The sequence below is a fragment of the Trematomus bernacchii genome, unplaced genomic scaffold (assembly GCF_902827165.1).
Source record: "Trematomus bernacchii unplaced genomic scaffold, fTreBer1.1, whole genome shotgun sequence".
Lineage (NCBI taxonomy): Eukaryota > Metazoa > Chordata > Actinopteri > Perciformes > Nototheniidae > Trematomus > Trematomus bernacchii.
This window is the reverse complement of record NW_022987714.1, coordinates 19,605,668-19,665,403: the sequence shown is the minus strand read 5'-3', so window position 1 is coordinate 19,665,403 and position 59,736 is coordinate 19,605,668. Positions and strand designations below refer to the sequence as shown.

At 40.9% G+C, this 59,736-nt stretch overlaps 2 protein-coding genes across 8 annotated transcripts; both read left to right on the top strand.

Moving 5' to 3' along the window:
- Nucleotides 1-5,047: 5,047 nt before the first annotated feature.
- On the top strand, nucleotides 5,048-42,095 carry ppp6r3 (protein phosphatase 6, regulatory subunit 3). Of its 6 annotated transcripts, none has more exons than XM_034141310.1 (25): nucleotides 5,048-5,263; nucleotides 8,260-8,416; nucleotides 8,534-8,765; nucleotides 17,927-18,113; nucleotides 18,247-18,384; nucleotides 19,203-19,268; nucleotides 19,555-19,667; nucleotides 19,899-20,012; nucleotides 20,469-20,595; nucleotides 20,904-21,056; nucleotides 21,732-21,881; nucleotides 22,027-22,091; nucleotides 22,332-22,447; nucleotides 22,643-22,728; nucleotides 23,094-23,180; nucleotides 24,234-24,280; nucleotides 27,856-27,910; nucleotides 28,376-28,506; nucleotides 29,145-29,260; nucleotides 29,497-29,713; nucleotides 29,818-29,915; nucleotides 32,255-32,450; nucleotides 35,456-35,563; nucleotides 37,241-37,297; nucleotides 40,053-42,095. In XM_034141310.1, exons 3-25 carry the CDS (start codon nucleotides 8,539-8,541, stop codon nucleotides 40,102-40,104), a joined length of 2,706 nt encoding a protein of 901 aa, XP_033997201.1. In that variant the 5' UTR covers nucleotides 5,048-5,263; nucleotides 8,260-8,416; nucleotides 8,534-8,538; the 3' UTR covers nucleotides 40,105-42,095. The 6 variants fall into 6 exon arrangements, with proteins under 6 accessions (XP_033997201.1, XP_033997199.1, XP_033997202.1 ...); XM_034141308.1 differs by having other exon boundaries at nucleotides 24,201-24,280; XM_034141311.1 differs by having other exon boundaries at nucleotides 24,183-24,280; nucleotides 29,620-29,713.
- Nucleotides 42,096-43,722: 1,627 nt separating this feature from the next.
- On the top strand, nucleotides 43,723-50,286 carry tmem170a (transmembrane protein 170A). 2 transcript variants are annotated; one of them, XR_004556802.1, is made up of 4 exons: nucleotides 43,723-43,991; nucleotides 47,654-47,824; nucleotides 48,961-49,196; nucleotides 49,246-50,286. XR_004556802.1 is itself a non-coding variant. In XM_034142105.1 (3 exons), the coding sequence occupies exons 1-3, from the start codon at nucleotides 43,877-43,879 to the stop codon at nucleotides 49,089-49,091; spliced, it is 417 nt and encodes a 138-aa protein (XP_033997996.1). In that variant the 5' UTR covers nucleotides 43,723-43,876; the 3' UTR covers nucleotides 49,092-50,286. The 2 variants fall into 2 exon arrangements, 1 of the variants encoding a protein (XP_033997996.1); XM_034142105.1 differs by having other exon boundaries at nucleotides 48,961-50,286.
- Nucleotides 50,287-59,736: the final 9,450 nt, after the last annotated feature.

Sequence of the window (59,736 nt, the reverse complement as noted above, 5' to 3'; positions counted from 1 at the left end):
GTAAAGTATGTGTATTCAGCAGTATTCACTCTCTCCACTAAACGGCTCGTTGGAGCTCTTGCCCCCCCCCCCCCCCCCCCCCCCCCCCCCCCCCCTCCCCTCCCTGTGAGCCTAGTGTGCTCCGATTGGTCAGCTCGGCCACTCTGTTCTGATTAGTCAACCACCAGAGAGGCTCCGCCCATGTCTAACAGTGCTTTTTTCGGCCCGCACTCAGCGGAACATCAGTCTTATAATGGCGTCGGTACAGCCATATATTTTATACGCTAACTAACCGAACTGTACCTACAACTGTTGTTAGAGTAAGTTATTTTTACCTGTAATAAACTACTACTGTTTGATGAGAAATCAAATCATGGTTTGCTATATATGAATGATAAGTTATAGGAGCAAATAATTCAGGGAAGAAAGGATAGGCCTACTAAGTATTTCCATTAAACTTTATTTTTAGAAATGTACAAAATGAACATAAATATACATATATACACGGTATATCATCCATTCCTCCCCGTTGTCGGCATCTTGCCTATCGCAGCCGGGGCTTTTTAGGACGAGGCCTCAGTGTGGTAGTCCCGTCCCCGTCATGTATTGTCCGGCAGGATCTGGCTGGACGAAATCAAATGCAAATCACAAAATATTAGAGAATCTTAGTTGTTTTAGATTCGTTAGTAGTAGTTGTGGTAGGAGTGTGGATCTATCTAATCCATCTATCTAATCAACACAGTAAGCTTGCCAGCTAATATGCTAACCTAGCTTTCTTGTTTACCTTGGTAGCAAACACGATATGAACGGTAGCTTCGGAGGAACGGCAACTATAATGTAGTGTAATAAAACTACTATGAACAAAAGCTAGTGGTTCATATTAGGCTAGCAATAACGTGTTTATAATTGCAATCTTATACGGGTAGTCTGCTACGTTCGGTCATTCATTGTAACTGGCATGAATACATTGTTTTCCGCTAGCATGTATAGCTAGCCTCGTTAGCTATACATGCAGTATGTACATGTACTGTCACAATGTACGGTAAATCACCCGGAGTATACTGTATGAGTATTCCGTGTGTGACTGCAGACATTCTCCTGCCATGACAAACATGTAAGGCCATCTGCTGACATTGTAGTTGATATATTTAAACGCTAGCAACGTCGTTAGCAATCACAAAATATTATTGAAACTTAGTTGTTTGATGTTCGTCAGCTTGCCAGCTGGATTACAATGCTAATCTACGTTTGCTAGTTGTTCAGTGTAATATGCTATACTATACTATGAACAACAGATAGTGGTTCATATTAGGCTATCAAGCACATGTTTACAATTGCAATCTTATATGGGTAGTCTGCTACATTCATTGTAGCTGACATAAAAACAATGTTTTTCCGAGCAAACTCATGTCTAGCTCTTAGTAGCCTTGTTGTTTAGCTCGGTAGCATACACGTTCGGAACGCCAGCTATAATGTAATTACGTTTCGCGACTGACCGTACGGTAAATCACCCGGAGTATACTGTCTATGAGTATTTCGTGTGTGAATGCAGACATTCTCCTGCTATGAGATACATGTATGTAAGGCCATCTGCTGATATTGGAGTTGATATATGGAAACACTAGCAACTTAGTTAGCCCAGTTAGCAGTCCGAAACACGTTTACACATTTAAACAGTCGTGGTAGATACCTTGTTTGATAAATACACAAATAACAATGCAAACTTACAGGTTGTGTACCCGAATCTTCCCCTGCTCCAAACGGTCCAAACAAACTAGGAATAGCATCGTCCTTCAGTTTCAAATGCTGTGCATATCCGGCCTCAAACTGGGCAATGTTTTGGAAGCTTTCGTCTGTGAAATGCCGCGCACACAGTAACGTTCTTCGAACCTCTGAAGGAACAGTGTTAAAAAGAAATTTCAACCACTGACTTCGTCGTGGTTCTTCCGTCGGTAGGACAAACAGCTCAGATTTCTCCTCACATTTCAGGAAACAGGTCCTTGGCATTGGCATGACTGGGTCGATTGTGAACTGAACCAGAGCTTCCAACAGTAAATGTTAGGCTGGCAGAGGGTGCGGACAGCGCCGCTGGGTGTGGCCATAGCTCTTCCGGATTGGTTCATTTTGTTCCGGGTACCGCATGACATCATGCCGTACCCGGAACTAAATGGAAGACTCAAATGGGCAGTGACGTATCTCCAACGAGGCGTTTTGGGGAGGTATTTTCTGTGTTAGAGTTTTACTCGCTACAGGGTGTACTTTGAGGGTTTTGACTCTGCACACCGTTTACATACATAAAAACCTTCATAACACACAAGGGGACGGGTAATAACCGGAAAAGCATGACATGGGCCCTTTAATATATGCCTAAACCCCCCACCTTACCCTTGTGCTTTAAACCTAACACCTTATTCATATTTATACAACTTGTCTGTACCTTGCTTCACATATGCAACAACTCTGACACGTAGCCTACTGTATGCAAATATACTGCAAAGTGCAACCTCATGCACTTTACTACTCTTTGCACTTTCTGGTTGGATGCAAACTGCATTTTGTTGTACTGTGCTATGGCAAAATAGTTGAATCTAGAAAAACAGACAAAAAGAGGATAACAAAAAGGAGCAGCAGTGGTCACAACCTTCTGCTTTTACCAAGTTCTTGTTCTGTTATATTTGTTACCCCCGTAGTTATTATAACACTATTTTAACCAATCGTCGTAATTTTACAAACCATGCTACAATATCAATATTCTTTCAACCATTTCTGTGGTAATGTAAGCAGTGCGGCATAAAAAGAGGTTCTAAGAAATAAGAGTAACATTTTATTCTAAAACATTTCCACAATGGTTGTTTTAATCAAATATGTGGAACATCTGGAGGAATCTTTTGTTTAATATTGTTGTATTTAGTAATTGTAGCCTATATTATATTTTAGAAGATATAGCCACCTCCCCAAAAGATATCCTTCATCTTATTCATTTCTTATCCATATGTCAATAATTTTACTGCATAAGAGTTATTGCCTCTTTCTTTCTCATTCCCCAAATCAAAGTTAAAACTGTACTTCCATGAGAAAACTGTACCTACTTTTGACACGTTTGGACATTTGTAATAACACTAACACTTTATGTAGCTGCTGCTGTTTCAGAGTCCTTGTTTTGTGCATGCTGGATCACACATCCACCGTGTTTTCTTCCTGTATGTTCCTGCCTGTGTACATGGCATAAACTGCTCATAACCAATTGCCCCTTGTGGGATTAATAAAGTTGTTGATTGAATGATTGACATAGAGTAACCTCTTGTTATTTAAATTATACAAATCTATGAAATTATAGTTAATACCTGAGTAGGAAGGCCTCCAAACCCAGTGCGTTTAAACAATAGGGTCAGGTTAAAAGTGCAATACAATGACATATATTATGTATATATATATATGTATGTCCCAATAGTGTGCAAACAGTACTGCATGCAATACTTGCAGCTGAAATACAAGCTAAAAGTACATTTAGAAAAGTGTGTTCCTAATAATTCCTTTTTTCTCAATTTCTTTTTACAATTCTCTGGTCCATTTCTTAATAAAATGCATCCTGTTAATATATAGATTTCTGCATACTGGCACTCAAAAATATGTTTTAAACAGTCTGCAGCAAACTAAGCTAATTCCTGATTTGTTTAGTGTTAGGCTATATATATGTTGTTTGTGTAGGAGCTGACAGAATCATTTACATGGTGGTTTTCTTTATTATTTGTCATTGTCAGAATAAACAGATCATCTTTAATTTGATCCCAGTGTTGCAGCATCACCAACACGATGCAGAAGCACCTTACTATGTTCAAATGTTTTTCATTTTTGTAAAGCACTTTGAATTGCCTTGTGTTGAAAGGTGCTATATATATAAACTTACCTCGCCTATAGCTCGCTGTGATACTTGAATATAGGACAGAATTAGCATTAATGCTATGAGTAAAACATGTACTTTACCTAGTATGGCAAATTAAAATGCAGAGCTGTCACAATATTACATTTTAACCACACAATTGTGGTTCCCAACATGACCACTATCACGTTATTACTGCTGGGGCCAATCTTAGGTCATCCCTTAAACATCAAGTGTGCTGAGGCTTAAGGGGAATGTGAAAGTATTACAGCTGCCTGTGAATGTACATGCACATGTCAGTGTAATAACTGTGTTTGACTTCCTTCCTCTTGCTACTTTGGATGTGAAATAGCACCAGTACTCCAAAGCCAACTGAGGGATGTTCTCTCAGTTATCATTATCAATACAAAAAATTCTTTGTGAATTTAACAATTCATTCTGTGTGCCGTCTGATAACACACATTGTGTTCAGCATAACAAATAACTTGGATAAGAAGAGAGACGGACTCAGCTGAAAAAAGGGTTAATTAATATTGTAGCAGACTAAAAAGGCTTAAATAGTCAAATTAGGTATCATATATGTTGTGTTGAAGACTATGGATTGTTGTATTTTCCCAACAACAATACACCCTGACGGTAATGGCACTAATGTTATATATGGTAGAATTTTATTTATTTATTTAAATGGATTATTTTTAGTTAGCACGAGGAAAGGATTAAGTATTGACTCGTGTGCAAACTTGGTAACATCTCTTCCATTTGTATTAGCTGGTGAAACATCACCAAACGGGAATATTCTCCTTATACAACCATGCAGAAAATCATCTCAGGACTGTACTACCGGCTACCATCTGTAACCTTCAGTAAAAGGGGCGTTTCTTGGAGAACGATGGGCGTAATCGTACTGTGAGAGTACGTTTGATTTGTAATACCGAACAAACGTGCGAGCGGGGTTAACGTTGACATTACTGACATTTCCCCCACATTTCTTTTTATGACTGATGAGATCACCTAATTTGATTGTATTCACCTCTTCTGTGACCACAAGCATTTTACTTAAAATACGCATCTAATGAAACCGTTTAAACTCCACTCTTCCGGGCCACATAATACTTACTTCGATTACGTGACGCAATATTGTAACCACCAATAGCGTTGCTGCAGCAGTTTGAGTGACAGAGGCTGTAGCTGTAGTGGGGGAAGGGGTCGCTGAAGTTGACGGAACCGCCATCTTGAAAAGTGCCCTCCGATGATCTACCTTTTCGCGCCTGTCAGAATCAGTTTTAAACGCTTTATTTTCCTTGCTGGAATTTCGTGTTTTGCTAGTTTTCGTTTTGTTAAGGCCTGGGGCTGACTGCAAGATAAGCTACATGCTGGAGACTCGCTGTTTACCGTTGTCTATCGGTAGGTACACTTGCCAGCCCATGCACTTGGTTGGTGCTGAAGAGACGATTAGCCAGCAGTCTTAGATAGCCGGCTAACGTTAGCTGGCTAGCAAGAAGCATACTTGGCCATCTTAACACTGTGCTGTCAGACACTCTGGTATACCTTTAGCTATGAAAGGGGTAACGTTAACGTTGCATGTCTCTGTTTTATTGTATCTTGAAACCATAGCCTTATTTATTGGCCATGTTGTCAGCCAATTAGCATTTGTCTCATAGCTCACTGATACCGGTCAACTCGACGTAACGTTAGCTCCTAACGTAAGTTTGATCCTGATTTAAGTTGTCCAGGTTAGCTAACAATAGCTATCGAGAGCTAGTGACGTTAGCTAGGTTGCCTGAGCCGGTGCGTTAGCGGTGGTCTGTTTTGGGCCCTTGTATGTAAATGCACTGCGGTACCGCAAACGCAAATAACGTTAGCCAGTGGTACCTTGTATGTATGAGCTAGGTAATATTCGGAATTATCAGAATGCGTTTACCTAACGTTTCATGTTTAGACGGAATTCAAGCTGTTTCTGTCGTCGTTCGGTTTAACCAACGTTTACTGTGTAGCGTTAACGTTATAACAGGGCCGTCATGTTTTTTTCAGGAACGGCCACTTTGCGTGCATTTGGTGGAATGCTGGAAAATGGTGTTATTTCTTCCGGTAACCATCTAAAACAAAACTACGTCTTCAACGGGTTTATTCTGTTTGATCGAAACTGGAAATGACTGAATCTCATAATGATGTATTATGTATATAGGCTGAAGCAGCTCTGTTTATTTAAGAAAGGAACAAGCTGTTGTTGTTTTTTGGGAACTTGACAGTCAATGGTTACGTTATATGCTTAGTGTCGAGATCAATTTTGTTTAGGTCTCGTGACAGTGGCTGGTGGACTGTGGAATCCCATAATGCATAGCTGCAAACGAGTGTTTTCCACAGGGTTTTATTGCTTTTACCCTTTGGTTTATGTCTCACTTTTATATGGAGTCTTCAGACTGTACAATTATGGATGTATTTTATTGTTGCATTGCTTGTGGTGGACAGCTGTTGCTGATGTAATTCAAAGAGAAACGCAACCTTAATCGGAGACATCACGAATGTACTTGATATATCATGGCAATCATCTGTTATGTTTATTGAACCTATTTCCTTCTGTCTTTTCATTCTTCTTCAATATAAGTAGGAATGTGGTTTATGTAACAGTGCCCACTTTACCCCTCCTTAACGTGTATGCTTTCCACACTAGATCACATTGTTCACACATATACAAGAAAATCAATCATGGGAAAAAAATATTCAAGGCATTTGAGTAGGTCTACACTAATTGTAATATCCTCTTCGGTAATACATGTGTTTAGCTGCATCTGGCCTGTAATTATGTGTTACACTACACACCAACTTATTATAAAACTCAGATTTGATATATAATGCTGCATACTAGTCAAAACATTTTAATGTATTGGTGCATTTAGGCTGGTGGCACATTGAAAGGAATATTGAGTAGTATTAGTGAGATCTCAAAGTTTGACCGAATTGAACAGAGCTGCTTAGCTGTAAATATAACTTTTTAGACCTATGTATCTCAGTTTCAGTTGTTCTTCAGTTATTGCAATCCTTTCTAAGATATGAACAATGACATCACGGAATCTGTGCTTGGTGTGAAATATTTTTCTCATGATCCTAATGGTTGTTGACTTGTGTTGCAGCTGAAAAATATGTTTATATTTTAAATGTAAAATAATATTGTTACCAATATCTTATACAATTTTGCCAATACTGATAAAAAAAGAAAGAAAAAGAAGTAAATTTCCCTTCTGTACCAACAAAACAAAGTCTTTATTATAAGTAAAACAAAAAGTTTTAAATGAATCTGATCTGAAACTTGTTTTACAAACTGCATGTCACGGATGTTTGATAAATCAATCAAATATACTTTACTTGATAAATAGTATAATGTATTGTAGAAGAAGAATGTATTTCAGAAGATTCTCACCACTCTAAAAATGTTTTTGGATTATTTAAATGTCCCACTTTGACCATATTTTAGTAGTACAAAAATCAGGATTTTGATTCATCAATTAAAGTAAAGTACTTCACTGAAAGGGCTTTAAAGGAGCGTGCTTAGATGTATTTTTATCAACCAATAGAGTACCTTGCTTGATCATGTTGCTTTGCTACAAAGGTTCAATTTTTTTTTAAGCCGGATGCTGTGTTTTGCCAGATGCCCCTGAGTTTGCACCCATGCCAACCATATGACAGGCTGGCTCTATTCGAATACATAAAAGAGCGAAGTTCTCAAGTCAGTTTGAAAGGGACCTTTTAAGGCACAATGAGTAGGGTTATTAATTAAAGAAACATTGCATAGACTCAAATAATACGAAAAAAAAGCGTTTTCTTTTCATTTGTTGTGACCATGACATTTTTGTCCCTTTCTCTGACTGCTCTGCCTTCAGATGTATCTCTTCAGTCTCTTCTCCCGAGGCTCTGTTTTGCCCTGGATCATACTAATCACTGTCGTATGAGTCGAAAGCTCTGGAAGCTCCGCTAATTCTTCTGTCTGGACACTATGCCTGTTAGCTAGAAACTGGCTAGTGTGGTTGAGCAGGAGCCAATGTTGTGACTGTTGTGTTTACAACTGCAAAACAAATCCTTTCCATTCTGTCTTTCCAAAAAGGAATAACATGCTCCTTGGTGCTATTATTTAAGCAGCCATACATTGGTTACTAGTATTGGTCACAGTACTAGAAGTGTTGTTTATCCAATTTATGAAGCTGCATCTCTTCATATTGCACTTTTTTCACGAGAACCGGGCATTGTTTAACGGTTGAAACATAATTCTGCTAGTTCGGTTGTATGTGAAAATGATTTGAGCCTTTGTTATTAATCAGTAATTAGTGAAATTGCCATATTATCCCCCATCCCAAAAGCAGTGGAACATTGCTTTAACAATTCTTCATCTGCTTCTGTCTTCTCAGGTGTGTGCTGTTGAACTGCTGTATGTGTGCTGTTTGTCAGTCTGTCCATCACCGCTCTCTGCCTGCCTGTCCATCCGGCTCGCCTGGAATGGGCCACAACTCCCAAAGACTAGAACACACCTCTTTTTAATCTGAGCTCCGCCGTCTGGACTCCCAGGTAGGCACAAGTGCTGTTACATGATCCTTCAAATAATCCTGATTCTCGTCTATTATGCCTCTGATTTTGACCTTGTTTTGATTTAAATAACGCGTGTCTCTTTTTTGTTTCTTATAGCCAACATGTTTTGGAAATTTGACCTCCACACCACATCCCACATTGACACGCTGTTAGAGAAGGAGGATGTGACGCTGACAGAGGTGATGGACGAGGACGATGTCCTGCAGGAGTGTAAGGCCCAGAACCACAAGCTGGTTGACTTCCTGCTGAGACCACAGTGCATGGAAGACCTGGTGACCTTCATCACACAGGAACCCGATACTGATGTTGAGGAGAAAGTTAAATACAAGTAAGAGAAAATGGTGCAAAGGATAAGGGGATCAAAACTAATGACCTGGTTTGTTTCCTTACAAGAAAGGTTGTCAATTTAAAGTGGACCTATCATGCTATATTTAAATGATATATTGTAGGGCCATACCTATATAAGGTATATTTATACGTTTCTGTTTTCAAAATACCAAACAGATCATGCATTTTAGCCATGCCTCATTTCGCTCTATGTGCTGTTTGCTGTCTACGGGTCTGATTCTGCTGACCACGCCCCCCTGCAGGAGAGGTGAGACGTGCTCTGATCAGCTGCTGGGCTGTCAGAAGAGGGGGAGAAAAAGTGATCTCCGTCCTCCGTGTTTTATTATATAGAGTCGTTATTCATTTGTTTTAAAGCTCAATAAATAACAAAGAAGACCTTTGACCGGCACTTTTCTAATTTTGTCCGGAAGATTTAAACTTTAACGGACATCTTGACCGGCGAAAGAAACTGAAACTGAAACTCTGCCGCACGGTCCCCTCGTTCCTTGGAAGAGGCGGAGAGGTGGGTGTTTGTCATCTGCTGGTGGACTAACCGGAGAGAATTACAGTGCTTGCCTCGACGGGGAGGGATTGCATTGAATTAAAGCAGCGGGAGCAAACGCTTGCCTCAGGGAGGGAGAAAGAAAGCCACAGCGGAGAATAAACAGAAGGGTAACTATGGGCGGGAAGTCTTCTTCGCTGCTTTTGTGGCAGACTACAGCGCCACTTACAGGCCTGGCATATGTACTACAGCGTCTCCAGCGCTTTCGAGTGGAAATGGCCGGCCGTGGCCCAACCCCACATTCCCCTGATAGGTATAGGGTTGGCCCAATAGCCGTAGCGCCACTTCTGTGACGTCATAGAAGTGTTCAAATCTGGATCAGTCTGTATCAGATCCGTTGCAGCCCCTTTTTTAGAGATTTTGGTATGGAGGAAAATAGAGAGGGTTGTGTTTTCTGACACTTGGTGAGTTCCCTGGAACACCGGGGACACATATTCATGTATAAAAGACGTACAAAAGTGCATTTTGCATGATAGGTCCCCTTTAACAAACGCCTATGTGGACTCTTTCTGCTTATTGCATTCATTAGTTTAGCCATTACAGTGTGAGAAAAAGTTTTTAGAGAGTACTTGTCCATGGACAAGTGAGTTTGGCAATTTACTTGTCCGAATACATTTTTCACTTGTCCAGAATGGACAAAAATTGGGGCCACTGGAATCTTTTTCTTCGCCAACGTATTTTACATTTTCCCACGTTTTTTATGACACCGCTAACGTAAGTGAGCGGTAAGATTTTACTGCATCACACATAGTGTTGGGTATAGTTTGGATTTTAACGAGTCAAATCTGTATTCCTATTTACAAATCACTTCATACTGTTTAATTTCTTACGGTTATTGAATAAAATTATATAAAAATAATCTCTGCATTGTTTAGTTAGTTCTATGTGGTGCAGTTTGAGAATGTACAATTGGCCAAGTCTCCTCTGATGTTACACTGCAACCTGCCTGTGAGACAGAGTCCAACCACACATGTCCAACACATAGGCCTAATAATAATAATACATTATATTTATAGCCTATAGGCCTAGCGCTTTTCTACAACTCAAAGACGCTTGCATGCTTACACATGTCCTGCAATACACATGCTGCAGCTGCCCAGCTGCTCACTGTTTGTAAAAGTAAATAAATAGTATTTTCATTTCAATAATGTATTTTCTATACCCTGCTTCATAAACAATACTGACATCCCTGTGCTCCTCCGAGTCTGGGGGTCGGGGGATGTGAGGACAGCGCGAGGACACAGACAGGGAGGCTGCTTTACTTCATAAAGGAAATGGCGTCAATATTAACAACGTAGGAGCTAAAACGCTTAATAACCTTCATTACGCGTTAAAGAAAGAACATAAGAAAGTTTGACAAAGATTAGGCTGTTAAACGGGCAGCGGGTCCGCTGTGTGTAGAAAGAGAGAGGGAGAGAGAGAGACGCTGAGCTGCACCATGCAGCGATCAGATGATCCGGAGCAGGGAGAGAGAGCTGCGGGGCTCGGCCTCCTGTCCTCACAACTCTTATTAATCCCGGACCGGTACCGGACAATTGTTATTTGTTCCTACTCGGAACCGAGTTTTGCTTCCCAACCCTGCCACTGTGCTACACTCCCCGCCCCGCCCCCGTCTTACGGTACAGAAAGCGGCGAGATGCATTTCCTGAATCGACAAGCAGAACCGAAACTAACATTTCTAAACGAACAATGGCGGACACGGACAATTTGCGAATGAGTTCTGCCTTTTGTAAACTGAATTTATCAATAATTTGTCAATAAATGAGGGCTAAAAATGTCACTTGTCCACCGGACAAGTCAATTGAAAGATCCACTTGTCCGATAATGTAAATAACACGTCCCGGACGGTGGGACGTGTGCTTTTTCGCACACTGCATTATTTGTACATGTGCTGTTAATAGTGTAGACCCTCAGAGAAAACAGAAGGAAAGAATGTCTTCTAATTAAATGATACAGGGTAAAACCTTTCATCAATTGACTTCCTATGGATCACTGCTGTGTACAATTAGAGCATTTTAACAAACACAGCATTTGCTGGGAGGTGGTGGTCATTTTAGCCCCCGCTGAAAAAGTTCCTGTTTCCTTTGGCTGTTTTGTCAATAGATCCAGTCACTTAGTAGCAGCAGGAACTCAAGGTTCAAGGTTCTTTATTGTCAATCTGACATAGCTACAGAGTAATTATGCAGTTGAAAATCTTATGTCACAGGCTTCTCCAACAATGCAACATAATAACATAACATAACAACAATAAGAGCAAGAGCAATACAAAAACAATAACAGTTATAAAAATGAAACAAAGCTATGATGTGGAATAGTGCAGTATGAGTCTATATACAAGTTATTGGAACGACACATATATATTAGGTATTAGATACATACCACTGAGCAGCAGCCGAATGCCCGAAGCCGTCTCAACAGTTCAATTTTTTAACAGTCTCACTGCCCGCGGGAAGAAACTGTCTCCGAATCTTCTTGTCCTTGCCAGGATGCTGCGGTAACGTCTGCCAGACGGCAACAGAAAGAACAGTTTGTGGCTGGGGTGATGGGGGTCTTTGATAATCCGTAGTGATTTCTTCCTGAGCCGCTGGGAGTAAAGGTCCTCCATGGATGGCAGCTCCGTCCTGGTGATGTGCTGTGCAGTTTTCACCACCCTCTGTAAAGCCTTACGATCGAGGTCGGTGCAGCTGCCGTACCAGGCCGTCATGCTGCCAGTGAGGATACTCTCTATCGTGCACCTGTAGAAGTTGCAGAGTATCCTGGAATCCATTTTGAACCTCCTCAACCTGCGGAGGAAGAAGAGCCGCTGTCGAGCTTTCTTAGTGATGGTGGTGGTGTGAAGAGACCATGTCAGGTCCTCAGTGATGTGGACCCCAAGGAACCCGAAGCCTTTGACTCTCTCCACCGTAGTCCCATTGATGGCGATGGGGGCGTGTCCCTCTCCCTGCTGCTTCCTGTAGTCCACAATCAGCTCCTTAGTTTTGCTGATGTTGAGATGGAGGTTGTTATCCTGGCACCAAGATGTCAGGTTTTCGACCTCCTCTCTGTATGCCGTCTCGTCATCGTCTGTGATCTGGCCGATGACGGTCGTGTCATCAGCAAACTTCACGATGGTGTTGGAGCTGTGTGTGGCCACGCAGTCGTGGGTGAACAGGGAGTAGAGGAGAGGGCTGAGCACGCAGCCTTGAGGGGCACCGGTGTTGAGAATCAGGGTGGAGGATGTGATATTTCCCACCCGCACTGCCTGGGGTCTGCCCGTCAGGAAGTTCAGGATCCAGTCGCAGAGGGCGCTGTTGAGTCCGAGGTCTCTGAGCTTGATGGCCAGCTTGGAGGGCACAATGGTGTTGAATGCTGAACTGTAGTCAATGAACAGCATTCTCACATATGTGTTCCTCTTCTTCGGGTCCAGGTGTGAGAGGGCAGTGTGGAGGGTGAGGGCTATGGCGTCGTCTGTGGACCTGTTTGCTCTGTAGGCAAACTGCAGGGGGTCCAGAGATTCAGGGAGGGAGGAGGTGATGAATAATTTGACTAACCGCTCAAAGCACTTCATTATGATGGAGGTGAGTGCTACTGGGCGGTAGTCGTTGGGGCAGGTGATGATTGTCTTTTTGGGGACAGGAATGATGGTGGAGTGTTTAAGACATGTGGGGACTACAGACTGCAGCAGGGACCTGTTGAAGATGTCTGTGAACACCTCTGCCAGCTGAACTGCACACACCCTGAGAACACGGCCAGGGATGCCATCAGGTCCAGGAGCCTTGTGTGGGTTAACCCTTTTAAAGGATTTACACACATCTGCCCTATTTAAAACAAAAGGGCAGTGTAGCTCCTGGTCCCTCTGTACCTCCACAGCCTGGCTGCTCTCAAAGCGTGCAAAAAAACTGTTTAGCTCATCTGGGAGAGATGCGCACGCAGACACTCCCGCAGCACCCCCCGCTGCTCCTTTGTAGTCAGTCATTGTCCTTAGTCCCGCCCACATATTCCTAGTGTTACAGCCTTTGAAGTCAGATTCCACCTTCTCTTTGTACTGTCTCAAGGACTAACTCAAATCCCATAGTTCCTATTTTTGTTCCTGCATCCCCTTTTTGCATTCTTTCCTGCTGTTCCACCACGTCTGAAGACCACAAAGCATGTGTTTCTTGGTTGCATTGAGAAACTACAAAACAACGTATCTAGAGAACTATGAAAATTACATAATTGAGTGATCAGTGGCGTAATAAGGTTGTGATTGGCCCCGGTGCAAATATTGTTTTGGGGCCTCCCCAAACATAAGCGCACGCTGATGCACTCACACACGCACGGACATACACTCTCTCTCTTGTCCTTTCTCTTTTGAGCGCTGCTCTTGTGCATTGGTTTGCTGCACATTATAAATGCAAGCTATTACATTTTTTATAATGCTGCCGAACTTGTTGCTGCTAGCTACAGTACAGTACAGGTTAATTTAAAAGGTTCGCTCACCACGCAAGGTATCACATGACATGAAAGTAGGGCTGGCTCTAGCCAATTTGATGCCCTAGGCGAGATTTTGGCTGGCGCCCCCCCCCCCTAAAGAATAAATCAAAAATCTCTAGAGAAGACAAATACACTACAAAAATAGAAACTTATTGACATGGGTAATATACATCAAAAAGGCTTCAAATGTATTCAGTATTGTATGAACACGTTTGAATTGGGGGGTGGACGTCACATCCTCTAGGGGGGTCCGGGGGTATGCCCCCCCGGAAAGAAATGTTTGAACATTTTAAAGTAAAATGCTTCAATCTGGTGCACTTTGAGCACACAATTACTAGAGACTAGATCTACGGGGTACAACTCTAAAACACCCATATGAAAAAGATCGGTTTACATTTTAATAATCAAATAAGTATGTGAACATAACCAATAACCTACCATAGCCAATAACAAATAAATGTAACTTGTGTTTTTGTTGTTGTTCATTCATATCTTATTTTACCTAGTTAACATTTATTTAGTAATGCACATTTTTATTTCTCCAGTTGTAAACGATAGTTTTGGTTTACTGTCCTATAGTATACATTGGAATGATTTCAAACCTGTTTATCCCAATAATTATAAAGGAGTGCCTTGGAAATATGTGTTTACATAAATTGTGACCAAACCGTTTGAGACCCACTGAGATAACTTAGACTAAAGTGAACTATCTAAACACTCAGAGTCCTTTACCTCACTGAGCTGTAGTTATCAGCCTCTCAGTCTGTCAGGAGAGAGCTATCCTCCACCCTTGTTGTAGAAACATCTTCTTCTTATATCCGTTAGCGCAGCTAACACCAGGTGCTAATAACAACAGCGCCGGTACCTCGCTCACTCGCACTTTTGCTGTGAGCTGCGGGCGCCAGATAAGCCAACATCCCCCACTTTCATCACTTACAGCGCCCATCGTACAGTGCAAATGAAAAGTGTAACCGGGGTGAAAAGGGTGTTACATTCACTTAATTATGAATATTGTTACATCAAGGCCGAAAATTAGGATGAGAACCAACGGTCAAAAATGTTTTTTCCCCTCCCAGAGCTGCCAGCGCAGCGCCCCCCCAGATCTGGCGCCCTAGGCGAACATCTATAACGCCAATGCTAAGGACCAGCCCTGCATGAAAGGGAGCAAGGCAGAGTCCTGCACGGGTCTGATTTTCAAGACCCGCTCCCGCCCCGCACCCGCGACTTGCAATACCGAACCCGCCCCGCTACCCGCACATATTGCCAATTAGTTCCGCAACCTGACCCGACCCGTCGGCACAAGATCCGCAACCCGACCCGAACCCGCATATATATATATATATATATACACACACATACACACACACCACACGAAAGGTACGCTGTAGTAGAACATTTTAGATTAGGCTATCGTTGCATGTAAAATACATGACACTTTTCTCTGTGCGCGGCAAAACAAGCTCGCCAAAATGGCTTCACTAGTCTGGCAGTATTTTAAGTGTCCGAAAATGACAATAAAATAGCGGTATGCAACGTGTGTGTGAAGCAGAAATCCTGCAGCTCCACCTGCTGTGACGGACCGGTGAGCGGAGCAGAACACACATTACACTTAGCTATTTTATCTACCTCTGGAACAAGCTAAACTAGTTATAAATATATTTATTCTTCACTGTCGGGTCGCTCATTACTGGATCAGTGAGCTGCAGGAGATACTGACGGGCTGTCAGGAGAGAGAGAGAGGGGGAGAGAGGAAAAGAGAGCGATATCGGTATCGGCCGATACTGATTCCGGCGATCGGCTCCAAAATTGGCGATCGGAGCATCCCTAATAATTGTAAATGATATGTTTTATAATGATTGATCATTAAAGTGTTATCAAAGCTGGTAAAGGTGCAGCTAGTTTGAATGACTTTGTATACTACAGCTTGTGAATTTACTCCAGGTGGAACTAAAGTCTGATTTAACACTTGATTATATTTCACATCAATCATCCACATCTGTAAAGTAACTAAAGGTATTAAATACATGTAGTGGAGTAAAAGTACACCATTTACCTCTGACTTGTGTTTACTGCCAACCTAAAAGTACCTCAAAAATAGTAATCAATACTATATTGAAACGTTATTTGGCTGATTGTTTTATATTGGCTCAGCCAGGTTATATGGGATGCCCAGTCTACGTACAGATGGGTCACTCATTTTGAAATATTAAACTTAGTTTTCTTTTCTAACATTTTTAATTTTTCATCCTCATGTAGAATGCTATTATGAAACACACATTTGGTTGTTCATAGCATAAAGAACATCTGATTTAATGTGAGGTAGGGAAATAATCATTTGAGTATAAGTATGTGTATATAAATATGTAATTTACAACAGCTGTAAGATGCTTGAAAAGCTTGAAAATGCACCTTGAAAATGCTTGAAAAGTGCTTGAATTTGACTTTGGAAAAGGTGTAAGAACCCTGTACATGCTAGTAAATATAAACAACATATGCGTTGAACAAACATATGTTTAAGAGGAAATAAGAACACTTTTTATGGCGCCACTTGTGGGCTTGCAATTCTTATTAATCTTCACAGTGCCGAAACAAAAACTAAATGTATCGACCTATGCAGCATCATGCTGTCTAGAAAAAGCGCTGTGTAGTTGTTAAGGAACCAATAAGCAGAACCGTAAGTCTCTTAACATTGGTATCCGGTTCTTGGCATTTGAAGTTAGTTTCTCAACCCTACACCCAGTGATTGTGAGCGATGCTCAGCTCTGCAAACAGTAATACTCCCAGAGCAGCACCACTTAACACTTCTTTGCATCTACCAGCAGTTTTATACAGTCTTCAGAGTATTTGAAATCTTTTGCCTCTGTCATTAAGAATCAATAATATGGATATCTTATCCAGTGCAAACCTTGCCCCGAAGGAATCAATCAATTTGATTTGAGATAAATATAAAGCCGCAGTTCCACAGCATGGCAAGGCTCTCCTCGTTTTCCGAATGTAGTCTCTTTGCCGAAACTGCCATTTCAACCCGAGACCCACTAAATCTAGCAACCAAAAACAGGGCACTTCGTCCACTGTATGTCATAGATTAGACGGCTGGCTTTCTTAAAATAATCTTAGTTGAGTGAAAAACACTGAATGTCTGAAGGCAAGATATTGAGGATTCTCTAGACCAGTGGTTCTCAACTGGTGGGTCGCGGACCCGTTTCGAGTGGGTCGCAGATGTGAGTGAAAAAAAAAAAAATAGAATTTCTATATATATTTTCTTTTTGTGGAAAAAAGTCAAACTTTTATTTTGAAGGCCCGATTTTCTAACGCTGTGCATGCAGTATCAAGAATCAAGATTGTTGCCGGAAGTCCCCACGGAGAATAACTTTGCGGTAGAACTATTCTTTATACATCCATGGGTACAACTTCAGATAAAAATGAACACATAATGAAATATGACCCCCGGTTTGATGATTGACAGGTCACAGAACAATGGGGGCTATCTACACTACCCACAATGTAAAGTAATTCACACAAACTATCTCCTCTTTACTCTTCTCTCTGTGTTGAGCAGCAGGTTCAGCTGTCAGAACTAAGTGAAAAACAAACAATGGCATAAAATATTATTGATTGTCTGGTAGTAATATATTTATTTATGTTCTTCTCAGAGTGTACCAGAATGCGTAGTTTATATGTTGGTATTTCAAAAAATCTTCTGGGGGAGAATCCCCCAGACCCCCCTTCTGGGGTTGAGTTTTCAGCATGAGTGCCTTCTTATGTTATACAGTTCAGCTTTGATTCCATCATCTCATTAAACCTTATTTAAAAGCATACTTTAGTTCTGTGAAGGGATGTATGAGATATATGCACTGTATTTCACTTTAATTAATATTGTATGCTGAAAAGCGTATATATTACAGCACGATTTTTTGTTGAATAGATTTGAGTGGTTCAAAATTTCGGGTCGCGATTTATTGACAAAGGAAAAAGTGGGTCCCGAGGCCTGACCAGTTGAAACCACTGCTCTAGACCAACCAGTGATCTGCAGTGTTTTATCATCACCTCGCCCATTGGACTTTGAAACTCTGCTGAGACATTATTTGAGTAGAAGCATACCATGCAGTAGAAGCACGGCCTAAGTATCAGCTTTTGTTCTCCTACAGGTATCCCAACATCTCTTGTGAGCTGCTTACGTCAGATGTGGGACAGATAAACGACAGACTGGGAGAAGATGAAAAACTGCTGATGAAACTCTACAGCTTCCTCCAGAATGAGCCGCCGCTCAACCCACTCCTGGCCAGCTTTTTCTCCAAGGTGCTGTCCATTCTCATAGGACGCAAACCTGAACAGGTACGTTGGGGAGAAGTGGTTATCTAAAGATGCAAATCCTCATCAGCTAAGTTGATGAGTTTTCCAAAATCCATTTGAAAATGCATTAATTACTGTTAATCTGCTCACATGCTCTGATTTTCGTAATTTATAGATAGTGGATTTTCTGCGGAAGCAGGAGGACTTTGTAGACCTGATGATCAAACACATCGGGACATCTGCCATCATGGACCTGCTCCTCAGAATGCTCACCTGCATCGAACCACAACAGCTACGACAGGATGTTCTCAATGTGAGTAGTGGGACAACACTAGATAATATCCCGGATCAAATCACACATTACACAGTTCAAATGGAACCATCCCAAACTTCAAGAACAAGCCAGTACATTTAATTGTAGTCATTGTAATCTGGCATAGATGTTGAGGACAAGTGTCTTTTCTACTTCAACTGGTCCAAAGGGTGTTGAGACTTTCTCTGTATTTGCTTCTGAATGAAAAACAATAGATACTATTCAGATAACGTTGAAGAAATATTTTTAAACTAGCCACCTTTTTAAAAAAAGAAAGTGTTTCTAAATATAATTGTAATATTCCTTTTTGAAGACAGAGTTTTTGGTTACAAATTCAGCACAATTGTGTATCTATCTTGCTAGTTCTAGCTCAGTCAGGTGCCCGTATGTGTCGTCTACAATAACATCTCATTGCAAATGCTGACCTGGCAGAATTTAGCCTGGTTTTGCAAGGCAAGCATCACGGTACAATACAACATGGGTATCAGACACAACTCAGACGATTTGCATGCACGTAATATGCATTTGTTGGAAGGTTCTTTAAGTTCTTGTCAGGGTCTTCCTAAGATATAAAATAAATGGCATGGCACTTGGATTTGTAACGGGTCATTTCTTCTTATTTGATGGACATGTGCCAAAAAGGGATAAGTCAGAGTGATGATGTTTTGTTAATTATGTCTACACAGAATCTTTTGAATTTCTATGATAATGCAATTATGAATTTGAAAACATACTTAACATTTGAGGTCTTGTTCGCCTTGTTTCCTCCTCATATTGTGTGTTTCCATCTGACATCTGTGCTCTCTGTCTTCTCTCAGTGGCTGAATGAGGAGAAGGTGATTCAGAGACTGGTGGACATGGTACAACCTTCTCAAGATGAGGATGTGAGTTTCTCACACACTTCACTGTTTCTTCCAATTGCCACCAGGACATTTAAGTCCCCTGGTCTCTTTATGAATCATTGAACCATTTGTTTTGTTTTAATGTAACTATTATGAACTACTCCAAGTTGTGTTTTCAGAGGATTTGCAGATCTACATTTAAGAATCATTTTTCCAAAAAGGATTTGTATTCTGATGTTTATTTTAAAATGTGTTCAGGAATATTGGGTCCTTGATTGGATGTATTTACATTCTATCCCCCCCCCCTACACAATCGTTCTTGTTTCAGAGGCACTCCAATGCCTCGCAGTCTCTGTGTGAGATCATCAGGCTGAGCAGAGACCAGATGTTCCAGGTCCAGGGCTCCTCAGATCCAGACCCACTCCTGGCAACACTTGAAAAGTAAGCACGTGTTCAGCTACACAAACTCTTAGGAGTGCCTGTAAGAGTTTTCCTTATGCACTTCTTACTGTACCAGTGATTTTCATATACGTCACTTGTTGGCTTTTGTTTATTTGGTACGGGGTAAAAAAAATAAACATGGTGGCATGGGCTATTGTCCTTTTTGCATAGTATGCTGTTTACCAGTGACTGATGCTTGCTTTCCTTCACCTTCCTCTCTTTCCTCCTCAGGCAGGAGACGGTGGAGCAGCTGTTGTCCAACATCTTTGAGAAGGAGAAGAATGAGTCTGCAATCGTCAGTGTTATCCAGATCCTCCTCACATTGTTTGAAACGAGGAGACCCGCGTACGTCCTGTGGCCTCTGCCATTCGTCATTATGTTTTCCCAGATTGGATATAGTGTATATAGTAGAGGATTGGGTGCTGGACAATATGACGTGAAAAATAGATTATTGTACATCAGATAAGATATACTTTCTTGATCCCAAATTGAGAAATAGTTTTGCTCTAGCAGGCATTGCACCTGAATAAAAGTATACATAAAACATTAACAAAAGAAAGATATACATCTATAGAGTATCTCCAGAGTAAAACAAATATTCAGAATAAGTTACAACTTACTATAATAAACTAACCTGATATTACTAATGAAACTATGCAGGATATATACATTATGAAGTTTGCTAAGTACTTGCTGTTTTTCAATTAAGCTGCAATACTACATTCCTAACCCATAACTGTTGTTCTTGTCCTACTTTAGGCACAGTCCAAAATAGTAAGGGTATAACCTTCTATGTTATAGGTTTGAGGGTCATATGGATTGCCCCCCAGGGATGTCCCACCCTTCATTCTCAGTCAACCACAGCATCCTGGAAGCTGTGAGACCCCGACTCAAAGACTTTCACCAGCTGCTACTGGAACCCCCAAAGGTAAAAACACTGACAGACAGATGTAAGCTTCTTTAACATAAAACAATATATTGTATATTAAAGTGACAAGTCTGCATGGAACTATTTCATCCAAGTTAAGTCCAACCCGTTATGAGCTGTTCTCCGTTTAGTTTGGATTAGTATGTTTCAAACGTTTCTTAGAAAACAGCTGAAGATGACAGATGTTCCAGTCACAGAATCAGTATGTGACATGGAGTCTTTTACCACACACGTATTCAGGAATTGCTGTCGATGGATCCCAGTCACTTGTGTATATATTGAGCAGAGTTTTTGATCTCCACCAACAGGCGAATCTGATGAAGACAACGTGGGGGGTGCTGGACCCCCCTGTGGGCAACACCAGGCTCAACGTGGTCAGACTGGTGGCCAGTCTGCTGCAGAGCAACACTCACAGCATTAACACAGAACTCATTAACCTCAACACACTGGGAATAATACTAGTGAGTAATATCTACTTGAGGCCCGATTGTTTTCACACTGCCAATCCTACAAGCTCATTACAGTAACATGCCTTACAATTTAGGCTGAGGTAGTCTCTTTATCTTTGTGAAACATTTCATTGTTTTTTCTATTTTTAGGTTGAAGTTACAGATTATGAATATAATGCTGCAATTATCTTATCTCCTAAAAAGTGTTCTTCCATGGGAGACATTAAAGTTAGTTTTCTGGCAAGTTTATAAGAAATTGATTGAAGATTGTGTTACTAGGGTTACGGTTTCTTTAGTTTATGTTCTGTTTTTATTTATACTTTTTAGCTCATATAAAATAAGGCCTACATAACTCACAATATAGTCTAAACCGTTAACTGCCTCCATAAAGCATAGAATCGTCTGCCCTCAGTTGCTATGCTCCGATGCTAACGAACATCTTATCCAACCTTTTATCGCTGAAACATTTAATATGCTGTCTTAGCTTATTTTTAGGTTGTAGCTACAGATTGTGAATATAAGGCTGTCATTTTATAATGCTGCAATTACTGCAATGAAGTGTTCTTGGAATACAATAAAGTGAGTTTTATCATTAAGGACAAGGAGTACTGATAAAGTTCAGTTTTAGACAATGACAAATCTATTCTGATGTTCCTATTGTATTTATTATTTTGTTTTGCTCCACAGGATATGTATTTCAAATACATCTGGAACAACTTCCTCCACATTCAAGTGGAGATCTGTACAGCCATGATTCTGGCTATGCCCCCCGCCCCCACCGAGATCCAGCCAGACACAGAGCAGGACAATGCAAGGGAGAGCATCCTCATCAAACACGTAAGATTGGAACAATTTCATCAAATAAAATAACTTGGATTATATTTGTTGTACTGTACTGAAAGACACAAGTCACTATGAACTACTACATTGTGGCCACGCTGAATTGTTTGTATTCACTTTGTTTGTATTTTTCTTCCACCAGCTGTTTCAAAAGTGCCAGTTTATACAGAGAATTGTAGAAGCCTGGAGCTCCAACGAGAAAGATCAGTGAGTATTCTGCTCTGTGGAAACACGGGTCACTCTGTCAGAGTTTAACAATGCCTTATTCATTTGCTGCAGTAGAAAAGAATACACCAGAAGTCCTTTGCTCTTTTACCATGATCCCTACTGCTTATGGTTATATTAGTGTGTATATATACTATATATTATATACAGAGTGGTCTAGTGGTCAGACTAATGACTCGTAAAGATATGTCCTCATATCTGGTGTGTTCATTTGTGTTATAGGGCAGAAGGTGGTCGTCGACGAGGATACATGGGCCACCTCACCAGAATAGCCAACTCTATAGTTCATAACTGTGACAAAGGCCCTAACGGTCCACAGATACAACAGCTCATCTCTGGTAAGGACTTGTTTATCTATCTCCACATTTGTATGTGTTGTTCTCATGTCGCATCACTTAGCTCTCTGTTCATCTAATTTTCCTTTATGTAATTGCATCTGAAATGGACCTCAAGGCACCATTCGTTAACATTTCTGTTAAATATACAGTATATGAAGATGCAGTGTATATATAAACTGTGTGTGTGTGTGTCAGAGCTGCCAGCAGAAGACCGAGACAAATGGGAGAACTTTATTTCTGGGCAGCTGTCTGACACAAACAAGAGAAACACTGTGGACCTGGTGAGTAGCTACAGGAACATCATCACTGATGTCAAGCTCTAATGTTTACTACACTACATGTTAGTTGTACAATGCAGTTGTTATTGTGTTGTCTCTGTACTCCAGTGCATTGGATATGTAAAATAAATAGTAACTGAATAATTAAGTTCTTATTTTTCCAGATCAGTTTTTGAGCTTAATTTTATACAATTTTAGATATTCATAACGATTTAGACTAGGATGCACTGCGCCAGAGCACAGGCAAAAATCAAGATGGATTTATTTGATTACACTGGACAGCTCTGCCTGATCAGTAGTGTGGAATGCCCATTGGTGCGGTCAATATATTTTTCTTCTTTTCTTGCTTAAATTATTTTTTTCTTTAGGTGAATACACACCACATCCATTCTTCCAGTGATGATGAGGTGGACTTTAAAGACAGCGGCTTTCACCAGGACTCTTCTCTACAACAAGTAAGATCTACACACACACACACACACACACACACACACACACACACACACACACACACACAAACTTGCACTAAAGCAGGCCCATAGCCACACACATCTAATTTATCTACAAAATAGATGTAAGTCTTTCTATCACCGTCTTTAACAGAAGCTCTGTTGATTCGAGGTAAATCCTTTAAGCATATTCTCTTAACAGCATTAGGAAAAGTGCCATACAAATCCCATGTATTATTATTATTAACAGTTCTGATAGGACAAAATGATGTTCAAACCAGTGTGCATAGAAAGGGAAACAGTTTTCCCTAAATGACCAAAAGTGCTAATGAATCATGATTACATTTTTTAAAGTGAGACGTCTTACAATGGCTACTTGTATAACTTGTAATCTCTGTAAAGAAAGCATATTATGCAACATGGGTTGAGTGATTCAACTCAAAAAATCTGGCTTCTAATGCAATCCAAATATTTATTTGTGTTATTGAACAAAACTAACTCATTTAACAAAAACTAGAATGACAGGAATCCTTGTCTTTGGTTTCTTGTTGAGGTGTTTTGGGACTTTTGCAGTGCAGATCGTCAAACATTGAAATGTTTACACCTCATGCTCTATAACACTAAACGCAAATCCCCTATTCGCCTATTCCCCTAACCTCAATCTGTTGAAATGCAAATAATTCAAGCTAAATATCCCTTTAAATTCAAATATGTTGTGACTATGGGTCTTGCAAAATCTACTACTAACTACTAATGTTATTTAAGAAATTTGACTTCAATTTATATTCTCTGATGTGTTTTAAATGAATCTTAAAGCATTTTGGCATCTGACTATAAATGCATGTTTGTGCTTTTTTTTTAGCCATTAACCTGTCTAGTGTACTTGTTAAACATTCTTTTGTTTCTACATCTTAGTATGTGCATTTGCTATTTTCTGTACTGCAAGTAATGACCAGCTGTGTATAGAGCCAAGACTATATCATTATCGTTGGTCCTGGGTTTTGCCAGGCCTTTTCTGATTATCAGATGCAACAAATGACGTCCAATTTTATTGAGCAGTTCGGCTTCAATGACGAAGAGTTTGCTGATCAGGACGATGTTGTGGAGTGAGTACTCATCCTGCATGACTGGAACTGCTGTCTTCATATTACTGTGTAACAATCAAGGGACAGGGCACATAAGCACATAACAAAGTTGGTGGTGGGGGGCATTAATTCATTTCATAATGTCACATTAATATGCTCTTCACTTTGTTTGAAAACCCTGTTTTTAATGATCTGCCTCATTTGTTATGACATGAGCTTTTTCTTTGATTCCTATTCAAGGTTCATGTTGACATAAAAATAAGTAATGCCACTTATTGCTGTTCAGCACAATTCTGATAGTTTCATAGTTGTGATTGGACCAAAATAACCTTGACAGTAACAAAAATGTCCCAATCAAAAATGTCCTTGCAAAAAAACAGCTACTGCCATAATAAATACATAATATGGCTTAAAAAGAAGAAACTATTATATCCAGCTTTATGTTTTTCTGTGCTCTCCCTTTCTATATTTCTTAGGTGGCAAACTGGTTGTGGGGGTGAAATCTTCTGCAACTGTTGGGGCTGTGGGAGATGGCTGTTAGTCGATCATTGATTTCAAATGTTTGCTTCATTTGAAACAGTTTGTGATTTGACGTAGAGATTTTCTACATAGATGTTTGGATTAGCATAATCAGGCTTTGCAAAATAGGTAGGGGGGGTGGGTGAAACAAGTCCACCAATACAAACGTTCAGCACAATCCATTCCTCAAGTCCTCACAATCATTCTTCTAACTTTAAATGGGTTTACAAGAGAGCATCTAAAAAACAAAATGGATGGATTCAAGCATGCATTTCTAAATATGGAAGATCTGGAGGTTTGATCCTGTTTAAAAGACTTCCATCAATAGTCATTACTAGTTATACATTAAACAACAATAAACGGCTGAAATGGTAACATTGGATACACAGCAGCATTTCCTGCTGTCTCAAATTCTCTGTCAGTTCTATATACTTCTATTTCATATAAGAATGACATGACTGTAAACATTGTGAGGGTGATGAGTGTTATTTGCTGCTCTGTTGTATTGGTGTCTCTAAAATGCTCCCATTCTAGTAGGGGCTCAGGTCTGGTGTTCCTTCTATCTGTTCAGGCGAAATGCCGGGAAGGTATCAACCTGGCATTTAAAGGTCAACTTAAAGTCAAAGGCCTAAACACATGTGCATTGGACACTGACTGTGCTTTAAATCAAACTGGCCAGTTATCATTAATGCACGATGGACTGTAAAGCGTGTATGAGAAGATTCAATTAGGATACTATTATAGTCCCTCCTATATGTGCCATATCCGTTATCAAAAACTTTGAAAAGCGGGGAAGAGTAACGGCCCGTCCACACAGCGGCGTGCGTTGAAGCTTGCCGGCGGGCGTGTCTGAAACTCGACCAACAACCAATCACATGAATCTCCCGCCCCTGACACACAAGCAGCGGTTTGATTGGCTAGAGCTTGTACTGGCATATGATTTGACTGGCTGACGCTTCTGCAGAGGCTTCAAAAGTTGAACATTGCTCAACTTTTGCAGCGAGCCACGCCAGCAAAGCTCCGCTTCGCTTCCCACAATGCAGTTCGGCGAAAAGTGACGTCACCCCATTCAAAGTCAATGGTGAAGCTTTCAACGTACGCCGCTGTGTGGACGGGCCGTAATAGGGTGATGAGATCGAGGAATTCCTGTGTGTGCTTTGTAGGCTGGTATAAGATGAGGAGTAAGGAGATTGTTGGGTTCATGTGAGGGTTGGACTTAATAGCCGCGTTCACACCGGAGTACTTTTCCCCGTACTTTTCGCGTTTAGTTCCGTTAGTACCCCTTATGTCGCGTTCACACCAAAAAGAGTACTTAATCTCGGGAACTTTTACCCCCATTTTTAGTGCCTGCTGAGAGATGGTACTTTCCTGGGGGAAAAAGGTGCCCCAGTTCTGATTGGCTGGGCGAATTGCAAACCACGCCCCGTACAACTCTGAAATGTTTTATAGAGCCGCCATTTTATTATCCTGGCATTAGCATTAGCATTCGCCCAGCGCGCAAACGCAGAGAGACTAATTTAAGGCAACACAAAATAAAACATGGGAGCGGTGGAGATGATGAGGTGTCGGCGTTCTGGCGATTTACTCGGAAGGCTTCAGTAGAAGCTGCTGGGAGTCCCAGCAGCTTCTACTGAAGCCAGTCCCCAACTCCAGGGACTTCCGGCCGGGGACTTCGGGTGGCAGTATACGCCGTGAAGTTGTTTGCTGCCTGCCAGTAAACCCAAAGCAGAAGAAGACAAAGTTAGGTCAGCGGCTCATTTGCGTAATCTTCCCTCAGGGAAAAGTACTCCGGTGTGAACGCGATCTGTACTAAATGCCCTGGGGTAGTAATAAGTGCCGGGGCACTAAGTGCTGGCACTAAATACGGCAAAGTACTTGGTGTGAATGCGCCTATTGTATATCTAATGTGACTCAGTCTTCATCACCTATTTTAGTGCTGTTCATTAGTTCATTGCAGTCTCATTGGCCTGATGGAATTTACTCTAGCTATCTAACATGGCATCCTACATTTTGACTGTGCTTAGTATGCTTTATAAAGCAGGACTTTTTTGATGAGGTGGTCAATTCAATGCTTTCCGTCACTGAGGTAGTCTCACAATGTTTTAAGCCTTGCTCAGCACAAAATCTGCACGCATAGGGAAACTGCTAGTGCAGCTCAGTCAAATGTGAAGAGAAATATCAAAGATAACCACCGTGTGTTCTTCAGGTGTGATTGCTAAATGCATACTCCTCTTAAACCATAATATAGAGTCTCAGGAACTGCCTTCAAAACCTACGTTTGATTTCTTTGTTCATGTGTGATGTGATAACATTGCAATTCCACAAGAAAATGGTGTGCATCCTGATAAAACTTCAGTTCTAGATCCCACTGACAATGAGGCTCAAACTTGTGTGTCGAGCTTATGTTCGTATGTGTTAAACATTTTTATATAAACAAATGAGGGCTTCTCCATAAATGTTCTTAATTAGATCCATGATAACGACATTGCAGGATACAAAACTTTAAAGTTATTTAAAAAATACTGACTAGGATGAACACCAAAAAGTCTTAATTCTTTCTTTCAAAGAGAACAAATTGTCAGCAAGATAATGTATAATCTATATCCACCTTTTAGTAAGTATGACAGGATGTTGGAAGGTGTATCATTCACTGTTGACAGAGCTACGTTAGTGTCCCTCTGTTTCCAGGTTTTGTGCTAAGCTTTGAGCTGCTATGTTTCTTATCAGATGAAGATGATAAACAATTTACTCATATGTTGGACTTCCGTTCAAACAATAGCCTTTTTGGATACAGACTTGCCATTTGGGAAGCTTTGCCATCTACTAAGCAATGTCGAAAATGGCTTTACTGGTAAAAAAAGAAATTCTACCATGGCCTGTTTATAACTATTTTCTTTTCTTTGACCAGTTTACAAAAAACATGCATATAAAGAACGAAAGTGGCTATGAAAAGCGCAGTTTATATGTTACTATGATCATGAAGGGTTAAAGCTGTGTGCTACTGCCTGTGTGTTGCCATATATGTGGATGCCTAACGACCCTAACTAAACTAAACTCTGTTCTCTTTAACATTGCAGTATTCCGTTTGATAGAATATCAGACATCAATTTTTCACTGAATACAAATGAAAGTGTAAGTACTTTGATTATTAATCTTGAATTCATATGTAGTCAATCACTGAGGAGATCATAACATGATATTGGAACAAATGAAAATGTGTTTTATCATATGGCATGTCTTTTTATCTCACTGTTAACATTCATTTAGAAGCAGATGCCACAAAGCGACATGATGCAAAGTGAAATTCTTAACGAATAAAATATAAGGATTCATCTTAAAACTAAAATTGCCATAGCCTGTATTTGAACCAAGAGCGAAGCATAGGCTGATTTGATCAAAAGCTCTACCACTGATGCAAGACCTAAGCATATATGAATATGCCATAAGTTATTTCCATAGATTTTCCTGATACCTGAGGTATCCACATTAATGCTTCTCGGCTGAGTGACTTTTGTTCTGCAGGGTCCAGCCCTAGTTTGTGAACTTTTGATATGACGTTTTGTTTCTAAATATGTCGCCCCTGTGTGTTTTCCCCAGGCAAATATAGCTTTGTTTGAGGCACGCTGTAAGGAGAAAATCCAGCAGTTTGAAGACGCTGGTTCAGACGAGGAGGATATCTGGGATGAAAAAGATGTCACCTTTGCACCAGAGGCACAGAGACGCCCCAGGTCAGCAACGCACGCACACACAGGATTGCTCTTTGTAATGTCATACAGAATAAACTTTGATACATTTTAACACCTTCAGATCATTCTTCTACTAAAATGACATTTCATTTTTTTTTAAATGTCCCTGGAATATTAACATTATTCATTAGTCATTGGCTAATTCAGCTTTTTTTATAATCAATCAGCCCTTTTTATAATCAATCAGCCCATATGAGCATTGAAAGATGCCAACAACCGTTCACTGTATGTACCTAGTTTAACCCTAATGGTGCGTTCACACTGGACACGATGCCATTTTTGGGCGGGGCGTAATTACATGTAAAGTCAATGCAAAGACGCGGATAGGTGCGAATTCGATTGAAGAAAAAAATGTAACTCCCGCGATTGAGGCGGCCCCGCGAGAGTAACATTTTTTCAACTCGAGCGTCAACTTCGAAGTTGACGCATTCTCGCGTTAGCCAATCAGCGGTGAGGATCTCAGCCTGATGTTGAATCAGAAAACCAAATCATTAGCTGTTAGCACACAGAGCTCACAGCTCAGAAACTTGAGAAAAGTTATACATGTACAAACCACAGTCCCTAGTGAAGATGAAGTTAATTGTCCATTTAAAAATAACTCCTGCTCTGTCTTGTCTCAGGAGCTCGGGCAGCACCGACAGCGAAGAAAGCACAGACTCCGAGGAGGAGGATGTGAAGAGAGATCCGTTCGAAGCTGCCAACCCCAGCACCGACGACAGAATGGAAGTCGACACAGGTTGGTAAACACAAAACTACTACACAACAACCCTAATGGCATATCATTAACTATAAAGAACCCAAAATGTTACCTGGATGTAGATTTCAGTTAAGGGTTTTGCACACAGAGCTGATGATGCAGGTTATGGAAAGGCTATATGCTGCATATCAATGCAAGAAGAACTAGTGCTGGGGTTAATACTTACATTTTCAGACTTATATTTATATTATTATATTATAAATTACATTTTATAGGGCCAGTGTGGACGGCCAACTTTGATGACATCCCCATGGACACAGGTACATCCACTGCTCCAGCCACCAGCCCTAACAACCCTGCTGCCTCCTCTCCTTTGGCCTCCCCCTCCTCTTCCACAGAAGACCTCCCTGAGACCTCATGGAGCTCCCCCCCTCCCGCCACCTCCAACGCTGAAACAGGCTGGGCCGATTTCTCCAACTTCACCCCCGTCAGGTAGGAAGTTCACACAGCGCTTCAGGAGAACGGCGCATCGCTTTGGCTGTGATCGTCTTTGCACCTGAAAGAGTGATTCGTAAATAAAACATCCTCTCTTGCAGCCCCAAAGACCCTCTGAGGTGCAACTCTCCTGTTGCTATGGAAACCAGCCTAGAGACAATGGACCCTCTGGGAGTCAATGCACCCACACAGTCTGAAGGTGAGATGTGTGCAGGAATGAGTTCTTTACCTGAAAATGAGTTAGCATTTTAGCACTTCTGGGCTCCCTTATCTCAAAGTTAAGGTTTTTTTTATTGGGTTTTTGATTAAATGCCCTAATTATGGTCTATGGTGCGTACATGCTTACAATATTTGTACATTTCGTTTACAACATAAAATACTCATTGATGGAGCCATATACGGACTTATATTATTTAATAGTTAACCATTTATTTTATTATTGTTTTTTGTTTATAGTAAATCTTCCTTTAAAGGTGGGGTAGGTAGGTTTGAGAAACCGGCTCGAGATACACTTTTTGTTATATTCCATGGAGTGCTCTTAAAACCTCTTTAGCCCCACGGATGCCGCCGAAGGGGCCGAAATCACAACATCTGCAAGCAAAAGTGTCTGAGGGCTTCTTAAGATTTAATAAACTATGAATGTTTCATATCTATGTAACGGGAAGAAACTCAGCTAACTGATTTTATTTTTTTATTTTTTTTAAACCTCAAAGCTAACGCTGAGCCTCTGAATTAGCCTCGGGCATACAAATCTTAAGGCCGTTAGCACAGAACTCTAGCTATACTGATCGATATACTTATTGGATCTGCACAAACAAGCTTAGATAACATCCTGAAATTCCACAGATTATAGAAATATATATATATATATATATATAAGGATCATCACTGAGCGATCAGAACTCGTGACAGGGGAAGCAAATACAGACAACACACGACGTAGCTTTAGGTAGCAAAATACTGAGATATGCTCACCTTAGCTGTTATTCTGATCAAAAGTTGTGTTCAATGGCATTAAAACGAGAAAAAATGCAGCTGAAGGTTAATCCAATGTGTCTGTCACTTTGAAACAATTATTGATAATCCATAATTCCATTTTTATGCAAAAATCGGAGAAGACAAATTAGCTGCTAATGGTAGCCACCAGAGGTTAGCGCAGCTTCCGGTTTTTCTACGCGTCACTATCACTCCTTATTTGGTAACCTGTGTGTGTATGTGGAACTTTCCCTCGATTCTATTGGCTCTAACGGTCAGAAAGAGGTGTCAACCATCAAAATCGACCAAGGGGGGCCAGAGATATGGAAAATCCACCCAAATGACCCCCAGAACTGTTTTTTTTGTGCTAAATCTCTCTAAAAAGGTCAAATGTCACTTGTTTTGCATCAATCTTGATACAGGGTACTTATTTATGTTGTACTTTGGATTCCTAAAGCTTTTAGTCTACTAACCCATCCATCCAAGGGTAGTTTTCACTATAAGTAAAAAAGAATTTTTGGACGGACACTAATTTAGTTTTTTACCATGTTCAATCTGAATTTTCTTTAAAATAAAAAACATCTATTGATTCTGACTTGTCTACATCCAACTCATAGGTTTATCATTACTTTGAGAAAAAAGATTATTAATTTTCCCCTTTTTAGAAGTGTAGTTATGGTCATTTGTTCTGGAAATGTCATTTTCGAGCCTGAGACCTGAAAAACAGGCTTGGGGCTTAACAGGTTAACATCCCGATAGCAATGAATATCTTAAGTGCTTTGACAAAAAATCCATACAAAAATGTCATCTGTGGAAGCCGTAGTACTGTAAAAAGCACGACCAATCATTTTAGCCGGCCCGGCTAAAATAACTGGATGGCCTACCTGCCTGTCAGCCTTCCATCTGTGCACAAACTTATCTCGAGCCCTCATTGGTCATGTTCGTGTGTGTTGGAGGAGGGGCTCTGTCAGGAAGTGGCAGATTTTTTCCGGCTGTGTATTTTCAAATTCTAGCGATCTCGAGCTGGTTTCTCCATAATTACCTACCCCACCTTTAATTCTAGTATTACCCAAGTTGATCAAACAAGTTGTTTTATGCTTTTGTTTTGAGAAGGCAGTTTTTTGGGCAGTGGGGGATGGGAGACCTGGTGATTATACATTTGGGAAACAGGTGGTGTTGGAGAGTGCACCCGGTAGGCCTATGTTTTTTTACTATCGGGTAAACACGAGGCAAGAGCACAGACAAGAAAAGATTGTACTTGTATATAGTGGCATCAATCAAATATATTGCACAAAACTAACTTTTGCCTGGACCTTATTAAACCCATGCGTAATATTAGCTGACGGGTGCCTCAGCGGCATTTTGTTTTGAGTTCTATTTCTGTTTTATATCTTTTATCTTTGCCGCTTCACTCATGAATGTCCAAAGCTTTTAGTTTCTTAAAAACAGAGGTTGCTAACAATGGTCTCAATCACGTTTTGGTTTATTTTTGGAAGACTGAATACCTCCTGTAGGTTGAGTGTTAAGATCTGACATCTATTCTTTTCTTTCCTAACCCGCCAGATTATGATGGCTGGTTGGGTAACAATGAGGCTTCCCCCTCCTCCAACTCACCTAAGCATTGTGGGAAATCTAAAGCAGAAGAGGAAACGGCCTCCTGTGAGCAGCGCAGCATCACAGAGACGGTCATCAACGGCTCCATGAAAGAAACGGTCAGCCTCACTGTGGACGCCAAGACTGAGACCGCCGTCTTCAAGAGGTTTGCCACACAGAAACAAACACTACTCAGCTCTCTGTGCTAACTGGCCCCAGGCCACCAACACACATCTAATGGTTGTTTTTAAAATAGGTAACTTGCATTTTAATCATCATTTCACTACTGCTGTTGGTGTGCTGCAAGTATTTAGTTTGCTCTTGTAGACAAAATCACCAAAGTGGCAGTGGAGTGACTTATGTGCCAGATAGAGAAACTGTTTAAAAGAAGAAATTCTCAGTATCATAATTGCCAATATCAACCATAATACTCTTGTTTTTCCACTTTTAAATCAACATCCAACAAGTTTGTTTTCTTCCTTCTGTCTCAAAACTAAAAATGCAACACAAAAAGTTTCTAGGTCATAATTGGATAGATTAAAAACCAAACCGTCCAAGCTAAGCTTGAGCTGGGCTAAAATAGGGCCCTCAGACTAATTCAATTATTTCACTGGCTAATAATATATGTTGGTTATAGCTCACATAACGGAATGGAAAGTAAAAATAACAAGATGAAATGCTCTACAGTTAATATATATTTTGCCCTTGAAATTATATTCTACAATATGAGTACCTTTTACAGAATCAAAAACTCTAAATGTAGGGCTAAATACTCGGAGTATAACTGTAAACAGAAGTCCTGGTTTGGTCCATACCAGGTTTAGCAGTCAAGGTTTGTTGTAAGTTTGGTATATGGGAGGAAACGTTTATTTTCAAACAGAGAATACTGCAAGTGTGAAATGCAGAGAAAATCTTAACATTGGAAAAAAACCTTTCCAATTTCCATTTCCAACACTTTATTACACTAAACAGTCAAAAAAACAACCTGTCACAAAAGAGATTCATACTGAAAAGCATTTCTTATATTATGAAATGGACAATACTACATCATATACAAAACTGCAAGGCCATCTGAACGTAGCCCTCCGTGAAGGCTTTTCCTGTGTAAAGAGATCTCCACCATGTTCAGCTTAAAGATGACATGGGTTCTTCTTTGCTTCATCCTTCCAAGTTTCATCAATCCTGCTGACAAAAAAAGAAACCACAAGCAAAACAATGAGTAGTGTTTCAATTAGTTTACCCTTTGCAATTTTTAAACCATAATAACAATTAAAAAAATTATGTTTTGTGCTGTATTAAGACGTTAAATGTGAACATGGAGCTCAGAACAGCCACCATCAAACCATGCTAGTCTTTCTCTGTTGTTGTAGCTGTTATATCATGAGCGGACACGATGGGTTTCATTTGTCCCCGCTGTGGTGTGACTCACACGGAAGGCCTGTTGTGCTAACCTGAGCTAATTATGCTAGCGACGTTCCACTAAAAGTGTTTAGGGCACAAGTTTTACTTTGAGCTTTAGTTCCCCATCACTTGTGTTTTTTGTTGCAGGACAAGTTTGAGCAATGTTTTCTTTCCAGAAAAAATTCAAATGAAATCCACAGTAACTGACCTCTTACATCCTCCTCTGTCCTGTTTCAACACACACACACACACACACACACACACACACTGCTCCCAGAGTCCTCTGTCCTTCTGTCCCCTTGTTGATGCTGCATTATATTGTCTATCTGTCTGAGTAAATAACAACTGTCTGATGAACTGAGCGACACTTACAACCTGAGCTTCCCCTCCTCTCTCTCTTGCTGTGCGTTGTGGGTGTGGTCTTCTTCAGAGTTTTGAAATCTTATCGGTATGTACAGCCAATCAGAGATCAGCCTGCAGCCGTGATGTAGTCTTGTTGTCACGTCAACCACCAACTTTTCTTTCCCAATTTTGATCTTCTTTGGTTTCAGCTCCTTGTTTGTTTATTTCATTATCTCCATTCTGCATGCGTTTCTACCCAAGGTGTTGTCTCAGTGCAGTATTTTACGTTTCTGGCTTTTTTCTTAACACGCCAGCCAAAATTTAAGTTATTGGTTGAAATTTCACCAAAAACTTCAAGAATTTGTATTATGTTTCTTTTTTTATCTCTATGGGTTGCCTCCTTATTGTGCTTTGGGTCATCGATCTTAAGATTGCGAGTTAGGACTCAAACGGGCAATTTGAATGTGTAACTGCTTAGTTAAGTCCACTACGCACTAAACTCACAATACGGTTTACTCAAAACGTTTTTTTTTAACAACAGAACGCTATTCATACAGCAAGCATTAAATCATAAAAAAAGCGAAATATTCCTACAACAATTACTTATATTTGTTTATATACTTATATTTTAAGTAGGAAGGCATTTTTACTTGTACTAATTTGAATTCAATACAAAAATGTAATGTGCACGGAACATGTTATTTCATTAAATGCAATCAGTGTTTAATAATGTATCGTATCGATAGCCTTCTTTTATAGGTTAACTTCATTTTAGTTGCACACATTTTCAAAAACAAACTGGGACGAAGACACCTGAATAACCACACATATATCTCCTGGCTGATATACAGTGTGTGGCAATCCTGTTATTACTTAAACGTCCAAAGTCTGACGTTGAGCTCAAAAGTATAGGCATCAAAATACCAAAAGTAATATTACTCGTAATACAGATTGGCCCATTTCGGCCCATTGGCCCATTATTGATGTGGCACCTAAAGTATAAGAATATAAATGGATGTCTCTGTGCGTTGATTGAGGCCTCATCAAGATTATTGGTGGTTCTCCGAGACGAAGCAAGACTGACGGCTGTCAATTTTGGTCCAATCAGAGTCCAAATGAGTTTGTAGGCATGCCTACTGTTTCCTGGCTCTGTAACTAAATGATAAACAGAGTATTGTCGCAAAACAATCCAAACTTTCTCCATTTGCTGTACATTTTGAAGCTTTTCCCACATACTATTCACAGTTCCTCATTTCAACACGTCCATCCTTTTTTGTTTTAGTGCGCTCTGTCAGTCAGTTGAGCATGCATCACTGTTCACGTCTCACTCTGTTCTGTGTGTTTCTGTGGGGAAGGTGGATGCTTCGATTCCCCTCACATGGTATTGATGTTCATCTGTGTGTTTGTGTGTGTATCTGTGTGTTCCAGTGATGAAGAGAAGAGTGCTTCTCCAGAGAAATACGCAGTAGGGGAGTGTGTGGATTCGGAGAGAACGGGCGTCAACAGCCCAGCCGCAGCCAGCTGTCCCAAAACAGGGTCAGAACCAACACTACATGTTCACTAAACATGAGATTTCAGTGTCTAACAGTTTGATGCAGTCACATCTTTTATTCCCTGTAACTGTATCCATCATATTGACAACCTAATTCAGCAAGCAGCATTGTTCAGTCCATTTTAAAACATGATTGGAAATCAAATAAAAGCACAATCAAAGTAGAACAATTCATTGGGAAGTGCAATATTGTAGGAAAGCACGTAGTAGGTAGAAAAGCAAAAAGTGCTTAAATGTTACGTTTTTTTTATTTTATGTACTTCAATGCTTCAGTTTGTTAGTGAAATGATTCATAGATTATGAACAAAACATTGTAAAAGTCCAAACTCCACACATAAGTACACAGGCTTTGTCCACAGAAACAGACACAGCACCTACAGCAGAGTTGGCCATCACAATAAAAAAATCTAAATTTGCATCATTTAGTATAAGTCCTGTAATTAGTTGTTTTGTAGATCCTGTGACATTCAAGTGGGAATGTTCTATATTAAGAGTTTAAGAACAGCTCCTGCATCTTGTTTTAATAAATCTATTTGCACTGCTTTTGATATGGTTCTATCACTAGGTAGATAGATAGATCGTACTTTATTGATCCCAAATTGGACTAAAATCTAAAAAACTCGACTAAAATCATGTTATATGATTGGGGACCTATCATGCAAAATGCACTTTGTACGTCTTTTATACATGAATATGTGTCCCCGGTGTTCCAGGGAACTCACCAAGTGTCAGAAAACACAACCCTCTCTATTTTCCTCAATACCCAAATCTCTAAAAAAGGGGCTGCAACGGATCTGATAAAAACTGATCCAGATTTGAACACTGTCCTGACGTCAGGACGGTGGCGCTACGGCTATTGGGCCAACTCTCCACCTATCAGGGGAATGTGGGGTTGGGCCACGGCCGGCCATTGCTGCTCAAAAGCGCTGGAGACGCTGTAGTACATATGCCAGGCCTGTAAGTGGCGCTGTAGTCTGCCACAAAAGCAGCGAAGAAGACTTTCCCATGGTTGCCATGGTTACCCTTCTGTTTATTCTCCGCTGTGGCTTTCTTTCTCCCTCCCCGAGGCAAGCGTTTGCTCCCGCTGCTTTAATTCAATGCAATCCCTCCCCGTCGAGGCAAGCACTGTAATTCTCTCCGGTTAGTCCACCAGCAGATGACAAACACCCACCTCTCCGCCTCTTCCAAGGAACGAGGGGACCGTGCGGCAGAGTTTCAGTTTCAGTTTCTTTCGCCGGTCAAGATGTCCGTTAAAGTTTAAATCTTCCGCACAAAATTAGAAAAGTGCCGGTCAAAGGTCTTCTTTGTTATTTATTGAGCTTTAAAACAAATGAATAATGACTCCATATAATAAGATAATAAAACACGGAGGACGGAGATCTATTTTTCTCCCCCTCTTCTGACTTGATCAGAACGCTCCCCTCTCCTGCAGGGGGGCGTGGTCAGCTGCAGCTCACAGAATCAGCCCCCTGCAAAAACAGGGCTGGAGAACAGCAAATAGAGCGAAATGAGGCATGGCTAAAATGCATGATCTGTTTGGTATTTTGAAAACAGAAACGTATAAATATACCTTATATAGGTATGGCCCTACAATATATCATTTAAATATAGCATGATAGGTCCACTTTAACTTTTCTCTCTCCTCCTGTGTTCCCTGTAAGCAGTGAGAAGCTACCCAACGGTCCTCTGGAGGAAATGTCGGCCAGCGAGGAGGCCAAGTAAGTCTGACTGCTTTCTACTGTCTGTACCATTCTAACAAGGAAACACTCAAAAGTACTTGCAAGGATTCATTTATAAACAAGATTTAAATCATGATTCAACTTTAAATCATAATGCATCATACTTTATAACTAGCTTAAAATACTAAATATAAACCTCTTTTTCAACGTGTGTTACATTTGACATGTTTATCCTTTAAACCAGGGGTTGGGAACCTTTTCCTCTAAAGGGCCATTTCAAATTTTACAACATCCTCCGAGGGCCGTACAAATGATTGAACTCAACCTCTGCTAAAAAAAATATCACAGCTCATTCATTTCGCCTTTCTTTCGTTCTGTGCAAAGAAAAAGCAACCTCTTAATCCAGATATCTTTCTGTTTTCAATGTTTTTATGTTATGCTTTGTAGAGAGTGTGTAAAAGGCGTAAGGACCAAAATGCAGACACTCATAGCAGGTACCTTGAATTCCAGGAATTGAATGAAAACTGAAATGCAACAAACTGAGGACCACTGGATACTAAACTACACAATGAGTGAACACAACAGAAACTAACACAGCAAAACCAGGTGAACGTCACCGACGAATCTGACATGAAGTGAAGTGTTTGCCAGTTCAAAACACTGCCATTATTATTAAAAAAAAAAAAAGTGACACCGACGTGAGATATACCACGTGATGACACGTTATGCTTGTGTTGTGTTCAAGGAACCTGACCTTGGCCAGGAAAAACAGGCAGTCTCTTGTTTAATTCTATTGCGGTCTAGATTTCTTTAATATTTTTATTGCAGTTGATTTTTTTGGTCTCGCGGACCGTATACGGCCCGGAGGTTCCCCACCCCTGCTTTAAACTCTCATTTAAAATGTGATCCGGTATTGACTTAAAACTCACCATTTTGGAGGTTAAACTTAAAATTAGGGATGCTCCGATCGATCGCCGATCGAGATCGGCCGATACTCACTCTCTACCGATCGATCGGTGCTCTCTAAACATGCCGATCGCGAGAGACGATCGCATGACGTAAAATACATGACACTTTTCTCTGTGCGCGGCAAAACAAGCTCGCCAAAATGGCTTCACCAGTCTAACAGTATTTTAAGGTGTCCGAAAAAGACAGTAAAATAGCGGTATGCAACGTGTGTGTGAAGCAGAAATCCTGCAGCTCCACCCGCTGTGACGGACCGGTGAGCGGAGCGGAGCGAAACACACAAGAGTTAGACCTAACACACTTAGCTATTTGATCTACCTCTGGAACTAGTTATAAATATATTTATTCTTCACTGTCGGGTCACTCATTACTGGATCAGTGAGCTGCATGAGATACTGACGGGCTGTCAGGAGAAAGAGAGAGGGGGAGAGAGGAAAAGAGAGCGCTTCCGCTCATTTCTCCCGCGGTATTATCCAAAGTGAATGTAAACTTGAATAATGTACTTCATTTGAATGTAATAATTAAGTTGTTTGTGGAAGCTCCAGTGAATGAGCCCCATTAACTGAGTTTTAAACATCACTTTAAATGGAAGATTTAAAGTGATGTTTATGGTCGTTGTCCTGTTGAAGGGTGAACCTTCGCCCCCAGTCTGAGGTCCAGAGCGCTCTGGAGCAGGTTTTCATCAAGGATCTCTCTGTACATTGCTGCATTCATCTTTCCCTTGATCCTGACTAGTCTCCAAGTTCCTGCCACTGAAAAACATCCCCACAGCATGATGCTGCACCACCATGCTTCACTGTAGGGATGGTGTTGGCCAGGTGATGAGCGGTGCCTGGTTTCCTCCAGACATGATGCTTGGCATTCAGGCCAAATGTGGTTTCATCAGACCAGACAATTTGGTTACTCATGGTCTGAGAGTCCTCTAGGTGCTCCATGGGGGCTTTCATGTGCCTTTTGTTGAAGAGTGGCTTCCTTCTGGCCACTCTACCATAAGGCCTGATTGGTGGAGTGCTGCAGAGATGGTTGTCCTTCTAGAAGGTTCTCCCATCTCCAGAGGAACACTGGAGCTCTGTCAGAGTGACCATCGGGTTCTTGGTCACCTCTCTGACTAAGGCCCTTCTCCCCCGATGCTCAGTTTGGTTTGGGCGGCCAGCTTTAGGAAGAGCCTTTTTCTTACTCAATATCAAGCCACACTTATTGTTTTTACTTCGGCTGTGACTTTGTGTGTGCTCAGGATGAGTTTGGCTGTGTATCGCTAACAAGGAAACAACACCTCCACGGAGCTCAGCGCGATTCACAACGTCCCGACCAATCGGAGCACACTGTGCTCACAGGGAGGGTGGGGGCTGGAGCTGTTGGAGCTACAACGAGCCGTTAAAGGCAGAGAGTGAAATTCAGTGAATACACGTAGTTTACAGAGATGCTGTATGAGAAACCAATGTGAGTTTGGAAAATTGCACAATATAAATCTATTCTAGTAGACCTCAACAATGGAATTATGATCAGTGGAAATGGCCATGACATGGGACCTTTAAACGTTTTCACTTTGTCATTATGGGGTATTGTGTGTGTGTGTGTGGGATATTGAGAACAAAAATGAATTTAATCCATTTTGAAATAAGGCTATAACATAACATTTGAAAAGTGAAGGGGTATGAATACTTCCCGGATGCACTGTATACATGAACCTGAGCCTTGCTGTGCTGTTGTGCGTTTTTTTTTTAAATGTTCCAATAGTTGACCATTACCTTTACTTGCACACAATGCTATGTATTCCAATATTGTATTATTAAATGGATACATATTTCCATCCTTGCGTTTCCCCCAGACTGGACCAGAGTGCCGTGTCCTCAGAGCCATCTGTGAACGGGCCGGCGTGAGGGGGAGCCGAACGCCAGCCAGTGTCCAGCCTGTTCTGCCATGCAGCGCCCCCCCCCTCCAGCCAGCGGGGGGCCACTGCTCAGAGCTGCACCAATCACACGCCCCCACCAGGACCAGCAATACTCCCATTGGCTCAACACTGACGAGACAGAACACAGGTGTACAGACACAGGATGAACTGAAAAGCAAAACGAGAGACATACTCAAAAGGATACAGAATAAAAAAAATTCTGCATTTGTTTATATACTATTGTTCTTATGAGGTGATGTGCGACCGATATCTTGCCACTCAAAAATGAAATAGTAATGTTGCTATAGTTAAAGAAATGATTGTATGAATAAAATATTTTATAAAAAGAAAAATGTATACAGAAACATAAGATGAATTGCCACAGAAACAGGACTAGCTGGTTGGTGTCTCACCCACTCACCCAGCTGTTGTTACTGCACGTTTCTGTTATCCTGCTAACTGAATACAACAGTTGCTATATTTAAATTCCCACGCACCATTGGTCTGTGTCTCTGAGCAGAGCTGCTCTTCCAATTGAAACACACAAAGTTTTATTTTGCTGCAGGTATGATTTGTAAATGTTTTTCTCTTGTATTCTTCTGCATTCAGTAAGATTTGACACGCTTTTTGGTATAATTCTTTTTTTATTTATTATAGGAGTAAGATAATGGTTATGTTTTGTTACTAAGGAGCCATGCCAACACACCCTCTCCCCTTCTACAGGCTGCATTCGTGCTAACCGGGTTCCTACCTCGCAGCTACAAGGCTAAACGTCGTCACCACGGCAGAAACACAGCTGTAAATCCATTCTTATACATTCTTGTTTTTTTTTTTAAATCTTTTTTTTCTAGACTACTGGTTCTCAACTGAGAGCCTTGATTTTAGGTAGCTACAGCTTTTGTCAGAACTTGGAAGGTGAGGGAAAGTTGGCTGTTAAAGGCTGACTTTAGGCTGAATGAAATAATTTAGCAAATTGAGAAATGACCCGCCTCCTGGAGCTACTGTAGATGTAACTCAGTCACTTTAGGATGTTATTAAGAAAACTAAGTTACAATCATACATTTGCTGATATTGGCTGTTGATCAAGCTCCAACCAGAGGTGTTTATTCTTAATCTGTGTTCAGACTGACAGCAGCACTGTTAGAAAACGCAGCAGCTACCTTTACAAGCTGCTGTTGAAAATATGATGTTAACCAGTGTGCACAGTCCTGGTGAAGCAATGAAAGTGAATGGGGAAATTGTTTAAATGCTAGTTGTTGATTGCGGAAGGATAGGATGATAAATTGATCACAATATGATGTGCATTATTTTATGAGCCTTTACTCGTTACTTTGTCAGCAGTAACCAAAGCAATACCCCCACCAGACCTTGTTTTTGTCTGATGTATAACCTAGGAAGTTTGACTTTTAATGCTATTGTCAGTCTGAATGCATCCTCCACTTTTTTTTAAACTGCCTTCATGAGGCGGTGGATTTATGAATTTCAAACAAACATAAAAACCAGCCGTGTTAGAGTCCGGACATATTGTAGTTGCTCTGTGTGTTTATGGCCTTTTAGCTAAGGTTTGGTCTTAACCAATCCTCCAGAAATATGTGTAGCTTGTCAGCTGCCAGATGCTTAACTTTATTTTCTTAACATGATAAATAGAGGACCAACTTTTGTGATGGGCCAATTTTTTGTCTACTGATGAAATATTGAACATCTGGATTGGCAGTGCTGATGCTGAATATCCGTCCTCATGGCACTGAGCCTTAAACAGAGCATTGCATCTACCTGCAGCTGCCATTGAAATGGTGTCTTTGTTGCTAGAAAACACACTCCTCTGCAGCCTTCCTCCTTCCCATGGAACCACTTTGATTCCCCTCACCAAATGTTTTTTCTTCATCTTGGCAACAAATGATTCACTATTTCCTGATGATGGTACAACCCACTTTTTTTGTCAGATTATTAATTAAATGTCATCTTAATTTCTGAAGTTCAGTGGTCTTTGCAGATGGTTTCTTGGGCTTGATTGTCATGACTGAAGTTTATTAGGCCAGTTTCACAATCTTTCTTTAGAGATATGTTTTTAGTACTAAATACAGAACTCTAACATGCTAATTTCCAGAGGGAATCAAGATATCTGTAATATTACAAATTCTTAAAGCTTCGATGGAATCTGCATTTACATTTAATGTGAAACACGGCATTAGATAGTAATTGAGTGAAAGTGTTGCGTTATTTCTGTCTGAGGCTTTCCTGCATTGATACCAGCAAAAAATGAACCAAATATTAGGCTTTGGATGACTGTGATGGTGGCCGCAGATCAAGATGTCAACTTCTTTCAGAAATGGAAATCCTGGACAAGGTCAGTATAATGCTTTTTTTTTTTTTTTTTTTGGTCAATAGTAGTGGAGCCTCGACAAAACTTGGAGCTATTTAATTTAAGCAATAATTTCCCAAAAAATGATTGTAAGATTTGTCAGATAAATGATGTCCTTTAACATTTGTCACGTTAAATCAGTAAAAAACAAACAATATATATATATATATATATATATATTAAATATACAAGCTACTAATGCTTATTGTTTTTTATTATCCTTATCTAACAGAATCTTGTCAGTCTGTTGATTTCCTGGACATTTGTTCATGTCATCAACTTCACGTGTAGGTGTATTGCAGAGTACCCACTACACTTTAAAAAAATATATATATATATATGTAAGTACCTTAACATTGAACTACTAGTCTTAATTTCCACTTACAAGCAAACAAACAAGTGAATATGATACATTGGAGTTAATATAAAACTATACTGCCTAGACTTTGAAGTACGACTTTAAATCTTAAAAACATTTCCAAATAATAATTTTCATTTGTTTGAAGCTGCAGACAGCTAATGGGGATCAGCTATAAGGGCAGGTTGACACACAAGTATATGCTCAAGTGTCTATTTACATATACTTCAAACTAGAACTATGCCTACTTAACATTTTAAATTTCAAATGTTTTATACATCATGGGTATTATTCTACATTCAAAGCCAGAAATGTAGTTATGCGTCAGATTCTCAATAAACCTTAAATATATTCCACATGTGTAAAAGCCCACATTATTGATATTCAACTTTTCATTGACCTTCATATGGAACCTATTCCAACTATCACTAATACAAATATAAAATAAAAAAAACATTGATATTAAATGACAATCCTTATTTCAATTGAAACCTTCCTATTGAAAGTTATTATTGTTGTTGTATTGTGAGTAAGTGACAATTGTAAGATGTATTTGGTCAATAATTATCCTTTATGTCGTCGTGCACTATGCACCTTATACAGTATCTTTAATACACTTGTAGTTGCATATTACTGTGCCAAATCTTCCGGGGTTTAGTCTGTCAGGCAGCCTACTTGCCATAAACTGCTTACCGAATATTCCTCATTGAGGGTAAACTATAACTAACAACTAGTAACTGTCCAACACCTGCAACGTTTTATATACAATCTAATGACCACTGCTTACATTTTGCCCAGGTTAGTGTTTAACATCCGGAAGCGCTGTTACCTTACAGACCAGACTTGGGGGTAGCACATTTTTAGGATGCTATTGCATGATGACGTCAAACAAGTTGTGTTGACGGCTAGCCTGATGCTAACCCGATGCTAGCTAGCCTACTTACGTCAACACAGTCTGGGCAAATCCCCTTACCGACTCTTATGGTTTTACAAGTCTTGTGGACATTTGTATTCATGCAGTGTCGACTATCGGTGTGAGACATGCAGGATAAGTATACGGAGATAGACCTTCTTCAGCAAATACTCGGTTTGAATTTAGTGCCGAGGAAGAATGGCACATACCGAGGAAACGACACATCTCTCAACGACTTCTCAGGTGGGCTAATGTTTGGTAGCTTGTTAGCTCTACTCACTGTGTATCAGTGCGAATATGCTGTATAGTGGCGTCTAGTGAATTATTTTAAACGAAAATGGGGGTTAAATTGTGCTTAATTCCCTTTTAAATGCATTGTTTTTAGAGATGAAGTAAAGTTGTTTCACGCTGGTGTACGTGTTAGCTTAAAGCCTCCTACACACCAAACTGACACCAAAGAACACGTCCGACGGAACGTCGCCTCACGTCTCCTGAGTCTTGGCCATGTTTCGCACTGGAACACACCGAAAAGACTTCAGCCAACGGCCAAGTTGCACGTACGAACTGCGCATGCGTGAGTGGCAATAACTCTCCTTACCAGCAGGCGGCGGTAGTGTGTAAGAGGCAACAACCGGAAGACAGACTGCGTGATACACCGAGAGAAGAAGAACAGACTGCGTGATATAAACAAACAACAAATAGCGTGTGCGTTCCATTATCACTCTACAGCTCATGGGGCTTTCCCGAACCTGTGTCGAGAGCTGGAGTTAAATGCAACCTGAGATTTGCCTTCTTAATAGTTTGTTTGGGTCCCTCACTTCCGTTTCGCTTCTCATGCACTGATTCGCTAAGCTGAACAGCAGGGACGTGCACAGACATTTGGAGGGGCTATTGCTCTAAACTGGAAAAAGGGCCTCCCCCCGAAAAAAACACAAGACCTTTTGAAAATCGTAACTTGTTTTTAATGTAAAAGAAACCAAACGATTATTACATCAACTAAATTGAACAGTAATTCACATCTCATAACAAAATAAGCTAAGGCGACTACTTGCATTTGGTGACTTGATTTTAAAAATGAAAACCAGGGACATTGTGTGTGTTGCGGTCCATATCTCATTAAAATATCTAATGTTAGTAACTATTAAAGACAACATGGGGACAATTCTGTTCTAATGTAGTTTGACCATTGTAACTGCTGTGCAGTCCAGACATAGGCTACTGATAAAATAGGGCCTCTAACTAATTACCTTAAAGTGGACCTATCATGCTATATTTGAATAATATAGTGTAGGACCATACCTATATAAGGCATATTTATACTTTTTTTTTTTCAAAATACCAAACAGATCATGCATTTTAGCCATGCGTCATTTCGCTCAATTTGAAAAATGTTAGCTCTGTTTTTGCAAGGGCTGATAATAACAATAACTCTCCTTACCAGCAGGCATCGGTAGTGTGTATTCGTCATTCAAAAGAGGACAGACGTGATACAAACTTCAGCTCTCTGAAGCAGAAAGAAACTATTTAACAGTGACGTGCGGTGAGGTTCATGGCTGGTGAGGCACTGACTCTTTCAGAGTCGGATTTACAAATATTATATTTTGACCTTAATCGAAATATTCTGTTATTTTCAAAAGCTTTTTTAGTCTGATGCTTCGATTCATTTTAAACGGACCGTTCAACAAAAGGATACCCAAAATCTAAATATTGGATTGTTCTTTCTTAGTAAGATCCCATTTTCATTACAAATGTGGTCTTACCTTGACTTGAAGATGAAGTCCATGCTATCCTTCTGGACAACAATCTCTGTTACTTTTTTGTAAAACTCCCCCTTATCTTCCTGTAGTTTCAAAAGTCTAGTTTGTTGTTTGCGTCTACCGTCTCTGCGTAGAATTACAGTAGCAACAAGAACCTGTGGGCTCACGTGCGCCCCCTTCAGTGCGGCAGAGGTTATGGCTGCCTCCCCTGGTGCTTTTTTCATTGCCGTTGTATGATGAGTCCAGCGGGCCTAAATATCATATATACGTGAAATAAGTTATTTAGAGACTATGGATGGCGAGGATAAATGTAATAAAGGGATCTACAAACATTACATTGGTGACCTACAGTGAGATGGTAACAGGCATGCGCTTAGGGCCCGCTTTCCAGCCAGTTTCTGTGGGGTGACGCATTCTGAGGTGAGGCAGATCTCATCTGTGCCTCACCTTACCCCACAGTAACTGGCTTGAGCGCGCTCACAAAATAAGTGCCCGCGCTAAATTAGTGCCCGTGCTCCAGCAAGTTACTGTGGGCTTACGAGAGGCAGAGCTCGTCCCTGCCTCACTTCTCATCGCTCCCATGTAGCCTAGTTGTAGCGGAGCTCGGCAAATTAGCTGATTTTGACTATAAGAAGCGATTGGAATCATACAGAAATCACACTTACAACACAGATCAGTGGAGACATTTTATTATTATTATTATTTCGTTTTTCTTTAATTGTTTTTTCATTACATTGGAGTATGACAGGTGAGGCTCTGCCTCCCCTGACTGCACGTTGCTGCTATTTAAGCATTGTGGTTGGCAACCTTAAAGTACTGCTGCTACCACATTCCATGCATCAGTAATTATAATCCAAGATTATATTCATATACAACATCATAACACTGACAGGCAAATGATGTATCATGTACATTTCTATCTTCTGACTTTTATTGTAGTATAGCTAATTTTATCCTCATTCTAATGTTGTGTTATCTAATGGCTGTAGTATGAAGGTACGAAATAAAGTTTTGTATTTTGCAGTATCAGTAAAAAGTGGTTTATTATCAAATGTAGAACTGTACAATGTAAACAATCGACTAAAATACAATAAGATAAAAATAGTAAGTAATACAATAAAAACAAAAATTAGCCACATTGTCCAGGGTCCTGTCCGTTAAATACTTGAAGAAGTATTGCAGCAAATTACGTGGCAACTGAGTTGGTCTTCGGTTTCTTCATTCCAGATCGCCATGATGTAAAATAAATTATTGCGTCCAGGTGAGATGAAAAGGAAAAATAATAGCCGTCTGTGTGTGCCTAATCGTTTGTTTGCGTACCTCACTTCCGCTTCGCTTCTCATGCACTGATTCGCTAAGCTGAACAGCCAATCGGAGTGATTTATTTTGCCGACAGCCTCCGCGGCCGATTCAACATGGTGAATCGGCCGCAGAAGGTGTCGGCACGGCCGAAAAGAGACGACGGTGCGGGACACACCAATCTGAGTAGGGCGACAGGACGCTCATCGACGGCCAGACATCTATCGACGGCCGAAAACGGCTTGTCAGGGCCTTAACCCCTGCAGTCAACATGTTGAAGTGTCGGTGGGCAAGATACTTGACCCTAAATGGCTCCTGAAGGCATGTCTACGGTATAGAAGTGTATGTAATCCGTTTTGGATTAAAGTGTCCGCTAAACTACAGGTTATCTAAAAAATAAAAGGATCATGCATTCATGATGTATATTGACTGAATGCACAGCTACTGTGTTTGTACATTTTGTAATGTCTATAATGTGATAAAAAACATATTAAGACCTATTTAGGGCTCAAAGGCCAGCGTCTAGATTCTCCGAACATAGATCATTGTTCTCAATAACTTTAGGAACAGCAATCTTCCAAAGCATGTTCCTCTATGGGGTGAAGGTGATGGTGCTGGAGAGGGCTGTCCCTTCTTATCAGTGTCCAGTAGGGTTAACATCTGGTGCCTGAAGGCCAGAGCATATGAGTCATATATTTTCCATACTTATCAAACCATACACTGGGCCCTCATCCGCTGAGTACTCTAGACTTATTTATATTCCTTTCAATTGCCAGAGGAGATAAAAGGTGTAGAGACAGGGAGCTGGCATCACATTAATGAATAATTTGTGTGTGTGTGTGTGTGTAGAGATGTGGTACGGAGTGTTCCTGTGGGCCGCGGTCTCCTCCCTGGTGTTCCACCTGCCCGCCGCCCTGCTGGCCCTCGCCACGCTGCGGCAGCACAAGATGGCGCGCTTCATGCCCATCGCCATCCTCCTCATGGGCATCGTGGGGCCCATCTGTGGGGGGGTCCTCACCAGTAAGTCTTGTGTACTTGTGAGTGATTGTGCAGTAGTTCCCTCCTTGAAAAATGATCTTGACAAGTACTAGTTTTCACTCCCATATTTGAATGTAATGCTTCAACTGTAGAGGACAGCAGATTTGTCCTCATTTAGATTGTATTATTCACATTTCCTGTTGTCTCTCCAATATGTGCCTGCAATGCTCACAGGATACTGAGAGAAACACCATATTGATTATATTGTCTTGTTTCTACAGAACAGAAAAGCATAAATCATTCAGATATGTTTTCCTTCTTGTATTGACATTTGAAAAACTGCAACTACTTTGCACACTCGTATAGTGTATATCGTATCATATGTTTCTGTTTGCACTAGGAAACAGACATTACCAGAAAAACACAAATGTAGTAAAAGCGATGCTCATGCAGAAAGTGAGAACACAGTTGAACTTGTGTGGGGGGGATTACAGTGTTCATTAATGTCATGCACATGGCCTTGCATGACTACATTGTTTTTGCACCAAAACATAAATATACTTTTATTGTAGTTTTTTTTTTTTGTATACATTCTGATGGATTCTCGTTATTAGACTCCATTACTCCTCCGTAGGGTCAAAATTGAGGCCCTATAGTGTCATTTTTATTACATACTGGAATGGCCGAGATGATTTAAGTCCAGAAATGACCTTTTAGTAACCCATAAAAAAAGTTATCTCCCCTTTTTTCCAGGTTTTCCAGGTTTTCCAGGGAGAAGGCAGCTTCTTACAGGCTTTTAAGGTTCATTTATTTAGTGAACGGTTGACCTTTGTAACTTTCATGTTTATAAGAATGAAATCATGTTAGGTCCATGTTTAAGATCTCAGAGAGTGCAGATCTGTAACACTCAAAGGCTCAGGTCGGCAAATCATAGAAAATAAATGGTCTTGCAGTTATTTTGTACCAATAATGAGCCTATGAACAGGCCCACTATATTATAATATAATTGTGATTTTTGTAACTTGCAAAATGTTAGTAGAGCAATTATTTAATTCTATTCATTACTCAATTCAACTTCCTGTTTATACAAAACATTTTGTGGCATAAAATCATTGCTTTCCAATTCAACCCAAACAATGAATCTCAAGAATATAGTGTTTTTTCCTTTTTCTTCAAAGGTGCGGCCATAGCAGGAGTGTACAAGGCGGCGGGGAAGAGGATGATCTCGTTGGAGGCGCTTGTTTTCGGTGTGGGACAGTCCTTCTGTGTCCTCATCATCTCCTTCTTCAGGGTGCTCGCCACCCTTTAGCAGAGCCCGATGCTGACAACAGTGTCACATGGTACAGGACTAGATACACATGTGACCCGGGACATGATGGCCCTTCCTGGATGGACCAAGAGCAGAGTGCACCTGTCACAGAAAGAGCTGTGTGGTGTGTGTTCTGCAGGGCCGAACACACACCACACAGCTCTTCTCTGGACTAAACTGAGGATGCTCACCCAGGGTCAGCTGCACATACAGTCATGGTCATTCCTGCAGGATGTGAAGGCAGCAGGAGGACCCTCTCTCTTCTCAGGGGCCGTGTGTGTGTGTCTCATGACTTTGACTCCATGCACCGCCTGCACAGAGACGCTAACAGACAGACTGATGATGGTAATATGCAAGATTCTGGCTTTTTCCCCCTTCGAGGCCTTAATTTCTAACTTCCAAAGTGGTGTTTCTCTTCAGGGATGTCTTTCTTTCTCTCTCTCTCTCTCGCTGCTCCTTTTGTTCTTCCTCATATTGATTTGAATGAATCCACTGCCTGTTAGTAATTCCAATGAGTGAGGAGCGCCCACGACATGTTCCCTTCAGCTCATTTATTTTAAGTGAAGAGGTTTTTATAGATGATTTCTATTTTTATTGATGTCAAGAGAATGTCTTCAGTTTGTTTGTGTGGATATATAGAAGTCTAAACATGTCCAAAACGGAGAAAGAGCTTTTCTTTCCTCCTTTTGATGTTTTACATGTGGTTCATTTGGTAAAACACTGAACTTATATTTGAAATGATTTCCAGGTCTTTGTAGCTTTTCGATGTCTATGACCAAATTGCTTTGCTCGTTTTCTTTCTTCTGCAAAACCTCATCTGTAGTTCAACGTGCTCATCAAATTCCCACAGTCTTCAGTGACTGATTTTCGTTGCTGTTGGTAACTGACGGTGCTTTTAAATGAACTCATTCTGACCGTTGAACTTAACATGTAATACTTTCATTTGAAAAACAATAGCTTGCAAGAGATACTGTTTTTTTAGTTTTAGCTACTCTTGAATACTGATTTAGACGAGCTGCTGACACCACGAGCACAAATGGTATTATTTGTTGTCTGATAGAAAACATTTTCACATTAATTTACATTGCGTTTGTTTTAAAATCTATTTTTTTTATCTTTGTCTTGATGAAAATGTCCTTCTCTCAACACTGTTTTACTCTTGATGACACAAACATAAACCACCCCTTTATTTTTGGTTCCATGGAGTTTTATGAAAAGTCTTCTCTTGACCATAAACAGCTACATTATCCTAGCAGTGGTTCTCAACTGGTCGGGCCTCGGGACCCACTTCTTTCCTTCGTCAATAAATCGCGACCCACAATTTAGAAATTTCACTCAAATCTATTCAACAAAAAATCAGCATACAATTGTAATTAAAGTGAAGTACAGTGCATATATCCCTTCAGAGAACTCAAGTATGCTTTTAAAGAAAGTTTAATCTGATGATGGTCATTAAGTTTCTAGAATCAAAGTTGAACTCTATAACATAAAAAGGCACACTTGTATTGTACTCAATAAAAAGGCAGACTTGGAGCCAATCCTGCAAATTCACCACACGTGAAAAACGTGACATGCTGAAAACCCAACCCCAGTGGGGGTCTGGGGGGGATTCTCCCCCAGGAGATTTTTATAAATACTAACATATAAATACGCATTCTGGTACACTCTGAGAAGAAAATAAATAAATATATTACTACCCGACATATTTAATAATAGTTTATGCCATTTTTTGATTTTTACATTGTTCTGAAGCTGAACTTGCTGCTCCTCACAGAGAGAAGAGCAAAGAGGAGAGAGTCTGTGTGAATTACTTTGTAGATAAGGGTAGATAGCCCCCATTGTTCTGTGACCTGTCAATCATCCAACCGGAGATCGTATTTCATTACGTGCTCATTTTTATCTGAATATGTACCCATGGATGTATAAAGAATAGTTCTACCGCAAGTTATTCTCCGTGGGGACTTCCGGCAGCAACACCATGCCGTTATCTTGATTCTGATTGGCCAGAAGACTCAAACAAACATCAGCAAAGATGTTTTATTGAGAAGATTATCACTGTCACAGAAGTTTTCAAAACAGTTTATGTTCTCCGGCATTTCCAGTCCAACGCCTACTGCATGCGCAGCGTTAGAAAATCGGGCTTTCTAAATTTAAGTTTGAATTTTTTTTTCACTCGCACATCTGCAACCCACTCAAAATGGGTGGGTCGCGACCCACCAGTTGAGAACCACTGTGCTAGAGGACAAAAAAATAAATAATTGAGCTCCCAGAAATTCCCACGCAGTTTCACCCAGTTAAGAATCTAGGCTTGACTAAGAATAGACCCGATGGAAGACGTGTGACTAACATCCAGGGGCCAGTTTAAAAAAAAACTGTGAATTCACAACTAAAACTGAAGAAGAAATACACATCCCCATTGTTTTTCATCAGATTTATGAAGAGTTATGTTGTATAATTCTAAGCCATGGTGAAGTGGGTTCCACAAGCTTAATTTACAGCTTGTGATAAAAGGATATAGAAATGTCCTTAAACATCTATTTGCAAGAGGATCCTTGTGCCTACTACAAGTCTCATTACACCTGTACAGCAGCTGTACCTCTGAATGATCAGATGTACCCGTCTACCATCCTCGAGGGGACATATCATTATTTACCATCAGAGGGATGATCAATAATTCATTCATAGAGCTCACAGGAACAGCTGAAAGATTAATAACGGCCAATGGTTCAAATGTAATCAAAAGAAGAATGATCATCACTCGTAAATCGTGTTATTGCAGCCTTTTATTAACAGAACACTGAACACTGCAAGCATAATGATCAGGCAAGTCTCACCTTATAATACTTTGACCAACAGTTATCTGTAGAAAGGTGTACACTGGTATGAGGAGAGCTGTAAAATGGCTGTTTCTGTGAGCGTATTCTTAGCAGCATTTCCATTTCTGACCCATTCAAAAATGTTCTTCCTTGTTGTTTTGCACATTCCAATTGGATATATTGTTGACTAAATGTTGCTGCGTATGCCACAATGATCCCAATGATCCCCGGATTGGGAAGTACGCAGAAGAGAAAACTAATCTTTTTATCCCCTCAAAGAATTTCTTTAACCCTTCCAACCAAAGATTTCATTTGCGCCCTGTTTGTCACTAGCTCTGATTTCTGGGCTGTACAGTCTATAAAACTAGAAGTAACGTGTAACACTGAGATAGTGATGAGAAGACTCCAGAAGTTCAGCACCCATGGGACCAAGAGTGGGACAAGAAACGGATCCCTATTGATTTTAAACCATCAGAGGAGCGTCTTTATTTTTGATTGTAGATGCATTTTGATGTGATACAAAACCCCTAAGTTCTGGTGTGCTCTACTGTACATATCTTTGGAAGTCAAATGAAAGCACCTCTTCAGAACAAGTGGCTGATGCAGAAACCGATGAGCCCTTGGCCTTGCTTTTACGCTGTACATTTTAAAGAATGTATTTTTTTATGGTTGTGTAATTTGAGCTATGTTTCTCTGTGGTTCTGTCACAGCAGTGCATACATGCAGCTGGTATTTATCTGAACATCACTGTAACACAACATTTGGTATCTTCATCAACTAGTGTTTTATGTGTTTCAAAACGTTCTTCTTCATGTTCTGCTGGCAGTCTCTTTATCCATCTCTTCATATGACCCTGCTAAAGAGAGGAAACTCATTTACCACGTGAACACTAGCATCAAGTATAAAGCTAATCCTGTATGTGAACTATTTGGTAAGTGTATGTGCATATTGCATACACCCAGAATCCTTTACATGGGGTTAAAGTCCCTGTACACTACTTAAAGCAGAAGGATCAACTAAAAAGTGTTAGCCTGAGCTAAAAGAACATTAAGTAACACTAATGAGGGCACAATTTGGAAAAAACAACTAGTTGCGATTATTTGAACTGATATTGCAATTGCGATATGACTCATGATATTGGAAGAATTTATGATTTTTGCGTCATTATTCTCATTTTTATTGAAAGATATATTTAAAATGATCAACAGGTTTGAAAAGAGGATCTGTAAAAATTCACAATAACATTTACACACATTTTGCCTGTAACTAATGCGATTTGAATATTGCACTTGGCTGTGTTGCGACTGACTTAAATTAGATTAATCGTGTAGCCTTAACAATAACACTTCATACAGGGAGGGGGGAGGAAAGGGGATGTTTAAAATACTCACGCTTAGTCTAATCGTTAACATTATTACCTTCATGAGGAGGATTTATTACATTTTTCACTGCATTTTGCCAGATTCAGAATACATTACATGACATGACATTACATGACATTACATGACATGACATGTCACTTGTTAGGCGCTTTTATCCAAAGCGACTTACATACTCAATACTGTGGGCAATCCCCACAGGAGCACTTTGGGGTGAAGTGTGGTTTGAACCTGTGACCCCCTGATCCGAACACCAACACACAACCTCCCTACATAATAATAGTGATGTGATTAGTGAATAGTGATGGTAATAGTACCAACACAGGGACAATCAAACATTTCATCAGCGTGACACCCATCGGCACCACGCCTCACAACATCCAGAAACACTAAGAGCTGGGAGGGTTCAGGGACCAACGTATAGACTCTCATGTCTCTAACTCTGATCACAACTCCCTGATCTCACACAACTTCATAACACTATAACAGACAGAAAGATCAGTAGCTACGTTTCAGCAAGGTGGACCTGATATAAATGTTCAGAACTGGTTTTAGGGATCATCAAATTCTTAATTGATGATCATGATTTCGATTTGTCATGAAAATTATTTTTATTTGTGCCCTCTATATTTTTGAATGCCTTTTTATTTTTGTGGCAGAGATTGGCTTCCCTATGTCAGTTATCGCCAAAAATGTCATCCAGCTTCCAGCCTCCTGGTTATTACGATTCCAGTTTTAGTGAATGTTCTGATACAATGATCTGTGATGGACGGTAAAGTCTCTGCTGTGACAGAACCACTCTCTCTGTGTGGTTTGGTCCGCATTCCTGGACTGATATTGTTACATTTTTACCAGATTAAAAGGTTTTAAAGTTGATTTTATTTGAGTAAATTAAGTGCCAATGGTTCATATTTTCATGGAATAAAAAATGTTTTAACTATTATCTTGTAGTTGATCTCCATGTTCTTTAGCGACCTCTAGTTGTGAGAGCTGTTTGTAGGATTATTTTTGCATATTAAAATATTAAACCATGTTTTCTATGTTACATAATGAATACATCAGAACAAGGGCTGCTTGATTTGTAAAATGTAACTAATTGCAATATATTGAGTTAAATGGCAATTTCCATATGATTTGCAATATTAGAGGGAATGCTGCATTATTCAAATATACTTAAAGATTATTATATAAATTATTTATTTTAGAGAAGATCTTTAACAAACAATGTTTTCATGAAGTCGTACCTGTTGTAAGCTAGGACTTTTCTGCAGCTCCATAATATAATAATAAACTTTATTTGTATTTTTTACTTTAAACTTCACTTCCTTAGTAGAGTTTGTTTCATTATAATACAATGATACATCTAATAACTATTTATTACTTTAAAAATGTATTCTTGTACTTTCACTTCAGTTTCACAAAATGCACAAATATTACCATTATCAAATATTAATCTATCTAATATTATGTAGGTAAAATCAGAGGTGGGAGCAGTACTCAGATCTTGTACTTGAGTAAAAGTACCAGAGTGTAGGAATACTCTGTTACAAGTAAAAGTCCTGTATTCAAAATGTTCCTCAAGTAAAAGTAGAAAAGTATTATCATCAACATATACTTAAAGTAGCGACAGTAATAGTAGTGATTGTGCAGATTGGTCCATTTCAGAATAATATACAGTATATGATATGTTTTATAATGATTGATCATGAAAGTGTTCTCAAAGCTGGTAAAGGTGCAGCTAGTTTGAATGACTTTGTATACTGCAGGGTAGCTTGTGAATTTACTCCAGGTGGAACTAAAGTCTGATTTAACACTTGATTATATTTCACATCATTCATCCAGATCTGTAAAGTAACTAAAGGCATTAAATACATGTAGTGGAGTCAAAGTACACCATTTACCTCTGAACTGTAGTGGAGTAGAAGTACAAAGTAGCATAAAATGGATATACTCAAGTAAAGTACAAATACGTCAACATTCTACTTAAACACAGTACTTTAGTAAATGTACTTAGTTACTTACAATACTGTTTAAAATACTCTTTATAATGTTAAATGATGAGGATCAGTGCATCAGAGACTTCCTGCTAAATAGTGTGAACTGCTGCTGCTCTCTGAATGAAGCTGTTTAAAAGTGAGAAACTAAAGGTGATGTTCAGCGCTGCCCCCCTGTGGTCACACACGGGGAGAGGGGTCTGCCTGCAGGCCTCCACACTATATAAGCAGAGGCGGAGCCCTCTACTGGACTCTATGGGTACTACTCTCTACCACCATGCTATGCGAGCATTCACCTACTGAGTTGCATAAACGTAGCCGGCCAATCGGGGCGAGCCTACCTGAATGCCTGCGCAGGCCCACAGTATATAAGGCGGCTACGCCTCCCGACTGCCATCCTCCACCCTCTTCAGCGAGCGGTATAGGAAAGACATGGCCCCCAGGTAGAGGGCTCCGCCTGTGCTTATATAACTAGGGTTACAATACGTAACCCCCCGTTATATATCACACAGGCTCCGCCCTCTACTGGAATCTATGGGTACAGTGGGTGGAGCCCCGATGTATAAACGCCCTGTCGTCCAACAACATCGACCCATCACACTGCCCCTGACCGGCCTTTGGTTAACAGCCAACAGCGGTTGTGACCGTGGAGAAGTCGGGGCCGCAGCTTGGATAGAGCACACTCACACACGCTTACCTCGTGTAGAGCGGCATGGAAAATAGTGAGGCAGGCTCTCCCGCCTGCCTGTGAGAGCCCTGCATGGGGCTTACCGTGCACCATGTTTCCCGGGTCCCTAAGGAGCATGGGGAGAACGTAAGTGCACCATGTCCCCCACACTCACACACGCTTACCTCGTGTAGAGTGTGCATGGACGATAGTGGGGAAGGCCTCCAGCCCTGTATGGGGCTTACTGCGCACCATGTTTCCCTGGTCCCTAAGGAGCATGGGAAAACATAAGTGCATTATGTCCAGGGGGGGGTCAGATACCTAATGACCCACAGCCCCCCCCCCCCCTCACCAGTCCTGTGTTGCCCCAGCAAGCACAGACGATGAAAAGGAGCCAGACATGTCCAAAGATAAAACCTTATGAAGGGGCCTGGCATAGACCAAAACTCCGCCGTGCATATGCCCTCCACACTTACGCCGTTGAACAAAGCTGTTGATACAGCCATACCACGTGTAGAGTGTGCATGGACCCCGGTGGGAAAGGCTCTCCCCGCCTGTCCATAGGCATGTGAAATGCACTCGCAGAGCCATCCTGTTAGGCGTTTCTTGGACAGAGCCTTACCGGCCACACCATCCCAAAAGCACACAAACAGTTGTTCAGTGCGCCTAGTGGCAGTCGTGGGCTCTACATAACATGCTAGCGCACGCATCGGGCAGAGGAGGTGCAATTTAGCCTCCCTGTCCCCAGTATGGGGTGGAAGACTAAAGCCGTCTAACTGTATAGCCCTTGACCTGAACAAACTCCTTAGGCTCTTGGGAGCAAAGGAGGGGTTCGGTCTGAGTGTCGCCCCGCTACGGTCACCCCGGATCAAAAGACAACTTGGGTGCACCAACAGAGCGGTCAGCTCGGACACTCTCTTGGCCGAAGTCAAGGCAAGTACATTAGCAACGCTGTCTTCCATGACAGTGCTTTCAGGGAGGAGAGCTCCAGAGGCTCAAATGGTTCTGTGACCAGAGCCTCGAGCACCAACGGCAGGTCCCATTGCGGGGCGGAGGCGTGCACCACTGGGCGCTGCCTCCTGACCCCCTGCAAAAACCGCGACATAAGCGGCTGACTGAAGGCTGACCTGCCTCCAAATCCCTCATGGCAGGACGAAATGGCTGCTGCATACACCTTAATTGTGGAATGAGCAAGCCCCCTGTCCACCAGTATCTGTAAGTAGGACAGAATAGAGCCCAACATACACGATAGAGGCTCTAGACTCCTTTCTTCACACCATCGCTGGAATCCCGCCCATTTCGGCCTGTAACAGGCTGTGGTGGATCCTGCTCTTGCTGCCTGGATAGTCTGAATAACTTTGTCAGACAGTCCCTGCCTTCTCTGCCTGTCCGTCTCAGGAGCCAAGCCTGGAGAGGTTGGCCCAGAGTGGGTAACGCACCTATTGCACCTGCGGTGGAAAGGCGTAGAGCAACTATCTTGGCCATGGCTCTACCTTGGCCATGGCAGGCGGCGGATCTGACTCCGTCCTGCCTGTTGATGTAAGCCTCTGTGGTGCGGTTGTCGCTCTTCACCAGCACATGTTTGCTCTGTAGTAAGGGTTTGCAGTGCTGTAGGAGCAGTACTACTGCCCGTAGCTCTAGAACAGGGGTGGGGAACCTCCGTTCCCCGGGCCGTATACGGCCCGCGAGACCATTTGGTATGGCCCTCGAGGTAATTTATAAACACACGCAAAAAAGAAAAAAAATTAAGAAATCTAGACCGCAAAAAAGTTAAACAAGCGAGTGCCTGTTTTTCCTGGCGAACTGCGTTCAGGGTCCTTGAACGCAGTTCTGACGGAGAGCACCAGAATGCGGCTCCGGGCCGGGACTTCACATATTGCAGTACCCATAAGGAGCCGTACACATGCCGCAGTTTTTGTGTGGCTGTGTCTTTAGTTGAAAGCCCAGTGGCGATCTGTTCATCTGTCATACTGATCATACAGTCTAGAAGATACAGTTACATATAGGGAGGTGTGTGGCGATAGAGACTTGGTATGGGGATCAGATGGTCACAGGTTCAAACCCCACTGCAGTCAGCATGTCGTTGTGTCCCTGGGCAAGACACTTCACCCCAAATTGCTCCTGTGGGGATTGCCCACAGTATTGAGTATGTAAGTCGCTTTGGATAAAAGCGTCTAACAAGTAACATGTAATGTAATGTAATACAGTCAATAACTTTGTTGTTATTAGCATCTGGTTAGCTATCTATGCTAACGAATATAAGAAGCTTTTTCTACAACCAGTGAGGTAAAGGCACATCTTTATATGATCATTATAGTTATAAAAAAATAAGAGAATAAAGTAAACAGGTATAAAATACTATATGACAGTAAAAAAAAGTTGTTTAATAAACAAGAAAACAGTTTGAAAGGGGAGTGATTTGTAAAATATCCATAAAGAAAAAGAAAATCTGTTTACAGTTCTGTTTCATATGGGTGTTGAGAGATGTATCCATAGATCTCTTAATGTTGCTCTCAAAGTGCACCAGATTGATGCTTTTAACTTCAACATTTAAAAAAAAATCTTCCCGGGGGAGCATGCCCCCCGGACCCCCATAGAGGAGGTTAGGTCCCCCCCCCACTTAAATCATGTCCACATGGACAGGAAAGTCATGGTAAGATATCTGGATCTGGTAAGATTGCTTTTTCTTTGCACAGCATGAAAGATTTTTAAGCAGAGGTCAATCATTTGTACGGCCCTCGGATGATGTTGAAAAAATTGAAATGGCCCTTGAGAGGAAAAAGGTTATTTTACTGAATGCATTGTTCACACACACATCACTCTAGAACTAGGGTTACAATACGTAACCCACCGTTCTTCTGCAGAGGTCCTTGAACGCACCGCGGCCACTCTCACGGGGGCCGCGCGCCTTCGTGTTAACGCTGTGTTTCACATTCAACGGTGAAACGCATTAATCGGAGCTATTATACCAGGCAAGGTGTGTTTTCTGACAGCACGCCGGCAATAGCGTCTCTCTCTGATATATAACTGTCCCTGAGTCTATGGTGCACCTGTAGAAGGTCAGGATGCTCTCTATGGTGCACCTGTAGAAGGTCAGGATCCTCTCTATGGTGTACCTGTAGAAGGTCAGGATCCTCTCTATGGTGCACCTGTAGAAGGTCAGGATGCTCTCTATGGTGCACCTGTAGAAGGTCAGGATGCTCTCTATGGTGCACCTGTAGAAGGTCAGGATGCTCTCTATGGTGCACCTGTAGAAGGTCAGGATGCTCTCTATGGTGCACCTGTAGAAGGTCAGGATGCTCTCTATGGTGCACCTGTAGAAGGTCAGGATGCTCTCTATGGTGCACCTGTAGAAGGTCAGGATCCTCTCCTATGGTGCACCTGTAGAAGGTCAGGATACTCTCTAGGGTGCACCTGTAGAAGGTCAGGATGCTCTCTATGGTGCACCTGTAGAAGGTCAGGATGCTCTCTATGGTGCACCTGTAGAAGGTCAGGATCCTCTCTATGGTGCACCTGTAGAAGGTCAGGATGCTCTCTATGGTGCACCTGTAGAAGGTCAGGATCCTCTCCTATGGTGCACCTGTAGAAGGTCAGGATGCTCTCTATGGTGCACCTGTAGAAGGTCAGGATGCTCTCTATGGTGCACCTGTAGAAGGTCAGGATCCTCTCTATGGTGCACCTGTAGAAGGTCAGGATGCTCTCTATGGTGCACCTGTAGAAGTTGCAGAGTATCCTGGAGTCCATGTTGAACCTCCTCAGCCTGCGGAGGAAGAAGAGCTGCTGTCGAGC

What these genes read in the sequence shown, in the direction of transcription:
- ppp6r3 (XM_034141306.1), top strand. Translation starts at nt 8,539, where the DNA reads ATGTTTTGGAAATTTGACCTCCACACCACATCCCACATTGACACGCTG. An exon ending in AGCTCCAACGAGAAAGATCA is followed by an intron (nt 22,092 to 22,331) that starts GTGAGTATTCTG and finishes TTTGTGTTATAG; the next exon opens with GGCAGAAGGTGGTCGTCGAC. An exon ending in TCGGCCAGCGAGGAGGCCAA is followed by an intron (nt 37,298 to 40,052) that starts GTAAGTCTGACT and finishes CGTTTCCCCCAG; the next exon opens with ACTGGACCAGAGTGCCGTGT.
- tmem170a (XM_034142105.1), top strand. Translation starts at nt 43,877, where the DNA reads ATGCAGGATAAGTATACGGAGATAGACCTTCTTCAGCAAATACTCGGT. An exon ending in ATCTCTCAACGACTTCTCAG is followed by an intron (nt 43,992 to 47,653) that starts GTGGGCTAATGT and finishes GTGTGTGTGTAG; the next exon opens with AGATGTGGTACGGAGTGTTC. An exon ending in CTGTGGGGGGGTCCTCACCA is followed by an intron (nt 47,825 to 48,960) that starts GTAAGTCTTGTG and finishes TTTTCTTCAAAG; the next exon opens with GTGCGGCCATAGCAGGAGTG.